Source organism: Zootoca vivipara, chromosome 16 (assembly GCF_965207765.1).
Source record: "Zootoca vivipara chromosome 16, rZooViv2.hap1.1, whole genome shotgun sequence".
Classification (NCBI taxonomy): Eukaryota; Metazoa; Chordata; class Lepidosauria; order Squamata; family Lacertidae; genus Zootoca; species Zootoca vivipara.
This window is the reverse complement of record NC_142599.1, coordinates 29,530,176-29,598,726: the sequence shown is the minus strand read 5'-3', so window position 1 is coordinate 29,598,726 and position 68,551 is coordinate 29,530,176. Positions and strand designations below refer to the sequence as shown.

Below are 68,551 nucleotides of genomic sequence, written 5' to 3'. Positions count from 1 at the left end.
ATTAAGGATTCCACCCCCTTACGTCCCTATTAATCTACGTCACTTCTCCGCCTTGTACTCTGAGCTTGTTCCCTCTGGGCTTTCTACTCTGCCACTTTCTGAGCTCTTCTTGACCTTGGGGAGAGCGGAAGAATGCTTTCCAGAGACTATGAATCTGTTAACCCTCTCTCTCCCAGTGTTCCTTCTGCTAGCTGTTCCCCATCCAGTATTTCCCAGCTTCTGCCTTCTGACCTATGTCCCTCTGCAAACCACTGTTCCAAATCTATACTGTCCTCCTGCTCCTGGGAAGATTCAGGACCCGGAGCAGGAGCAGGGGGGTGAGGATGGGGATGGGAAAGCTCCCACAATCCCTCCTCCATGCAGCCCTCCTCAGCACGGTCCCTGACAACTGCCTTTGCTCACCAGGAGCACTCTCGGCATTATGCCACAGATCCTTGCAAAGTGATCCCACTGTCGACTTCCTAGCCTTTCAAACATTGTGGAAATGTTTTCCGGCATCATCCTTCTCCAGGGCTCTTCTCTCTTCCCCTCAGGCTTCTGAGAAGTGAAAGCATGGACACGTATGGAATGGGGGGGCACCTGCCACATTGAGCATATGCACGTCAATCCATGCACGCAGGTGAACAGCAAGGTGCAGTGCGGCCTCCCGCTTCCCATATTGCGACAGCTGAGAGGTATTTTGACAAGCTGATAATGCGATGTTCCAGTACGTCCATTGCATGACAGTGAGGCAGATGGCGGAGTAAGGCAGCAAAGTTGGCAAGCATCTGCAGCACCAAGGACAGCTCCTAGTGACCCACTGGCTGCAATCAAGGCTGGAGCTCAGGGCTATGCACTGGTCACAAGACTCAGTTTGAACTTCCCTGTCTATGTGTTGTGTTGGCTATCTATGGCTTGGTGGGTGACAAGCTCAGCAACTTGGGAGATCTTTTGTTCCTAATCATCAGCATTTGAGCAGGACTCTCTCCCAATATACACATATCATTTTGCCCAATAAACACATTTGTGCAATGCCGTTTCTCCTAAAATAATGCCATTTGCGGATGTTATTTTTTGCTAATGTACGCATTCACGTGCACACTGTGTTCCTGAGGGAAGTGAGCTTAACATCTCTGGGAAGCTGAATGATGGGGCTGTCAACGTGTTAACTGCTGTCAGAATGGCCCAGCTCCCCTGCTTAGGCAGCAAGCCTCTCTCAGCTTGCATATTCAGTCTTGGGGAGAGAGAAGGCCGACCTGTCTGCTGTGGCGGATGAGAGAAGTTTGGTATCTCGAAGGAACATGCTGTGGCAGGAAAGACTGACATGACAGAAGCATGCCCCCATTTCCATCTGTGCATAGCTGCCAAGTTCTCCCGTTTTTTAAGGGAAATTCCATTATGCTGAATAGGCTTCCTCGCGAGAAAAGGGAAAACTTGGCAGCTATGCATCTGTGAAATGCTCCAGAAAGGATGGGCAGACTCTGCCTGGCCCTTGGAAATCTCCATAGGCCACACCCTTTTTCTGCCACTAATTTGTACCCTCTGCATTTTTGCTGGAATGTGTTCTCTGATAATACGTCTTGCTCACCTGAATGGATGAGAGAGAGAGATTTAGCAGTACAAAATTTACATTCATTAGCTGTGACACCTGCAGAGGTTTGAACTAAATGACCTTGTGAGGACCCTTCCAGCTGCACAGTTCTTTTTTCAAAAAAAAATTGATTAAAGAAAATTTAATACAGTCTCTGCAAAATAAATAAATAAATAAATAAAGCATTGAATCTATAGCCTCATTTTACATAATCTCAAAACATTAATGGTCCATGTAGGCTCTCCACAGTCAAGTTTGTGAAATTGGTGGGATAAATTTGCTATCTTACGTATTAAAAGGGGTGGGGCTGGGTTTCATCAAATATGTGTCTCTCTTTATAACACCTTTAGTGACCCTTCTAAGCCCAGTTAAAGGTAAAGGGACCCCTGACCATTAGGTCCAGTCGTGACCGACTCTGAGGTTGCGGCACTCATCTCGCGTTATTAGCTGAGGGAGCCGGCGTAGAGCTTCCAGGTCATGTGGCCAGCATGACAAAGCCACTTCTGGCGGACCAGAGTAGGACACGGAAACGCCGTTTACCTTCCCGCTGTAGCGGTTCCTATTTATCTACTTGCATTTTGACGTGCTTTCGAACTGCTAGGTTGGCAGGAGCTGGGACCGAGCAACGGGAGCTCACCCCGTCACAGGGATTCGAACCGCTGACCTTCTGATCAGCAAGCCCTAGGCTCTGTGGTTTAACCCACAGCGCCACCTGGGTCCCTGGCCTTCCCGCTGTAGTGGTACCTATTTATCTACTTGCACACTTGACGTGCTTTCGAACTGCTAGGTTGGCAGGAGCTGGGACTGAGCAACGGGAGCTCACCCCATCGTGGGGATTCAAACTGCTGACCTTCTGATCAGCAAGCCCTAGGCTCAGTGGTTTAACCCACAGCGCCACCCGCGTCCCTTAGTAGCTCCATAATTCGAACCGACCTTCTGATCGGCAAGCCCTAGGCTCTTGTTATAGCTCTTTATCCTTAGTAATACTAAAAAAAAAACTCCTTCAAAATAAACGTTGCCCAACTCTGGTCCCGATTGCCTTTGGAATCATATTCTTTAAACGAGGAATTGAGGTGGCCGCAGCGGGGAGTGAGTACCGCTCAGCCATTTATCTCAGCAAATGAAGAGAAAGAGGAGAAAAGCGGGGCGGGGAGAAGATTCACTCTCTTGCTGAGGAGGGAAGATAAACGTCATGTCACAGGCTGAGCCGGCGGAGGATTATGGCCAATATCCCCCATGTGTCACTTCCTCTTCCCGGGGACTGAAGCTACATTTAATGACAGTTAACTGAAAAGGGCAGGCGGCGAGGAAGCCCGAACTGCTGGATGACATGCCTTCCTCTTTTAATAACTTGTCAGCTGCCCTGTCAGCCGTGAAATAGCAAATGGTTATGAGATGTGCCAGCAATCAAACCGGGGAACAGGGGGAGGAGAAGGAACTTCGGCAACAGAGAATCGGTGGGTTGGTGGGTGGCTGGTAGGGACAGAATTGTCAAAGCCAGGGAAGAGATTTGGCTGCTCTGAATTTATTTCTCTACCCGCCTCATTGTTGCCATCCCATAATCATTAGGGACAGGCAAATCAGTCAATTCCAGTTTCGACATTTACACAATAGATTTAAAGCACTGTGGTGACACTTTAAAAACCGCCATGGCTTCCACCACCACCACCACCACCCAAAGAATTCTGGGAAGTGTAGTTTGTTGAGGGTGCCGAGAGACCACTATTGCCCTCCCAGCGCTACAATTCCCAGAGTCGTTTAACAGTCAATTGTTCTTCAAAGGTAACTCTTCGAATTGTAACTCTGGGTGGGGTCTCCTCTCTGCACCACTGAGAAACTATAGCTCCCAGAATCCTTTGTGGGAAGCCGTGAGTGTTCTAAGCATGGTGCTGTTTTAGATGTCTGGTGTAAATGTGGTCCTGGTTTCTCATTTTGCCAATCTTCAGCTTGGTTGATTGGTCAGCTTGACCAATAATAATAATCCGTGCTGAAAATTCACCAGCATTTTGGTGCTAATTTCTCCACATACATACATTTCTGTATGAAATTTTGCCTCATATACACATTTTTCTGAGAGCAGCCTTCCTTAATATTTTTGCACGCTGTCCTAATCTCTGAGCAGCGTGAGATTCCAGGCTTTCCAGGCACCTGCTGAGGGTTCCCTTGGAAATGAGGTTGTGGTGTCTTTAGAATATATGGTTTATTTACACATATATACAACCTGAGCCTACGATGGAGGCGCTCACAGCATTCAACCCCCCCCCCCAAGTGGTTCTTGCTTCTGCCATAGCCACAGCCCCGGGTTCAAACAGGCACCAGCCATGGCACCCACTCTCTGCAGCTTGCTGACTTTCACAGCCTGCAACCATTCCCCCCCCCCCACTCTGCTTTGTTTCTGCTAAATATCTCAGAGCTCGGGGAGGCGCCCCACGCCTCTGCTGCCTGAGTCTTCCATTTGTTAATGACCTTCCCTCTGTTCTCCTTTAATGGCCCATCTCCCAGGCGATTGCCTGAGGAAGCTGGCCTGACTTATATCTTAATCCTTGCTGGATCCAGGGGTTCAGGAGGCTCGATTGAATTTTAAACCTTTACTAGATCCAGGATTTTAGGGGAGTCTCACACCCCCGAACTTATAACAACATAATGACCTGATCCAGCATGCTCACCTTCTAGTATTCCCTTACTTGCCCGGGCAGAGAGGGTGTGTGTGTGTGTGTGTGTGTGTGTGTGTGTGTGTGTGAGAGAGAGAGAGAGAGAGAGAGAGAGAGAGAGAGAGAGAGAGAGAGAGAGAGAGAGAACCTCTGAATTATGTGCAGCTTGGATGCAGTGCAGTGTACAAAAGCAAGAGTCAGGTATGTTGCTCCGCCTACTTTTTACCTCTGGCCACACCCACCAATTGGTTGCCTTTGCAGGAGAGTGCCTCCTCCATCCTGGCTGGTCTCTGCCCCTGCACTCTAATGGAAATGAACCTCTCCATTTTCCATGGGGTGCCAATGAACACTTCTCAGCCTATTCTTCCCTAGCTGATGTTTCTGCTCTGTTTACGATGGCCCCGTAATTTGCCAGCGCATGCAATTCATCTCCCAGAGAGGGTCTCGCAATGATGCAAGCCCGGCTGTTCTCTAACAAGCTCGTGAGCTACTTGGAAAACACAGCCACACAACCCGAGGGCATTTCCCCCCCACGGCGGAGACCCCCCCCCAATGCAAGCACATTCCACCAGTGAGCCCCATCCCTTCGCCAAGGGGACTCTCATTACAGTTCTCCAATCGATCCTCTCCTGTCATGGAGGCGATTAAAGCTCCCCAAGGGGGCATTGATGGGCAATGGGAGCCATACGCTCCCCTGTGCTTCCAAATTACGGAGGAAAGTTAATAACTTCGGAGACATTCCCCAGGCTATTAGTGGGGGAGGGGGGAATCAGAGGAAATGTAGAGCCTTAAATCAAGCAGCAGAGGGCTCTAAACAGCCCTCATTTATTCCGATTAGGAGGATGGCATCCCAGGCCTCGTCTGGAAGATGCACGCGTGCAGAGGGGCTTGGGGCGAAAAGCGCCGTTGTTCCCTGCAAAAGGAAAGAGGTAGGCCAGGCCCCATCTGCAGTATACTTTTAAAACAGTATCAGACCACTTTAAACAGTCATGGTTCAGCCAATTGTCACTCTGTGCGGGAAATTGGGGCCTCCTCTTTGCACCAGGGCCGGGGCATCCATGAGGCAGACTGAGGCAGCTGCCTCAGGCGGCAGAATCCAAAGGCTGCTTCCACAGGTGTGCTCCTTGGGCACACACCCCGTCGCCAGAGAAGCAAGGAGAAGTGGCAGCTTCCATTGATGTCTCACACAAGAGCCCCACAAAATCAGAGGCCTTGCACAATTACACTAGAACCCAAATGAGCACAGTAAGCAAAGCTTAAATGGGGGGCGGGGGGCAGGTGGCAGGCAGCACTTATGCAGGGCAGCTATTTCCCATTTTGCCTCAAAACAGGGCCACTGCCCTGCACCCTTAGCAAACAACAACTCCCATGATTCTTTCAGGGAAGTCATGACTGTTCAAAGTGGCATTATACTGCTTTAAACATATATAGTCGTATCTTGGTTGCCGAACGCCTTGGAACTCATACGTTTCAGCTCCCGAACGACCGAAAACTGGAAGCGAGTGTTCCGTTTTTCAAATGATTTCCAGAAGCCGAACATCCGGGGTGGCTTCCATGGCTTCCGATTGGTTGCAGGACACTGCTGCAGCCAATCGGAAGCCACGACTTGTTTTTCGAACAGTTCCGGAAGTCGAACAGACTCCCGGAACGCATTCTGTTCGAGAGCCAAGGGACGACTGCAGTGCAGGTGGGTCGCAGGCTGAGCTGCAGCCTTATTTAAAACTCAGCCCATGATAACTGGTATACAGAAGCAACATCCCAAACTTGCTCTAGTTTGAGATGGCTTTGCCTTTCAATGTGAACTGGGTCAAATTCCTCCCCTCCCCACCCCCCACCTTTCCATCCCTGGTTACAAGAAGGTGATAGTGTTTTCTGTTTCCATCTGTGAAAAGTGCTGGAGCAAATTCATTTAGCCATCTCATCCCCTTTGAGGAGGTGGAGAAATCTGAGATGGTCAGCTTTCTGAGTCATCCCTTCCTCTTTTTGGCCGTGATGTGGGTGAATCACATACATCATCCCCCCCCCCCAAGACAGCAGGCTAGGCTGCCTCAGCACGGCAGTGGAGTGTGTGACCCGCAGCTCTTGCAAGAAAGAAGGAAAGCGAGCTGGGGGGGGGGGGGAGAAGCATCTCTGTATCTGGGCAAAAATAGCTTCCTTGAACAGCTGGAGACACCCAAGAACATCAGATCAGCCCTTCCCGGTGGCCAAACCTCTGGGAAGCCAACAAACAGGACTGAATACAACACCAACTCTCTCCACTTGTGAGTCACAGAGACTGGTATTCAAAGGCCCCTGACAGCAGAGTTAAGAGCATCACTTTCATGGGTAGTGGCCATTGATAACCTGAATAAAGGTGCACAGAAATTTCCCACCCTGCACTCATCTCTCACCTGTGGCTCCTAGAAGCTGTCAACATGCGACAGTGGCTACACCCAGCGAAACGGCCTAGACTGGCCAGCTAAACCAGGTGAAGGGAGACAATGTGTGAGTTACGGACTTCCCCTGTATGTGAAGACAGGCTCTAGCAGATTCAACAGACGAGGCAAATAGTGGGTCCAACGATCAAGCAGGCTGTTTCTGCACTTGCTGTAGAAGTATTATTATTATTATTATTATTATTATTATTATTAATACCCCGCCCATCTGGCTGGGTTTCCCCAGCCACTCTGGGCGGCTTCCAACAGAAAAATAAAACACAGTAATCTATTAAACATTAAAAGCCTCCCTAAACAGGGCTGCCTTCAGATGCTCTCAGCTCTGTTGTTCTGTTAGGCCAGGGATGGGGAACCTCGGATACAGGAGCTAAATACAGCCCTGTCAGGAGCGGGAGTCAGGAACTGGTCAGCAATCAAACCAGACAGTGCAAGCCTAGTGGTCACAGCAGCCCTTCCCCGTAGGCCTTGCCCAAATGAGGCTGTTGCGAGGGTGGAGGGTAGAGAGCCTTCCCACCGCTCTCTAAGGCTGCTCCTTCCCGAGGTCCTTCTCAAGCAACCTGAGAATTCTTCGCCTGGTCTGTATTTGCTCTGTCTTCTTCATACCTCTATGGCAGGCATCCCCAAACTTCGGCCCTCCAGATGTTTTGGACTACAATTCCCATCTTCCCCAACCACTGGTCCTGTTAGATAGGGATCATGGGAGTTGTAGGCCAAAACATCAGGAGGGCCGCAGTTTGGGGGTGCCTGCTCCATGGGTTGTGGGAGACGATGGAGCTGGTCACAGCAGGAGGGGAAGACCTCTTGGCTTCTTCACCAGCCTGCTTCTTGGACTCCCCTTCTCTCCAGCCTCCACTTCTGCCTCTGATTCTGGGATGTTCTCTGCCCCAGCCTCCTCCTGCTCCTTAAACCCTGTTACCTCTTCAGCTTCTGACACCTCCTCCTCCCAGTCTGCTCCCTCTTTTCCCTCTGACCACTCATCTTTGTCCCGCCACTAATTCCCTGGCTCTGAGCCTTCCCCCCTTGGGGGTTCCCTAGCTGGTGCCTCCCGCCAGTTCTCTGCATCCAGCCAGCCCATGACCGCATCGCTCTCTGGCTCTCTTGGGTGTTTCTGCCTGGCTAGACTTTGTCCTTGAACTCTTATAATGCCACTCGCTCATCTGGAGGGGAAAATCTTTAGCCTAGGCTGCCTAGTGTACAAAAAAAAAAAAAACCCACCCACAAAATTTGCAATTGTTGCTCCGCCCACTTTGGCCTCCGGTCACGCCCATCAAGGACTTGCAGTCTCCGAAAGGGGGGGGGCAGAAAAGAAGGGGTCCCCTGGGATGAAAAACATCTCCCAGTCCTTTGTGACTCCGAAACAGTAGCTGCTGCCCTCGGCTCTTGAATTCAGTTGGGCCTTTCAGGGCCCTAGCATGGTGGTTGTGGAAGAAACTCTGTGCAGAGGATAAAGTAGCTGCCTTTTCCTTATTAACTTAATTCCTCACTTAATTTCTCCCTTTTCTACTTTACCTTGACAAGGTTCCCCAAAGCCAATTGCTGGGAGGGAGCAAGTTACAATCAAGGAGCCCCATTAAAACATCCAATTAAAACCACTAATCAAAAGCCAATCAAAGCCAGGGAAAACAGGTTGATAGCATCAGCAATTAGCCAGCCCCTGCAAAAGCTTTGCAAAATTAATATTGCCAGCCTCCTAAAAGCCTGGAAAGAGAAACAGCTTGGTGTGTTTCTGTGGGCTAGGGTTACTATAGCTAAGGGGACACTTTGCTCCTACTAGATCATAGAATGGGGTGTTTTCAAACTATCATAGAACTATAGAGTGGGAAGGCAGACCCTCCAAGTGCCCCTATTTTCCAGGGACAATCCTGGATTAACAGAAGCCGTCCTGGTTTCTTATTTGATCCCGGAATGTCCCACTTTTCCTTAGGACATCCCTATATTCACTGGAGAAATGTTGGACGGTATGGAGTTTTCCAACCTCTGAGCCAAGGAGATAAGTAACTACACAACCTTTGGAAGACATCTAAAGGCAGCCCTGTATGGGGAAGGTTTTTTTTTTTAATGTGTAAAGCTTTATTTTATTTTTTCCTATATGTGTTGGAAGCCACAATTCAGTCAGGTGGGTGGTGGAAGAAGAAGAAGAAGAAGAAGAAGAAGAAGAAGAAGAAGAAGAAGAAGAAGAAGAAGAAGAAGAAGAAGAAGAAGAAGAAGAAGAAGAAGAAGAAGAAGCCATCCCTATTTTCATAATGTTGGAGGGTACTGGTATATGTATATACCATATTGGCCTGAATATTGGGTGGGGTGTAAATAATAAAATTGTTGTTTTAGGTCGTCCCTGTTTTCATCGGAAAAATGCAACCTGGATATCCCAGTTGGTTAGAGCGTGATGCTGATGATGCCAAGGTTGCAGGTTCAATCCCTGAATGGGGCAGTTGCATATTCCTGCATTGCAGGGGGTTGGACTAGATGATCCTCGGGGATCCCTTCCAACTCTACAATTCAATAGTTTTCTGAAACGTTGGAGGGATGTGCTAGATGGGTCCCCTTTGGCCTGATCCAGCAGCTGAGCTCTTTCTTACCTTCTTAAGGAGCTAAGCAGCTGCCTGCCTCTCTTCTGTAACTTCTGGAAGCTGAGAAGGGGTTGCTCAATTGCAGACTCAGCCTTTGGCGGGCTGTTTTCTTCCGCCTGTCTCAGTGCAGGGATAAATTTAGACATCGCCCTCAGAGTTTCTGTGATTTGCAGACAGTCACTGATGATTGCAGAGGCTGCAGCTTCTCCCTCCCGTGACCAGGTTCCGCTTGCACTTTTTCTAAAACCCATTTTTGGATAGCCCTGAAGATGGACTCCCGCTGGGTCTGTCTCCTCATCCTTGCAGGTTTGTCAGAGGCTGCTGCCCAGGAAGGTTAGTGGCTTATTCAGTTTACCCTTTGTGGTCATCTCCTTCTGACAATTAAAATTGTGATGGAGATGGAATTGTAGCCAACGTTAGTCCTACTCAGAGTAGACCCACTGAAATTAATGGACCAAAGTTAGTAATGTCCATGAATGGCTTTACTCTGACTATGATGATGATAAAATTCCTTCAGTAGCACCTTAAAGACCAACTAAGTTTTTATTTTGGTATGAGCTTCCGTGTGCATGCACACGAAAGCTCATACCAAAATAAAAACTTAGTTGGTCTTTAAGGTGCTACTGAAGGATTTTTTTTATTTTGTTTCGACTCAGACCAACACGGCTACCTACCTGTAACTATGATGATGATGATAGGAGTAATGAAACCATTGCAATTGTGGCCGTTTTCGTGAATAATAATGTGATACTAATTATCATAATTAAAAATTGTGACTGCTTTATTATGTCTGTTTTTAAAATTTGCTTTTTATTGGTATTTTTCATATCCTGTGTGTGTGTGTGTGTGTTTGGTAAGTGGTATATAAATCTTGTTAAGCAAATGCCGTGATTCAAGGGGGGAAGTGGCAGAAAAGTGGAAAAGCAGACCACAGCAGGACTGAGTCCCCCACTCACCAGCCCTAATACACACAATATAACAGACTCCAAAAACTGTTCAGATTTTTTGCTTATCTGTTCAGCTGTGGAGTGGATTACCTGTTAAGGTTTTGGGCTCTCCTGCGTTGGTGGGATTACCATCTTTCAAGGATTCTTTAGCTGTGATTCCTGCATTGTATGATGTTGAACTAGATCACCCTCGGGGTCCCTTAGATCTCTGCAGTTCTATGATTCTGTGTTTGTTTGTGCCACATATCGGCCTGCATGCTTAAGCCTAAATCACAACTCACCAGGAGCCACAATCGGACTTGTAATCATATGTGGGGAACCTGGTAAAATCTACGGGGTAGTGGCACCCTCCCTGTGGAACGCCCTCCCATCGGATGTCAAGCAGATAAACAACTATATGACATTCAGAAGACGTCTGAAGGCAGCCCCGTTTAGGGAAAATGTCTGATGTTTTTCTGTGTTTTTATATTCTGCCTAGAGTGGCAAGGGCAAATCAGTCAGATGGACTGCATTATTATTATTATTATTATTATTATTATTATTATTATTATTATTATTACTATTACTAGCTGGCCATGCCACACGTTGCTGTGGCATTGTTTGTTAAATGGCGGGTCAGAGTCCCCTTTCAGATTCCCCAGACCATCAGAGTCCCCCCTGTGTTATGTTTAGATAGGGGGATACATGTGTCTCCCCACACTCTGTAGCGACCCATCCCAGGGGAGGTCTTAGTTATCCCTGTCACCTATTGACAGACCCCCCCCCATCCCAATCAGGGAAGGACTTACCTATCTGTGTCCTCCATTTTGACCCCCGAAACCCACCCCAACCAGGGAAGGGTTTACCTATCCCTGACCCCTATTTGCCCCCCCCACCGATTGAGGGTAATACGGAGGGGGTGGGGGTTTGGAGGGGTGGGAGGACGTCGTGCGAGGCGGCAGAATTGCCGGGGGCGCAATCCGTGGGGTGTGTGTGTGTCTGGAGTTGCTCGGGGACTGTGGAGAGGCCTAAGAGCGGCTTAGGCCTGAGGTGGTGGGGTGAGGTAGGCCTGAGGCGTCGGAATTGGAGGGGTGGTCCCCGGGAGAGGTCGGGATCGGCAGGGGTGGAATCTGTGGGGTGGGGGGGGGTGGAGTGGGCTTGTTCGGGGTGGGAGAAGGTAGTGGGAGGTGGCGGAATTGGCGGGGGTGCGATCCCTGGGGGTGTGTGTGTGTGTGGAGTGGAATTGGTGGGGGGGAGGGGGTTACTGGTACATGATCTCCTGGGCGGGCGCGGGTCCCTGGGGAGCAGCCTGGTCTCGGATGTGCGATCTCCGAGGCGGGCTTGGTTCCCTGAGGAGTGGCTTGGTCTCCGAGCTGTTTGCTCTCTGTTGGAGGCATGGTCTCCGGGGAGTGAGGGATTGTGGGAATATGTTTGTCCCTTGTTCATTGAGTGTCCACTGGAGGGCGCAATTTTTTGGACCACAAATCCAGGTTTATACCTGTCTTAGGTGTGTCAGCTGGTCAGTGTAAGTGCATGATGACTTGCTCGCATGTGAGTTTGAGGTTGTGGCCAAATTTCAGGACAATTGGGTAAGTGTTTGTGGGAGAAACGTGGGGAATAACACACATGCACCTTCACCATTTTTATATATACAGTGGTATCTCTACTTACGAATTTAATGCGTTCCGAACACACATTTGTAAGTCGAAAAAATTGTAAGTCGAATCCCATAGGAATGCATTGGGAGAAAAAATTCGTAAGTCGAAGCAACCCTATCTAAACCGCATCCAAGATGGTGGACGGAGCTCCATTCGTAAGTAGAAACATTTGTTAGTAGAGTTATTCATAAGTAGAGGTACCACTGTATAGATTATTATTATTATTATTATTATTATTATTATTATTATTATTATTATTATTATTTACGTCCTTCATGCATTAGAACCCACCCCTTTCAATGATGCTGCTGAGAAAAGCTCAGGAGCCTTGTCAGAGAGGAAATGGTCCCAACCTTTCTTCCCTGTGTCTCTCTCTTTCCTTGTCTCCTCACAGACCTAACAAGGAAGGTCTTTGTCTTCCGCACGGAGCCTAGCGAGGCCTACATCCTCCTCAAGCCTCTGCCCAAGGAGCCGCTGCAGAACCTCACCGTTTGCCTGAGGTCCTACACGGACTTGACTCGGCCCTATGGCCTCTTCTCCTACGCCACTGAGTCTGAGGACAACGAAATCCTGATTTTCAAGCCCAAGCGTGGAGAGTACCGAGTGTACATCGGTGGAGAGCACCTCTCCTTCAAAGTCCCAGAGGACACTTTCGACTGGGAGCACGTCTGTTTCGGGTGGGAATCGGCCACCGGCATCGCCGAGTTCTGGTTGAACGGCAAGCCTTGGCCACGGAAAGGCTTGAACAAAGGCTACGTGGTTGGCTCTGGGGCCTTCATCCTGTTGGGCCAAGAGCAAGACCGCTTTGGGGGCACCTACGACTCCTACAACTCCTTCACTGGAGAACTGGCGGACGTCTACATGTGGGATTTCCTCCTGTCTCCTCACAAGATGAGGGCAGCCTACCAGGATTTGCAGCTGCCCCCATGCGCTCTGGGCTGGAAGAACCTGCACTATGAAATCAAGGGAGACGTGGTGGTGAAGGGCAGGCTGAGGTAAAGGAAATGAGGGAGGGAAATCCAACCTCCGAAGCAGAGCCATCAGCCTTTTCTGTCCCAAATTCTAACCCACCTGGCCACCGAGGTGTTGTGTGGCACACTGAGCACTGGAAAACGAAGACACACAAAAAAAGCAGTGAACTTCCACTCATCCACTTGGTTTATTGCAGCTTCCCCCTCCTGGTCGCCTGGAAGCACATCTCGCTCGCCAAAGGCGGCCCGGCAAGCGTGTGTTTACAAATCTGCTGTCGGTGCCATCCACATGATGATTGGCCGGATGAAGTTTTGCCACCGAGGTATCCTGCTTCTGCTTTTCTGGGTCTGTTCTATGGATTTGGTGTGGTTCTACTTGCAATGTAATGTTCTCTCCCACCTTCTTTCTGAGACGTTTTCGTTTAATAAACCAATATAAAATGAGACTCCTTGTCTGGGTAGGGTCTCCTGAACAAACGAAAACATTTTTTTTTTTTGCAGACATCAAGGTGCCTGCCTGATATGGCATGGAGAAGGGGGGTCCCCAAACTAAGGCCCGGGGGCCAGATGCAGCCCAATCGCCTTCTAAATCCAGCCCATGGACAGTCCGGGAATCAGCATGTTTTTATGTGTCCTTTTATTTAAAATGCATCTCTGGGTCATTTGTGGGGCATAGGAATTGGTTCATTTTTTCCCCCCAAAATATAGTCCGGCCCCCTACAAGGTCTGAGGGACAGTGGACCGGCCCCCTGCTGAAAAGGTTTGCTAACCACTGGCATGGAGTGTTCCAGGAAAAATTGTTTATTTAAAATGCGGATTGACATAAAATTAAATAAAAGGCTCCTAAAAGGCAGAAACACCATATAGAGAGTGCCGCAAGAAAATTCTAATTTAAGAGGAGGCCTTTGCAAACCAATAGGACCTTAGAGTCCATTCAAAGGCCGACAATGATTGGTCATTATGTGTTTGGGGAGCTAGGAACCTTTAGGTTTTGCTCGACTTTTAACTCCCATCAGCCCCAGCCAGCAGGCCCAATGGTCAGAGGTGATGGGAGTTGTAGACCAGCAACATTTGGAAGGGATCTTGAGTAATCTAGTCCACCCCTTCTGAAATATGGGGATCTCAACACTATCACTGCCCTTAGGATACACATACATTTGAGTACAGACGCCTGACTGGGAAGGAAACACAGGCTATGCCCTATCACGGAAGCACATGTGTGTACTAAGGGAAAAATAAGGAAGGGGAAGATTAAAAGTACCAACGTTATATAGAAGCCTTTAGCAAACCTTAAGATTGGATAAACAGTTTAAGAGGGAATTTACTTCCTTACTAAAACCATTCTGTCCATTTGAATCAAGGTTAAAGTGACTCAGATAGACATTTGCTGGCTATGGAGCCTCTACTTTTAATAACATTTCCCTAGAAGGAACACCATATTCCATAGTCACATGGTGAAACATTACATACAGAGCACATGGCTCCCTTGTGACACAGACCTTAAATATTGTGAGTTCACAAACAAACATTTTCAAGGTTACAATCTCCCTTTTCCCTTCCCGCTCCCCCTTTCTGTACAGAAAGGGGTAGGTATGCACATACACCCCTCTTTTACTCTCTAGAGAAAGATTGGGAAATGTTCAAGCCTTTCATATGTGCTTAGACTTTAAACCTTAATAGAGAAAGTGATAAAAACTTATATAATCACTCCATAAAAACAATTACACTCTTGTTCCAACTCTGAAAACCAATAATCTTTCCTTGCCAGAAAGCAGAGCTGGGCTGAATTTCAACCCATCACCACATCAGACACATTGCCTTTCACATAGCTCTAAAATGGGGGTTAGAAGGGACCCTGAGGTCATTTAGTCTAACCCTCTAAGATACAGGATTCACAAGATTTGAATGAAAATACCAACTTTATACAGAACCCTTTAGCAGATGAGTTTTTTCCTTAAGAGACTGATATTAGGAGCCCAACAATAACCCTTCTGTCCAACACAATTGAAGTTAAAACTAGACTCAGATAGACAATTCCTGGCTATGGAAGCTCTACTTTTGACAAACAATTCACCTTTATAGGAATAGCTGTTCAATTTTCCTTTAGTCAATATTCCTCTAGTCACTTGGAGGAAGACTCCCTTTTAGAGCCTCTCTCAATAACAAACATTTGCACACCTCATGAAGTGAACATTTTCAAGTTTCAAAATTTTTTCAAAGCATTGAGCAAGCATTTTCAAACTTACAACTCTTTATTTTCCTTCATCCTGCTCCCTCTTTTTTACTTTTGGAGAGGAAAAAATGGCCTTCTACAGCCTCTTTAAAACAAACCTTTACACACTACCTCCACTCTTTTAAATATTTGCCATTGTTTTTGGGTTGATCAAGCCCTTACATAAGATTATTTAAGCAAGCTTGCATTATTATTATATTATTTTAAACTATGCGTGCTTAAAAAGGCAGTCTGTGGGTGTCATGGCCAAATTTTAAACACAAACCCCTAATTTCCTAAACCTGGATTATATCTCTCATTTACTTTAAGGGGAACAATGAACTATAGCAGACACAAGGAACAGACGCACATACACTTAACAGACAACACATATAACAGAAAACATGTAACGTGTAAACATTCTGAAGGGGGTACTGGTCTTCCAGGGTCAATTTTAAAGTGGAGATTCTCTGTATGTTAAAGGAACCTCCTGGTAGCCATTTCCCCTCATCTGGGTGGTCCATAGTAAATCGGACCCAATGTTTTTTCTTACAAAGTTTTTGCAATTGGTTCCCTTCAAGCTTGTCCGCCCCGGGGATTTCATGCCAATTTAAGAGAACGAATTGGAGTGGACTTTCATCCTCAAAGTCCTTACCGGAGCCAAGCCTCAGTTGTGCTTTGCCTCGGTTGGGAGTCTGGGAAAGGAATTCCTTAGAGTGGGTTGCACCCATTTTACTTAAGCCTTTTTATACTGCAGTTCGGGTCCCCGACCCTATTCCTTGGACACTCTTAACTTCCTGAGTCCATGACTCACCCCCACGTTCTAGTGGTGTTCCTGCCTACCGTTCGCGTCCACAACTACTAGGCGGCTGGTGCAGCTAAAACCCTATTGGAACCCTCCCACTGGTCATCAATTGCCTGAGGGTTCCACAGCAACTGCCCTGCCTCTTACACACTAGACTCAGATCCTACTGAACGCTTGCCTACGCAATGTCAGGTCGGAACTGAGGAATACAGAGTAGAAAGGAACGGGCGCACTTGCAATCTCTGGTCATGGGTCATACCTAACAAAGGTCGCCATGGCAGGGGGGCGTCTTCACCCGAAGATTAAGAGCAGAGGAATAGGAAACAGAGCTGGGATAGCCAGATTCCCAGATTGGTAGAAAAGCGACAGTTTGCTCAGACTTCTGCTCAGTTTGGCAGAAGGGAGCTGGGACAGTCTTTCTAAGCTCTGCGTTTAACGTAAAGACTGTTGCCCGGGACCTCAGTTCTACTTTGTAACTGTGCCTGGCAGCCTTGCTGCAACTAAGGTCCAAAGAGGAGAGTAGAAAAGGATAGTCCAAGTGGAGAAATAGATTTTTAGTTGCTGTGGTTCTTAGCTCACCCAAGGTGTCCCCTTTTAATACTCACGACCGATCCTTTCAGTCGAATCCCGTTGTCTCCAGCTTCCAACTGGTTCCTGAAAAAAAACAGCCTTGTCCCTTTAAACGTTGCTTCGTCCTGGGGGTCCCGCTTGGACTCTCAATTACTACCAAGTGCCTCGGGTCCTGAGGTTGGTTTACCCCCCTGCAAAAGAGGCAAGGGCGCACTGGGCTCCCCTTCCTCAGTGAACCCGGAGCTCAAGGCAAAACTGGGTCCCCGAAGTGGTCGCCAAATTGTTGTAAAATTTAAGCTGGTTCCTATGAACCCAGAGAAATGGATCTTGACCCAGGGAGAGCTCAAGGATCCAGGCAAGCAGACGAATTTAAGCGTCTCCTGCCCACCAAATAACAGAGACCAAACCAGGACGTACGAAGCAAGGCACTTTTATTTTTGCTGTTGCAACAGGGTCCTTCCTCTCACACAGGAGAATAAGGAAGGAACCCCAAACAAAGATGTCTTGCCCTTAAAAAGAGATTTGAAATTGGTTTCAGCCCACCCCCCAGAAGCATCATCCATATGTCACAGAAGGGGTGTAGCCCAAGACCCCCCCTCCCTAGATTCATCATAGGTACATACAGAAAGGGGAGGTCTGGTGGCAGTAATCTGAGCAGTCTGGACCCTGCCCCCTGCCCCCAAAACCTAATCAACAAAATTGAGAGATATTTACATTTCCCTGTTTCCCAGCCAAGTTAATCACAACCTTTTGTCTGGCACTCAGGTATCAGGATGCCAGGGATTATCACTTTAATTCCTGAGACAATGAGAAGGTTCCCCCCACCCCACTTCTTCCTTGCAGAGGAACACCTGGTCAGAGAGAGTCAAAATGGTGTCAGTCAGGCCTGTTTTCCTGTGCTGCTTCAGACATGTTTCTGTACATTCGTTACATGTTTTATGAACCATTATTATATATATATATAGATATGACCTCAAAATTCTTATAACATTGTTGTTTAGTCGTTTAGTCGTGTCCGACTCTTCGTGACCCCATGGACCATAGCATGTCAGGCACTCCTGACTTCCACTGCCTCCCGCAGTTTGGTCAAACTCATGTTCATAGCTTCGAGAACACTGTCCAACCATCTCATCCTCTGTCGTCCCCTTCTCCTTGTGCCCTCAATCTTTCCCAGTCAGGGTCTTTTCCAGGGAGTCTTCTCTTCTTATGAGGTGGCCAAAGTATTGGAGCCTCAGCTTCAGGATCTGTCCTTCCAGTGAGCACTCAGGGCTGATTTCCTTCAGAATGGATAGGTTTGATCTTCTTGCAGTCCATGGGACTCTCAAGAGTCTCCTCCAGCACCATAATTCAAAACCAGATACAGCTGGACTAACTCCCCCAAATCTATAAACTACTGTAGCACGGATTGCAGCTCATGGGACCTGAGGTGCATGAAAGGTAAGCCTGATGGGAGAAATAATTTCAGTTTGATTCGAACACAATCCTTTCCAATTTGCAATTTGTGAACTAATATGCAAACAGAAACAGCTCTCTTTCAAGATTTACACTTCTCCATCATTTCAAAGTTGCAAATCCTCCAGCCATAAATTGTGTACTGTACCATAACTGTACAAACTTGTGCTGTGTTGGGAGAAACGTCTTACAAAAACATACGTGTTAATCGCTGGTGCAGAAATGGAGTGAATGTAACCTAAAACAGAGGAAAAGGAGGAGAGAACCTAGAATTGTCAGTTTGGGCCGACTAATTTAGCAGCTCACCACTGCCATCCTCTGGTCTGGAGTGCCAAGAGAGAAATTCCCTTAGCAGAAAGTGCTCAAAAGGGATCGTGTCTGTCCTCTGCATGAGAATTTCTAACTTGCCTGAACAAGACGATTCTGCTGCTTTCTAAGATAGGCAGTGACCATTCCTTGGATCCTTTGAGGGAGCAGCCATGGCAGTTATAATAGTAGTAGTAGTAGCAATAATAATAATAATAATAATAATAATAATAATAATAATATAACCGCCTCTCCTGGTATGCCCCGCGAAGGACCTTAAGGTTGGATTCAGTCTGACCCCTGTGTTTTCCTCCCTCATGGTTTGGATTTATGGACTACTTAAAATGAGGCTGCATTTTAAATTTTGAATTTTAATATTGTATTTTAATCTGTATTTTAATTCATTGTTTTCTTTTATGTCTTACTGTAATTTTATTGGTGTTAGCCACCCTGAGCCCGGTTTTGACTGGGGAGGGCAGGGTATAAATAAAAATGTATTTGCCACTCTGGGCAGTTTCCAACATATATAAAAACATAGTTCTAGTTACAGGTAGGTAGCCGTGTTGGTCTGAGTCGAAGCAAAATAAAAAAATTACTTCAGTAGCACCTTAAAGACCAACTAAGTTTATATTTTGGTATGAGCTTTCGTGTGCATGCACACTTCTTCAGATACACTAGAAACAGAAGTGTCAGACCCTATATATATATACAGAGGGTGGTGGGGGTGGGTGGGAATGGCTGATGGTCTGATTGGAGTGGTAAACCTGTAGATGGCTGCAGATGTTGCAGCCGTTAACAGCCATCTACAGGTTTACCACTCCCATCAGCCCATCAGCCATTCCCACCCACCCCCACCACCCTCTGTATATATATATAGGGTCTGACACTTCTGTTTCTAGTGTATCTGAAGAAGTGTGCATGCACACGAAAGCTCATACCAAAATATAAACTTAGTTGGTCTTTAAGGTGCTACTGAAAGAATTTTTTTTATATAAAAACATAATAAAACATTAAACATTAAAAAGCCTTCAGGCTGCCTTCAGATGTCTTCTAAAGGTTATAGAGTTACTTATCTTCTTGACAGTAATGTGCCCACCTTCAGTTTCTGCAGCTTGTTGGCTTATATTAGGGGTGCATGTTCTGTATTATTTTACAAATACTACAGCTACAAGTTTCCCATGGCCTTGGGCAAGAACAATAAACCTATGAACTATGAATAGAAAAAGTTACAGCAGCCAGCAGGCAGCCAGCTGAGCCAGGAGAGATTGGGGGGGGGTCTGCCCAATCCTACACACACACACACACACACACACACACACACACTAGCACACACACTAGCACACACACTAGCACAAAGGGGGTCTGGAGTGTGTCCTTGGCCACTTGGTAGCATCAGCCTAATATGAACAGGCAGCCTAACTTTCTGTGATGTGTGTAGGAGACAACATATGGAACTACAGTTGTGTTGGCTGCCGGGTGGTTAAATTTTCCCTCCGACAAGATGATTGTGTCAGCTGGTTGACCCCAAAAAAACCTTAGAGGTGATTGTCCTCTTTGTTTGGGTCACAGAAAGCAAACAAGGTCATGCCATTCGGTATATCACAAACCGTTCAGATGTGAATTTGGTCAGCAGCACTGAGATGTCTTTAGGCTAAGTTTGGGGCTTCTTAGTGTAGAGAAAAGGCAAGCAAAAGAGGGCACAGAACATTTGACCCTTGAATCATAGAATCGTGGAACTGCAGAGTTAGAAGGGATTCCAACAGTCATGTGGCCCAGCCCCCTGCAATGCGGGAATCTCAACTAAAGCATCCATGACAGATGGCCATCCAACCTCTGCTTAGAAACCTCCAAGGAAGGAGAGCCCACCACCTTCCGAGGGAGACCGTTCCACTGTCAAACAGCTCTTACTGTCAGAAAGTTACTCCTGATACGGGGCATTAGCTTGGGGGTGCCAGAGGGGCCGTGGTCCTGGGTGCAGATTTCTGAGGGGGGGCACAAAGCAGGTGCCCCCATGCCAGTGCCTCCAGGATGGCATGGGGGCACCTCCTTTGTGCCTGCTGAATGATGCATCAGCTGGCCGGGCTCCCCCTGTGTGGGTAGGCAGGTGGCACAGCGTGTGGTTGTTGTGCTCTTCTCGCACCACCCTCCCTGGATCCGAGCCTTGCAAGGCCACTCGGGGAGAGGGCAGTGTGGGGATGTGGCAAGCACGTGCCCTTCAATCCCAGACTTATGCGTCCAAAGGCAAGTAGAGCGATACATTTGGCACCAGCTTGGCTGCGGGAGTTGCCGGAAGGACATGTGCAAGGTGCCATCCAACCGTCTTAGGGACTCCGCTCCAGAATTGTGCAGGATTTGCTCCTTAGCCTTTTCTTCTCCTGATTGTGGAGATAGTAGAGATTTTAGGATCAGTTTTCCTTCTCTTTCCACCTTTCCAAGTTGACGAGCCCCATCGGCTCCTCGCTATCCGAGCACAATTCAAAGCGTCGGTGCTGACCTTTAAAGCCCTAAATGGCCCAGTATACATGAAGGAGCATCTCCATCCCTATTGTTCAACTGGGGGATGATGGTTCAGCTCCGAGGGTCTTCTGCCGGTTCCCTCACTAATAATAATAATAAATAAATTTGTATTTATACCCCGCCCTCCCCAGTCAAAACCAGGCTCAGGGCGGCTAACACCAATAAAATTGCAATCAGACATAAAAGAAAAGAAAACAATGAATTAAAATACAAATTAAAATACAATATTAAAATTTAAAATGCAGCCTCATTTTAAGTAGTCCATAAATCCAAACCATGAGGGAGGAAAACACAGGGGTCAGACTGAATCCAACCCAAAGGCCAGGCGGAACAGCTCCGTCTTGCAGGCCTTGCGGAAATATGACAAATCCCGCAGGGCCCTGGTCTCCTGTGAAAGAGCGTTCTACCAAGTTGGGGCCAATACTGAAAAGGCCCTGGCCCTAGTTGAGGCCAATCTAGCCACCTTATGGCTCGGGATCTCCAGAATATTGTTGTTTGTGGACCTTAAGGTCCTCCGCGGGGCATACCAGGAGAGGCAGTCCCGTAGGTACGAGGGTCCTAAGCCCTCTGCCTTCTGAAAGCCCTCGCACTTTTCACTGCGAAAAGTGAGGTTATAAGGAACCAGGAAGAGGGTTTTCTTGGTAGTGGTGCCCACCCTGTGGAACGCCCTCCCATCAGATGTCAAGGAAATAAACAACTACGTATCTGACTTAGAAGACATCTGAAGGCAGCCCTGTTTAGGGAAGTTTTTAATGTTTGAAGTTTTGTCATGTTTTTAATATTCTGTTGGGAGCCACCTGGAGTGGCTGGGGAAACCCAGCTAGATGGACGGGGTATTAATAATAATAATAATAATAATAATACTTCTATAGCAAGTGCAGAAACCGCCTGCTTGACCGTTGGACCCACTATTTGCTCGCCTGCTGAATCTGCTAGAGAGCCTGTCTTCACATACAGGGGACGTCCATAACTCACACATTGTCTCCCTTCACCTGGTTTAGCTGGCCAGTCTAGGCCGTTTCACTGGGTGTAGCCACTGTCGCATGTTGACAGCTTCTAGGAGCCACAGGTGAGAGATGAGTGCAGGGTGGAAAATTCTTGTGCACCTTTATTGATTGATTGATTGATTGATTGATTGATTGAAGAAAATTGATATGCCACTTAAACAAAGGACTTCTAAGTGGCTTACCAAAGATTCTTCTTTCGTGAAGGCAAGCCAACGAACTCAAAGGTCCCACTGTTATAAGCCCTGCAATTCTGCCGCTTCTAAAGGTGAGCCTTCTTCAGCTAATAGCTTGGCACCCCTGAGATTCGTCATTTTCCTGGCCTTTGGGACGCTTGCATTGTCCCTGGCAGGGAACGTTCTGTCATCTCAGTCCTGCATAGGTCACTCTGATCTCGGTTTGACCCTCGCAGATAACAGGCGAGGGGCAAACCCCTCCCAACGGAAGCCGCAAAGTCTGCTCATTGCTCCACAACCACAAGACAAAACATCAGCAAAATGTAATTACTCAAAACTGAAAAGAAAAGAAATGTCAAGTTGCTGGTGACAGCTTTTCAAATCAGCAGCTTCTTCCAATCTCTTAAACAGGCTGCCCCACTGCAAATGCCTCTTTCTTCCTTCCTTCCTTCCTTCCTTTCTTTCTTTCTTTCTTTCTTTCTTTCTTTCTTTCTTGGGTGTGTTCTGTTGTGGCAATGGAGAGCTCTTTGTAATACATATATGTGTGTGTTGGCAGGGTGGGGGAGAAGTCCCTCGCAGTGATCCAGACCCTCCAAGTGTCCCTGTTTTCCAGGGACAGTCCTGGATTTACAAAAGCCGTCCTGCTTTCTGATTTCATCCCGGAATATCCCACTTTTCCTTAGGACGTCCCTCTTTTCATCGGAGAAACATTGGAGGGCATGGAGTTATGTGACCACCGAGCCCAGGAGATAAGTAACTACGCACCCTTTAGAAGGCACCTGAAGGCAGCCCTCCATAGGGAATTTTTAAAAAATATTTAATGATTTATTATGTTTTTAGATATGTTGGAAGCTGCCCAGAGTGGCTGGGGCAACCCAGTCAGTTGGGTGGGGTATAAATAATAGAATTCTAATTCTTATTCTTATTATATAGGACACTCCTATTTCCATCAAGAAATGTTGGAGGGTATGTGATCCTATCTAGGGTTGCCAGACATATCCGGAATGCTGCAGCCTGGAGCAAAATGTATGACATGCTGGCAGTGTCGTTTTTGCCGTTCCCCCAATTTTCCTTTGTGATTTTGCCAAAAAATCTCAACAACTTACTTTGGAGAGGAGGAGGAGGAGGAGGAGGAGGAGGAGGAGGAGGAGGAGGAGGAGGAGGAGGAGGAGGAGGAGAGAGAAGAAGAAGAAGAAGAAGAAGAAGAAGAAGAAGAAGAAGAAGAAGAAGAAGAAGAAGAAGAAGAAGAAGAAGAAGAAGAAGAAGAAGAAGAAGAAGAAGAAGAAGAAGAAGAAGAAGCTCAACAACCAGATATTCACTTTTTGAAATATGGAAACACCCTTTGTGTGAAAATCAGACTGTGAAAAATCATGATCCGTAAAATGTGAGGATCTATGCGTTCCTTGCCTAGCAAAATGATCAGGAGAGGTTCTTGACAATTCAGGGTTTGAAAGAGGCAGGTTCATTCTGGAAGGAATGAAAATTTAACCAACAGGCAGATAAGACCAGGGGACGTGAATGGACACCATTTGTTGATTTTTTTAATCTCTGCCCTATGGAACTGCTCTGAGAGTGGAGGTGCCCCCCTCCCTTCCAGCCCAGGGATATAACCCAGAGAGGACTTCACAGCCAAGGGTTTGGTTTCCTCCAGGACAGGCTGAATCCAGGATCCATTTCAACCACTTGCCAAGTTTATTCTGCAGACAGACGGCATGGGGTTCCTTCAGATCTTCCTCCTCATCCTGGCCGGACTGTTAGGGTCTCTTGCCCAGGAAGGTGGGTGCTCTGATCAGATGCAACAAGCTATTGTGGGTGTTGCTGTGTGCATGGACTGACTGGCTGCATTGTGAGTTCAGACGTGGAAGTATCCCTGTTTCTGGTTGGGTTTGAATTGGAGCCAAAAAGAAGGGCTGTAGCTCAGCGGGTAGAGGAACTGCTTAGCATGAAGTCCCAGGTTCAAATCCCGGCATCTCCAGGTGGCTCTGGGAAGGACCCCTCTGTCTGAAACCTCTAAATAGTCACTGCCAGTCAGTGTGGACAATACTGTTCCTATTTTAATCAGCCCTTTATTAAGAACAATGAGGACTGGAAGCTTACTTTATTTTTAGGGAAAGGAGCACAAAGGGGGTTGGACTAGATGACCCTTAGGACCCCTTCCTATTACTCTGAAATGCTACAGAGCTCCTGTCAGGAGACAGTACTGAGCTAGCTGGACCTGTGGTCGGATCTGCGTATCAGCTTCCTATGTGTGAAACGTGGAAAGGCAGGATACAAATACAACTCTCAAATGTCAGATCGGCAACAAAAAAACAACCACCACCCCGAATTCTCAAATTGCATGTCAGAATTTCCATTCCTTCCCACTGTGGGGCTTAAACAACAGAGTCTCGTTGGCCAGTAAATGCCTGATTACTTACAGAGTCTGTGTGGCTGAACGCACAACCCAGAATTAAGCACTGGTGAGCCCCGTTGATTTGAACAAGAGACCTAACCAGAGGCTTAAATACAGGAATAAAAGGGATCAACGAAACGCAAAAAGCTGCCTCAGAGAAGATCAATTTGTTCCTCCAGCCAGCCCAATATTGTCCCCACACTGGGACCTTATGCTTGCGCAGCATACCGTACGCTTACAGCTGAGCTGTGCCCACCCCACCCCAATATTCCAAAGTGAATAGGATGGAGTCTGCAATAATCACACATGCATGTGCTATCCGGATCTGCCGCCAGGTGGCGCATGCACCAAATAACCGTTGCAGGTCCGTCTTAGGGCACGGAGCTGTCATTCTAGAAGAAGGGAGGAAAGGGTGGTTGGCAAATAGTGGGGGGCGGAGGGGGGGCTTGAGTGATTGAGGTGAGGGGATGGGGGCAAGTGGAAGAGTTGCAAGTATGTTTTGCCCCCTCCCCCAGTAAACCTGATGAAGTGCTGGTCAGTCTTTCAGACCGCCGTCAGAGCATCTTCCTCAAAGACTAAGGCAAGTTGGGGGAATCATCAGGAACAAGATGCGGCCCTCCATGCTTATATTTCTGGCCCTCAGTACTCTTCCCAGGCCATGTGCCACAGCAGCCCTGCTTCACACCCTCCTTGAGTGCTTTTACCTGTCTGGGATTGGAAATTATTATTATTATTATTATTATTATTATTATTATTATTATTATTATTATTATTATTTCCCCAGCCACATTAAAAAACTTCCCTAAACAGCCTTCAGATGTTTCCTAAAAGTCAGATAGTTGTTTATCTCCTTGACATCTGATGGGAGAGTGTTCCACAGGGCGGGCGCCACTGCCGAGAAGGCCCTCTGCCTGGTTCCCTGCAACTTGGCTTCTCGCAACGAGGGAACTGCCAGAAGGCCCTCGGAGCTGGACCTCCGTGTCCGGGTTGAATGTTGGGGGTGGAGACGCTCCTTCAGGTATAGTTGACCCTTGGGGGGGGGATCCCCTTTCCAACTCTACAATTCTATGGTTCCGCAGATCTCCAGAGGAAGACCTTCCTTTTCCCGCAGCCGACCAACACGGCACACGTGGTCTTGAAAGCCAGGCTGGAGCGGCCTTTGAGCAGCTTCACGGTGTGCATGAGGCTCTACACGGACATCACTCGGGCCCAGACCCTGTTCTCTTACGCCACGGAGGCCGAGCCCAACGACATCGCCGTCGACCGACTGAGCCGCTCCCAGTACAGGCTGTATGTTGGAGGTGATGCGGTGAAGCTGAACATCGCAGAGAGGGCGACCCCACTGCCCGCGTGGGAGCACATCTGCCTGGCTTGGGACTCCACCAGCGGGGTGGTCCAGGTTTGGCTGGATGGCAACCCTCTGCCCCGGAAGGCGGTGAAGCCAGGCTATGCCATCACCCCCCGGGCCTCCATCATCCTGGGGCAAGACCAGGATTCCATGGGGAGCGGCTTTGACTTGATGCAGTCCTTCGTAGGCGAGCTCACCGACGTCTACATGTGGGAACGGGTCTTGAGCCCCCAGGAAATGTGCCGCGTGGGGGACAAACGCATCCCGGCCAACTCCGTGATCAACTGGGGGTCCTTGGCATACAAGATCAAGGGCAACGTTGTTCTCACGCACACCCTCTTGCCAGTTAGCCGAGCGGATTGCGGGTGCCCTTTGCAAGCGGTGCCCTCCTGCTGGAGGAGGGTGGCGCTATGAGAGTCTCTTGCTGGCTCGTCAAGAAGTCGCTCTATTAATATTTCTGTGAGATTTGGGGGGGGGGTTGGCCCTCTGGATTTTGCTCAACTACAACTCCCAGCAACGATGGGAGCTCTAGTTTCTGCATCATCTGGGTGGTCCAAAGGTTCCCCTCCCCCACCTGAACCTATGCTAATCTTCTTCCGATCTGTCAGTTTGGGTTATTCTCCATTTCTCGTTTTTACAGTCTTCCATTCTCTACATTTCTGATTCGGTTTGAAATTGCAATTTTTTTTACTAGTACTTGTGAAAGTTCGTCAGCAGCTTAGGGTGAATATAGGTGCTTTGTATGCGCTTTTGTCTGATATACACACTTCCGCAAAATGGTTTCCCGAATGTAATGCCTTATTGTAAGTTACCGTACTTTTCTGTGTATAAGACTAGGATTTTTTTAATTTTAAAATTATGTTCAAAATTGTGGGTCGTCTTATACACGGATACAATCTTCCCCCCAAAAATAGGGGGCGTCTTCTACATGAGGGCATGTTATACATAGAAAAATATGGTATTTTCATGAATCAATGCAGGCATCAGCTGCGCATAGACTGTATATTTTTGCACACATTACTTTGCTAGAAAACTGCACTTCAGCATTCTTGTCTTGTCTTGTTGTGCTTTGTCTTGTCTTGTCTTGTCGTGACCTGACCTGACCTGTCGTGACATGATCAGACCTGTCATGAGATCAGCACATGATATCATGCTGTTGCCTGAATGTAACATTTTTTTTTTGTTTTTCGTTTGTTTCGAAGCACGTTCTGTAAGTAAAGCCTTTGAACCATATTTTTGGACTGGACAATTTTTAATTTCTGGTTTTATTCATCCATTTTGCTTCCAAATGTGCACTATTCATAACCACAATACATAAGATCGTTGACAAAGGATCCCATAAATTTCCAGACCTATGGAGAAACATCATCTCCCTCCCAGAGGTTATTCCTTTCCTCACCTTATTTTCAAGAATGTGGGATGGAGAACAGGCTTAAAATCGCCATTCTGCCATGAAACTCACCATGTGACCTCAGGCCAACCACACAGAGCCTGGCCTACCTCACAGGGTTGTTGTGGGGGATGGCCATATTCGGAGACCAAAGGCAGAGCTGAGGGCACCTTACAAGAAAAATAATGGAGTATTGGCAGCTATAATTTCTTTGTGGGAATGTTCAGGGAGGCAGGAGAGGATATGTTGTTGTTTAGTCGTTTAGTCCTGTCCGACTCTTCGTGACCCCATGGAGCATAGCACGCCAGGCACTCCTGTCTTCCACTGCCTCCTGCAATTTGGTCAGACTCATGTTGGTGGCTTTGAGAACACTGTCCAACCATCTCGTCCTCTGTCGTCCCCTTCTCCTTGTGCCCTCCATCTTTCCCAACATCAGGGTCTTTTCCAGGGAGTCTTCTCTTCTCATGAGGTGGCCAAAGTATTGGAGCCTCAGCTTCAGGATCTGTCCTTCCAGTGAGCACTCAGGGCTGATTTCCCTGATATTAATATTGTTTATTAATATATTGTTTATTAATAACTTTCCTAACTTGCGCTAGCAAGTTCCTTTACTTAGCAGAGTTTATACCCCCCTTTAAATGGGAAAGACCAGGGGTCCCCAGACTAAGGCCCGGGGGCTGGATGCGGCCCAATCGCCTTCTAAATCTGGCCCGCGGATGGTCCGGGAATCTGCATGTTTTTACATGAGTAGAATGTGTCCTTTTATTTAAAATGCATCTCTGGGTTTTTTGTGGGGCATAGGAATTCGTTCATATTTTTTCCCAAAATATAGTCTGGTCCCCCATAAGGACTGAGGGACAGTGGACCGGCGCCTTGCTGAAAAAGTTTGCTGACCCCTGGGAAAGACTGTGGAGGGTGGATATGAAATTTACCGCCTGCTACAATTTAAGAGAGAATATATTAAAGATGATGTACAGGTGGTAGCAAATGCCTGAGAAACTTGCCAAGCTGTATAAGAGCAAATCCTCTGTGTGCTGGAGGTGTAATGGAGAAAAGGGGTCTTTTATACATAGGTGGTGGAGCTGTCCCAACATATGTAAATATTGGAATGTAATCTATGAAGAACTTAAGAAACTGTTAAAATATACGTTTAGGGGAAAAACCAGAAATATTTTTATTAAATATAATACCAGAAGACATTAAAACAACAAAAAGGACATGGGATAGTTGCAGCAAGAGTCTTAGTGGCTAGAAATTGGAAAAGTAAAAGTTTACCCAGCATAACAGATTAGCAAACTTTAATGTTAGAATACCTACAGTTGGCAAAAACAACAGGAAGAATAAGAGGACAAATGAGACAAAAAACACAGAAGGAATGGAGGATGTTTGAAGAATATTTAACGAATAATGGTATACCTGAAATCCTAATAGATCTAGGCTGAACCTGGTATAAATAATAAGAAATGAAACGGCAAGTAGATAGTTACAACTGTGCGATAAAATAATGAAAACACAAATTACAGACTAAATAATTGGAAGCGTTTTTATGGTTGTATTTTGCTTTTTGTTATTTTTTCTTCTTCTTCTTTATGTATTTTTTGGGTGTATCTTTTTTCCTTTATTCTTGTTTTTGTATTTTAAATTATTAAAACAATAAAGAATTTATTTTTTTAAAAAAAATTAATGCACAGCAGACAGCTGGTTGCAGACTTGTTTAAGCCTCTCAATATTAGGTTCCTGGTAAGTCCCCTTATATCCCTCTTAAAAGAATAAGCACGCCACAATCTTGTGTAAAGTATATAAAAGAAGTTTACTCACATCAGTGCACTGTTGGATCCCTGAAGGCAGACTTAGTTACAAAGTATATACATGTGGATCTACCCCATATTTTGGGTGGGTGGGGTGGTAATTCCAGTGACTGCAGACTGGCAGCCACTGCAGCTTACACAACGAAAGCAAGATGGAGAAGAGAGGCGAAGAAGAGAGTGTGCTGTGTGCCTTGCCCTTTTGTTACCTGGGCAGGTAAGGTCACGCCCACCTCTAGTCACATGCAAAAGGAAGTAAGTCCCAGTCAGGAGGAAACAGGAAGTTTTCAACTAACTGGACCAAACATTCCCTTGCATGTCCACTCTAGGAAAACAAGGAATGTTGTACTTGACTGCTACTTATGTATCACATCTCACATTCTTTCCCCTACGTCTTCTTATTTATGAGGCGCCCAACATGCTCAGGAGAAGTCATGGGGCTGCAAAATCTCAATAATAATAATAATAATAATAATAATAATAATAATAATAATAATAATAATAATAATTACCGGTATTTATACCCCGCCCTCCCACAAAGGTGGTGCAGTGGTAATATAAGGAATGCAAACCTCTTGTCAATTCTTCTTTCTCCAGAAAAGATTACATCTGATTTTTGTGACCTTTTTCTGATTCTGCCAAGTTTCATTTAGAAACGTCCCCAGCTGCCAATTGTTACACAATCTTTCCCAGGAAAAGACTTCCCTTAAACCTCCTCCCACACCCAAGGGGATACTTCAGTTGGAGTTTGAAATTTGGTCTGGTTTGTATTACCCTAACTGCACTTCACAGAACAATTCAGGAACCGAGATGCAGGTATCATTTGAAATTCACATTTCATTGAATTTTACAACACACACACACACACACCCAAAAAAACAAAATCTGCAGCAAGCTTCAGAGATCAACACAGGAATAGCTAAGTAAAGAAAAGTCACACACAGAGAGACCTTTTCTTAGACCAGCATCTTGTATTTCAGGTAACCCCTGCCTCAGTAGGCCACGGGGTTAACAATAACATAACCCTTGATTTCATAATCGACTGTTTTCCAGTCGAACACGTGGTCGCCAGGAACGTCTAGGTTTCTGCAAGCAAGCTGCAGCTCTTCACTGGAGAGAACCCGGTCCCACATTCTCACATCCTGCAGCTCCCCCACAAAGCAATCGTTTATGTCAAAGCCGCCCCCCATAGTGTCTTGCTCTTGACCGAGCACGATGGACGGCACCCCACTTATGGAGTACCCTCTCCTTAGGCCCTTGCGGGGCATCCGCTTTGAATTCACCCACAACTCTGCTAAACCGGTGGCAGAATCCCAAGTCGCACACAAGTTCTCCCTGCCAAGCGATTTTTGTTCCAGATCCGTGAAGGTCACGGCTTCATTCCCTACTGCAAATCCGTACTTGTCGTTTCTTTCTTTGAGGAGGATGATCTCGTTGAAACTTCCCCGGGTGGCGTAAGAGAAGAAGGTGTGGGGGCGGTTGAGGTCCGTGAAGTGGGCCAGGCAGAGGGTGAAGCTGGTCAAGGGCCCCTTCGGGGCGGCCTTCAGAACCACGTGGGCAGAGTTCGATGCCTGTGGAAAAACTAGCTGCTTCCCAGCGAGGCCCGAACCTGAGGTGAGAGGAGGAGAATTAAGGATGCCACGTTATATATAATTGTTTAATTGCACACTGAATTGGAGAATGCCTGTATGTATGTTGCTAAGGGTTTCACGTTGAACTATTCCTTTGAAGGTCGTACCTCGAAAGTCGAACAGAATCCGTTCCGGAACTCCGTTCGACTTCAAAAACGTTCGAAATCCAAAGTGCGGCTTCTGATTGGAAGCCGCGGAAGCCCTGTCGGACGTTCAGCTTCCAAAAGAACGTTCGAAAACCGGAACACTCACTTCCGGTTTTCGATCACTCGGGAGCTGAAACGTTTCACTCCCAAGGCATTCGGGAGCTGAGGTATGACTGTACTGAAGCTCTCTCTGAGGTATAACCTGTTGATAATTAACTACCGATGTTCTCTGCTAGCCTGTGTGGGTGTGGGTGTAAATTTTGATAATTTGCAGAGTAGCTTACAACTAGGAAGCTAAATAACTATTCTGAGTGATTGAAAACTTCTTTGTAAAGACAGTATATAAAGACTCTTTATATTCAAAAATAACAATTATTATATATATATATATGACCTCAAAATTCTTATAACAATATCCCCCATTTGGGGCTATAATTTTTCTTAAAAATTGTTGCCCCACAAAAGAATAACCAGATGTGTTGTTTTAGTACTTTGGGAGAAGCATTTCTCAAAAATGGTCTACGTATTTCATTTAACAGGATGGTCCACCAATATTGACTGGAAAGTGCAGTTTGTTTGTTTACCCTTTTGTGTGTTCTTCAGGTGTCAAAAGCTAGCTCTCCTCTGGTTGCACACCTCCATCGTGGCACAACAGCAACAATCCCTGGTGAATCCCCTTAGGGCTTTCATATTGGGGGATATTGTTATAAGAATTTTGAGGTCATATATATATATATAATAATTGTTCATAAAACATGTACATGAATGTACAGAAACATGTCTGAAGCAGCACAGGAAAACAGGCCTGACTGACACCATTTTGACTCTCTCTGACCAGGTGTTCCTCTGCAAGGAAGAGGGGGGGTGGGGGGAACCTTCTCATTGTCTCAGGAATTAAAGTGATAATCCCTGGCATCCTGATACCTGACTGCCAGACAAAAGGGTGTGATTAACTTGGCTGGGAAACAGGGAAATGTAAATATCTCTCAATTTTGTTGATTAGGTTCTGGGGGCAGGGGGCAGGGTCCAGGGTGCTCAGATTACTGCCACCAGACCTCCCCTTTCATGATGTACCTATGATGAATCTAGGGAGGGGGGGTCTTGGGCTACACCCCTTCTGTGACATATGGATGATGCTTCTGGGGGGTGGGCTGAAACCAATTTCAAATCTCTTTTTAAGGGCAAGATATCTTTGTTTGGGGTTCCTTCCTTGTTCTCCTGTGTGAGAGGAAGGACCCTGTTGCAACAGCAAAAATAAAAGTGCCTTGCTTCGCACGTCCTGGTTTGGTCTCTGTTATTTGGTGGGCAGGAGACGCTTAAACTTTGTCTGCTTGCCAGGATACCTGGACTCTTCCTGGGTCAAGGATCCACTTAATTCTAGGGCCGTGTAGCTCTGCAAAATTTTTACAACAGTTTGGCGACCACTTCGGGGACCCAGTTTTGCCTTGAGCTCCGGGTTCACTGAGGAAGGGGAGCCCAGCGCGCCCTTGCCTCTTTTGCAGGGGGGTAAACCAACCTCAGGACCCGAGGCACTTGGTAGTAATTGAGAGTCCAAGCGGGACCCCCAGGACGAAGCAACGTTTAAAGGGACAAGGCTGTTTTTTTTTTAGGAACCAGTTGGAAGCTGGAGACAACGGGATTCGACTGAAAGGATCGGTCGTGAGTATTAAAAGGGGACACCTTGGGTGAGCTAAGAACCACAGCAACTAAAAATCTATTTCTCCACTTGGACTATCCTTTTCTACTCTCCTCTTTGGACCTTAGTTGCAGCAAGGCTGCCAGGCACAGTTACAGAGTAGAACTGAGGTCCCGGGCAACAGTCTTTACGTTAAACGCAGAGCTCAGAAAGACTGCCCCAGCTCCCTTCTGCCAAACTGAGCAGAAGTCTGAGCAAACTGTCGCTTTTCTACCAATCTGGGAATCTGGCTATCCCAGCTCTGTTTCCTATTCCTCTGCTCTTAATCTTCGGGTGAAGACGCCCCCCTGCCACGGCGACCCTTGTTGGGTAGGACCCGTGACCAGGGAATGCAAGTGCGCCTGTTCCTTTCTACTCTGTATTCCTCAGTTCCGACCTGACATTGCGTAGGCAAGCGTTCAGTAGGACCTGAGTCAATTGATGACCAGTGGGAGGGTTCCAATAGGGTTTTAGCTGCACCAGGCCGCCTAGTAGTTAGTGCACGCGAACGGCAGGCAGGAACACCACTAGGACGTGGGGGTGAGTCATAGACTCGGGAAGTTAAGAGTGTCCAGGAACAGGGTCGGGGACCCAGAACTGCAGTATAAAAAGACAGAAGTAAAATGGGTGCAACCCACTCTAAGGAATTCCTTTCCCAGACTCCCAACCGAGGCAAAGCACAACTGAGGCTTTGCTCCGGTAAGGACTTTGAGGATGAAAGTCCACTCCAATTCGTTCTCTTAAATTGGCATGAAATCCCCGGGGCGGACAAGCTTGAAGGGAACCAATTGCAAAAACTTTGTAAGAAAAAAACATAGGGTCCGATTTACTATGGACCACCCAGATGAGGGGAAATGGCTACCAGGAGGTTCCTTTAACATACAGTGAATCTCCGCTTTAAAATTAACCCTGGTGAACTCTGAATGGGAAAAGTTTTGTGAGGAATCCTGCAAAGTATGTTATGGTATAAAATTATATATGTTTGCATGTTACATGTTGTCTGTGTTGTCTGTTACGTGTATGTGCGTCTGTTCCTTGTGTCTGCTATAGATAGTTGTTTCCTTTAAAGTAAATGAGAGATATAATCCAGGTTTAGGAAATTAGGGGTTTGTGTTTAAAATTTGGCCATGACACCCACAGACTGCCTTTTTTAAAGCATGCATAGTTTAAAATAATATAAAAATTAAGGCAAGCTTGCTTAAATAATCTTATGTAAGGGCTTGATCAACCCAAAAACATGGCAAATATTTAAAAGAGTGGAGGTAGTGTGTAAAGGTTTGTTTTAAAGAGGCTGTAGAAGGCCATTGTTTCCTCTCCAAAAGTAAAAAGAGGGGGCAGGATGAAGGAAAATAACGAGCTGTAAGTTTAAAAATGCTTGCTCAATGCTTTGAAAATATTTTAAACTTGAAAATGTTCATAAACTCCAGCTATAAGTGGATAAGAGATGTACTCAAGGTTTAGAATGTTATGGGGTGTGTTTAAATTGGCTACAACATCCATAGACTGCCTTCTTAAGTGTGCATAGTTAAAACTGCCAACTTGTTTAAATTTCTAGTATAGAAACAATGTTGAACCGATCAATCTTAAACATTATAAATATGAGAATGAGGTGTGCAAATGTTTGTTATTGAGAGAGGCTCCAAAGGGGAGTCTTTCTCCAAGTGACTAGATGAATATTGACTAAAGGAAAATTGAACAGCTATTCCAATAAAGGTGATTTGTTTGTCAAAGGTAGAGCTTCCATAGCCAGGAATTGTCTATCTGAGTCTAGTTTTAACTTCAATTGTGTTGGACAGAAGGGTTATTGTTGGGCTCCTAATATCAGTCTCTTAAGAAAAAAACAACTCATCTGCTCAAGGGTTCTGTATAAAGTTGGTATTTTCATTCAAATCTTGTGAATCCTGTATCTTAGAGGGTTAGACTAAATGACCTCAGGGTCCCTTCTAACCCCCATTTTAGAGCTATGTGAAAGGCAATGTGTCTGATGTGGTGATGGGTTGAAATTCAGCCCAGCTCTGCTTTCTGGCAAGGAAAGATTATTGGTTTTCAGAGTTGGAACAAGAGTGTAATTGTTTTTTTTTATGGAGTGATTATATAAGTTTTTATCACATTGTCTATTAAGGTTTAAAGTTTAAGCACATATGAAAGTCTTGAACATTTCCCAATCTTTATCCAATCTTAAGGTTTGCTAAAGGCTTCTATATAACGTTGGTACTTTTAATCTTCCCCTTCCTTATTTTTCCCTTAGTACACACATGTGCTTCCGTGATAGGGCATAGCCTGTGTTTCCTTCCCAGTCAGGCGTCTGTACTCAAATGTATGTGTATCCTAAGGGCAGTGATAGTGTTGAGATCCCCATATTTCAGAAGGGGGGGACTAGATTACTCAAGATCCCTTCCAACCCTTTCCAAACTTAGAAAAAGGAGGGAGAGAAAATGTGTTTGTAAGCACTGAAAAGTGAGTTTAAACCCTGGTGGTATAGTGAAATGGCCTGAATTCAGTCAAGCATTACTCTTTGGTGGAGAAGGATGGAAAGATAGATTTTTAAAGTTTGGCATGAAGAGTTTGAGGTGCCATTCAGAAAGAGGTAGAGATGGTATATCATGCATTGAAAATGAATGTCTGGTGTTATTTTTTCCACCATATTGTCAGCTATTTTTTTTAACTGCAAAACTCCAGCCAACAGTTCAAGTAAATAAAGGGCCAGAAAATTTTGTCTGGAATTGGTAAGGCTGAAAATCAATGAGAATGCAAAGGATTTTATGAATTCTGGCTCTATGGCCATATTACCCATAGATAAAGGGGCAGAGAATTTAGTCTGCCATGGCTGTAATAAATTAATTAAAAACAAACAAACAAACGAAAACATTTGCAATTACGAATTCACCCCGAACCCTGTAGATAAAGGGGGCAAATCAAGATTTATTTTGCCTGGGGTATGAGGTGTTTATTTGGTGACTTCATTAGGACTTTAATCTGACCCAACTTTTATTGCAGCTTCCAAGTTAGTTTAAGGTTTATAAGCCTGCTTCTTAAGCAGCAAGAAACAAGAAACAATGTATCAAATTGTATTAGGACTCCAAACAAGGAAAAAGAATTTAAACTGGCTCTGGAAAAAAAAAACACTGCTATGTTTCTATCTTTTGTTTGAAATCTAACCCTACTTTAAAATCTACTCTTTCCCCTTCCCTTCCTTTATTCAGATGGTAATGTTGTCAAGAGGTACAGCACTTTAAAAAAAAAAAAAAAAAAAAAAGGGTATAATAGACTGCCGAATCATGAACTCTGTACATGCACAGAGGCTATGTCAGCTTGAAGAGGAAAATAGAGGAGAAAAAGGAGGTTTAAACTAAGGGGCGAAAAGGTTATAATCTGCTCATGAAATATTATTCAAATTTCTTAATGTAAAGCTTTGAACCACTGAGGGAAAACAACCTCATGTATGTTACTGGTCCATCAAAGTTAAATGGTTGCCAAGTTTCAAAATCTTAACATGCCAGATTCTTTCCACAGGTATAAATAGCAGAGTACTACTATAAGTCTGTCTCTTGAGTAGTTTATAAATTAATTAAGAGGTTCAAGGTTATGCTTTGCACATGAAACTTAAATTTAAATTTCTTTATGTAAAAATAAATAAATAGATAAAGAACCATTGAGAACCATCAACTGTTTAGAAGCTGCCAATTCCAGTTCAACATGCAAAACTCTGTACATTTTAGGAACATTTCCTGACTGATTTTCACATGAAATAATTTTCCCTTTCCAGCAGGATACTGAGATTCAGTGTGCAGAGAAATTCTTTCAGAACCTTAATGCAAAATTATCTCCCAATGGGGGGGGGGGACGCCACCTAAACAAGCCCCCTCCACACTTGGAAATTCATAGAAAATTGCTGTCTACCAGTTGACAGACTATGCAAACAAAAGGCTCCATTTCTTTCCTAGCAGGTACTCAGGATGGATACTTATCTCTCATTTGCATTTCACCCCGAAGCATTACCCTATGTTAATATAACCCTCCCTTTTCTAATGTAGCAATGATTGAGTGTTTTGCCAATTTTTTTCTTCCACAGCACAAAAAAAAAAGAAAGAAAAAGTGAGGAGTGAGGAGATACAAACAGTAATTTCATTTCTCTTTGGCGCTTCTCTTTAGCTTATAAATAATCTGCTTCCATTTATTAAATCAGTTTTTCCATTATGTCTATGAAATTATTCTAACAATAACCAGGTATTGTTTTGTGACTGTATTTTGTCAGGTAGTCTTGCCTGAGTATTTCTTATTATGATGAATTTCAAAGCTTTTTCCGTTATTTTACCATTTTTCCATCTTGATTGGATATTTCACCTTCAGATCTTTAAGGTTCCTCTCCAATTTATAATGTCTTTGTATTATTTAATGATAATTCTTTTTTTAAAAAAATCTGATATCTTTGTGTCAAGTCCAATTTCATTTGAAAAATTGTTGTGTGAGTGGTAATCTAAATTTTATTGTTTTATTTTTGTATCTTTTTTTTGGTATTTCTACTTTTTCTTTCTGTACATACAAATGTAGCATCTAACTCATTCTTTCCTGTAAATAATAATAATAATAATATTAATCCCTTTCAAACAAGATACGTGAACCTCAAAGAGAATTCAGAACCACATAAGGAAAATGTTAATAACTTATCGATTGTGTCCTAATTAACAAAATTTTTGTCCTTTGTTTCCTCCACAGCCAAACTAGGTGAAGTAAATTAAACTGACTGAGCAGACAATAACAGCAGTAATTAAATATGAATGATAATAATAATATTTAGATGAATAAAATGCTTAACTATGATCTTATATTCTTTGCAGCTTCCCAAGAAGAAATTTCTAGAATATTCTCCCCTTTCTTGACTTTATCATTATTATACTATTTATTATTATTATTTTTTAACTAATTATATCTTCAGACCCCAACCCCCTGCAGGCCTATTTTCAAAAGGATGTTTTACAGGAAACCAAATTGACATTTTATCTCTTTGATCACAACCTAAGAAGGAGGACCTAGAAAGCTATAACGTTTCAGCAAGGTTTAGAAGTGCTGGCATAGAAGTACTGTTAACTTCCTCCCAGTGACTCGAAGGCAGACAAGAAAACCCCCTTGTTGGAGATACATGCAAAAGCAGCAAGAATTATCTCAAGTTCACCTGATTGCCTCAAGATATACAAGTGGCGTATAATTAATAATTTGAAGGTTTTGTGCATTATGTGTTATATAGGAACACTGAAATGTGTCAAATGACTTTGGGACAAAGGGGGAAAGTGAATTGCAAGGACATTCTCTCTCCTTGACCTCAAGACTCTGTGCCCTAGGATTTAAAAGCAGCCGGAATTGTCTCAAGATCATGATGGCCTCAAGACATACAACTGATATATGATTATGTTTTATGTTGTGTGATATTCGACAGAAACATTGAACTATGTCTGACAGTATGTTATTTCCACAAGGAGGGGGGGTGAACCAATTTTGTGTTTAATTGTTTTTTTATGTTTAATGTATAGTGTCCCAATGATTTTTTTTGTATTATTGTATGCCTTTTAAAGGATCAGGATATTGCATAGTCCAGTATTTAGATTAGATCAACTTATGACCACGTTTTCTTGTCCCACCTGGCACTCTGCAGTGTGCCAGCCTTCTTACACAATTTTAGATTGTTTTAAATCATTTTACCAAGAATAAGCCCCAAGATCCATGAAACACCAGATAAATGAAGGTATTTATGTCTTGATTTAACAGGAATGATCCCTTTTAGAGTTAAATTTGACTAATTTGGACATGTTTTATGGGGCTGTATAAATTCTAATTGGGTCAGTTCTAATTGGGCAAGTGTATCCAAGGTGCAAGTAGCTTTCTTCCTTTAAGAGCAACTGGGCAACTCCCTACAGTGCAAGGCCAGAGCCTATAATAAAGGCCCATAGGAAGCCCAAGGCAAAGGCATCTCTCTCATGACATGTCCAAACCTGTGGCAGCTATGGGGGGTGCCAGGCGACATGGTCAATATGAAAGCCCTAAGGGGATTCACCAGGGATTGTTGCTGTTGTGCCACGATGGAGGTGTGCAACCAGAGGAGAGCTAGCTTTTGACACCTGAAGAACACACAAAAGGGTAAACAAACAAACTGCACTTTCCAGTCAATATTGGTGGACCATCCTGTTAAATGAAATACGTAGACCATTTTTGAGAAATGCTTCTCCCAAAGTACTAAAACAACACATCTGGTTATTCTTTTGTGGGGCAACAATTTTTAAGAAAAATTATAGCCCCAAATGGGGGATATTGTTATAAGAATTTTGAGGTCATATATATATATATAATAATTGTTCATAAAACATGTACATGAATGTACAGAAACATGTCTGAAGCAGCACAGGAAAACAGGCCTGACTGACACCATTTTGACTCTCTCTGACCAGGTGTTCCTCTGCAAGGAAGAGGGGGGGTGGGGGGAACCTTCTCATTGTCTCAGGAATTAAAGTGATAATCCCTGGCATCCTGATACCTGACTGCCAGACAAAAGGGTGTGATTAACTTGGCTGGGAAACAGGGAAATGTAAATATCTCTCAATTTTGTTGATTAGGTTCTGGGGGCAGGGGGCAGGGTCCAGGGTGCTCAGATTACTGCCACCAGACCTCCCCTTTCATGATGTACCTATGATGAATCTAGGGAGGGGGGGTCTTGGGCTACACCCCTTCTGTGACATATGGATGATGCTTCTGGGGGGTGGGCTGAAACCAATTTCAAATCTCTTTTTAAGGGCAAGACATCTTTGTTTGGGGTTCCTTCCTTGTTCTCCTGTGTGAGAGGAAGGACCCTGTTGCAACAGCAAAAATAAAAGTGCCTTGCTTCGCACGTCCTGGTTTGGTCTCTGTTATTTGGTGGGCAGGAGACGCTTAAACTTTGTCTGCTTGCCAGGATACCTGGACTCTTCCTGGGTCAAGGATCCACTTAATTCTAGGGCCGTGTAGCTCTGCAAAATTTTTACAACACAGTCACAACAGAATGGAATGCCACTCTCATGTGACTCACAGTCAGCCAATCACATGAAAGCCTCTGCCAGATTTAAAAGCCCCATGTGAAAAAGACACAGTAACCCAACATAAGCAAACATTCCTATTTTATTAATTTTATTAATTTCAGGAAATTAAACCATCATCCTTCACATGAGTGTTTAACCTTAGATTAAAGTGCTCAATTGCAAATTCGCCATTTTGAAAGGAAGCCGCCTTTGCCTTTTGTTCCCTGGCACAGTGAAAGAAGGACGTGATAAAAGGCCTTCTCTGGAGCTGCATGGCCTTAGGCTGGATGCAGGCTATGGGAGAGGCAAAGCACTGATTTCCGCTCTGGTCATAATTAAGTTATATATTTAGGAAGAAGAACCTATGCTTGGATATGCATGTGCTTTATACAACTTTCTAGAATGTGTTGTTGATAGTTTTGTGCCTGTTTTGAAGAGGTTCTGGTGAGTAAAGCTTTGAATCTTAATTATGAGCCTGGGCAATTTTTATTCCGAAAGGAGTCAGCTTTTATGCATCCAATTGCTTCATGCTGTGCAATATTAATAACTGCAATAGTCCCAAACAGAGAGAGAGAGAGAAAATGTCACAACTTTCTTATCAAAACTTTCTGCCTTCCTTCGCATCAAAGGCAGCAGGAGATACTCGTCTCTCTCTGCATCTCACCTGTTCTAGGTTCTGCAAGCCCTGAGGCTGCCTTCCCTAAGAATTTTCCCCAAACTTTCAAGTGTCACCATCAGCAGCAGCAGCAGCAGCCGCCATGCCTCCTTTGCAGAAGTCCTTCATTTCCCTGATTTCATCTCCATGAGGAAGGGGGCTCCAAGCAGGGGTGAAGGAAGGGGGTGTGGTGGGTGCGGTCCACCCCGTGTGTCACCAATGCAGGGTGAGAAAATGCCAGGCAGCACTCACCGTGAGGCCTGTAGCATGCCCAAGCCAAGCGTCTCTCCTGGGAGAGACACGGTGGCTTGGGTACGCACAGGCTCCACACCGCCCTAATGATCCCCCCCAATGCCCCCCTCCTCCAAGCTGTAGGGCAGCTGAGTGGGAGGAGACAGGCAGACTCCGGAGGCCCTGTGGTGCACCCCGCCCCTATCGGCGGCTTGCCCCACCCCTGGGTGCGCCACCCCAGGTGCCTGAGCAGCTTCCTCCACCCCTGGCTCCAAGAGGGTTGAAGCAACAGAATTTTGCAGTGGGATCATCAACCGCCACTGAGCCAGTATGGCGTAGTGGTTAAGAGTGGTAGACTCATAATCTGGGGAACCGGGTTCGCGTCTCCACTCCTCCACATGCAGCTGCTGGGTGACCTTGAGCTAGTCACACTTCTTTGAAGTCTCTCAGCCCCACTCACCTCACAGAGTGTTTGTTGTGGGAGAGGAAGGGAAAGGAGAATGTTAGCCACTTTGAGACTCCTTGGGGTAGTGATAAAGCCAGATATCAAATCCAAACTCTTCTTCTTCCTCCTTAAAAAACAACAACACCCCTCTTCTAGATTCAACCCATCCCTTTAAATAAACAAAGAATGAAGGTGTTGTGTCAGAAATCTAAAATCCTTTTTAAAAAAAGGTTTTGTATGTGCGAGACTGTGCTACAGAAGCCCTCCCCCCCACACACACACACTTTTTCACACACAAACACACACCAATGCAACTGAGGTTGTCACCCACCTTGCTGGCCAAAAGACCCCAAGACCCTCACGAGGACAAGAAGGGAGAGGAACGCTTTCTCCATCTTGCCTGACTGCAGAACGAAGAGAGGCAAGAGGGTGTCAAGATAACAGGCTCTTCAAGAGATCGGTTCTCAACTGAGAGCTTCAAATTCTGTCCCAAATATGCGCTTGAGGGGCATGAAGGGAAATGTTTTGGCAAATCCTCTTCTGGAAAGATTACCTAAGAACTGGCAACTGGCGTTTCCTTGCTTTCAATTTTTCACAAAGGAGTCCAAAGGGGGATGTTTTTCACAAAGGAGTTCAAAAGCAAGAACATTTTCAGAAAGGCATTGATTTCAAACTTGAGACAACCTGGTTTATGTTTCTTACTTAGGCCAGGAAGTCGGCTTCCTGAATAGAACCTTTGATGACGCATGAATCGCTACAGAGAGAATTTAGATGTGTTTATATACCATGGTGTAGACTTGTAATTGCTTTATGCAAACGAGGAGACCGTACTCCTTTTTACTTGGTTTTTGTTTGGCGTGAAAGAGCAGCTGAAATGTGATTCTTGAAAATCAATAAAATACACTTTAAAAAAAAAAAAGGTGTGGTTGATTTAACACCTGGTTCCACCTTTCCTGCGTGGGGGGGGGGAACGACATACCATCCTGCAGGCCCAGTTTCACAGACTTTAGATTACTGTCCAAATATTTGTGAACACATAAAATGATGTCAAGTGGTTTATGGTAGAGGTGCTTAGCCATTCTGTGCTGGGGCCAAAAAAAGATGAGTTGAGTTGCTGTTCCCCTTCCCCAAGTCAAACTACAAGGGCAACGAAATGCCCCCCGATTAATCAGCACCCCCACCCCCCACGTCTCTAGAGACGGGTAAATCTGCCAGTGTATTGATTTCTATATTTTCTCCTTTTCCCAATCTTAACTTCAGTTCTTCACACGCTCATTTGCTTTATTATTATTATTACAGTATTATTATTATTATTATCATAATCATCATTATTAGAAAAAAGTATCACCCAAATGTATCACCTTTTTAGTGCAAATTTCTCCTAATAGACACACTTTTCTAGGCAATTTTGCCTAATATGCACAATTTTGCAAAAAGAATTTTCCCTGATAGAAATAAGGCATTTTGTAAGCTGCTTTTCACTAATATGCGCATTTGTATGCACACTTCACCCCCAGTATCTGCACATGTTGGCTGTACACATGACATGGCATTGCAAGGTTCAGAGCAGTGTGGAATTGGCAGGATGGCTGTGTGACAGTTCATGCATTGTTTTGGAAAGTGTGAATCAGGTAGAATCAGCTTTAAAAGCGATACACACACACACACACACACACACACACACACACACACACACATACACGGACTTTGGAAGAAACAAACTCAAGTCTCCCCTCCGAAGGTTGTTGTTGAAGGCAGAAACTGCTGAAGGATACAACAGACGTATGAGTTAATCTTTTATTGGAGGAATAAACGGAAACGGCAGCTTGTGGGTTTCACAGAACTCCTCATTCTGGCAGAAAGAATTGAAATCAATGCAACTAACAGTGTCTATTGCCCTGTTGGAGGTTTCAATCAAAGAAGCATAGAATCGTAGAGTTGGAAGGGACCCTAAGGATCATTTAGTCCACCCCCTTGTAATTTTTTTTTAAAGACTCTCCATCTGTTTTCAAAGCCTACTCAGCTCTACAGTTGGAAAACAAGGAGGGCTTAAGAACGGTGTAGCCTCTCATGACATAATTTAACGATCTCCAGTTAATTATTGGGTTGGAAGGAACATGGTTGCCCCACACAAGGCACATTTCGTCCCCAGACAGCACCCGGTCCCACATGTACACATCTGTGAGCTCCCCTACAAAGGACTGGTTGATATCAAAGCCACCCCCAAAGGAATCCTGATCTTGCCCCAGGACAATCGATGCCTCTGGACTTATAACATGACCTTTCATCATACCGTTTCGGGGGAAAGGTTGCCCATCGAGCCAGAACTCCACTAATCCTGTCTCAGATTCCCAACTCATACAGATCTGCTCCCAGCTAGGTTCTGAAACCAGCTTTTCTGGGAAGAAGAAAATCACATCGGCAGTCCCCACATAAAGGCTGTACTCGTTGGTTTTGGATTTGAAGACCACGATCTCGTTGTCGCTCGTCTTGGTGGCGTAAGAGAATAGGGTGTGAGCGCGGGTCATGTCGGTGTAGGATCTCAGGCAGATGGTGAAGCTGGTCAAAGGCTGCTGTGAGGTGGCCTTCAGAACCACGTGGCTGGTGTCCGATGATTCCGGGAATATGAAGACCTTCCTTTCAAGATCTGGGGGGTGGAGGAAGACAACAGATTAAAAGGAGCAGGCATTTTGTCCCCCAAGGATTAGTATGGCGTCAAGACGGTGCCATTATTCACGCTAGGCTCTGTATTCTCCATGTGCCTCATCTGAAGGATGTCTGGATGTTGGCCACATCCGGTTCAACATCATGTACTTGCAGTGGTCAACCAATGAGAAGCTCACACGCATGTCATGAGCTCAACGACACACTCTGTACTTGTGATTCCCAGCAACTGGCATTCAAAGGCAGACTTGAGGGTGCACTAGAAAATGGCTGATAGATTCCACCTCTCCGATCTCACGGGCTGATTTACGAGGCTGCCAAGGGGAGTATGCAGGCTCCCGAAGCCCCCTCAGGGTATGGGGGGGTGCAGTCTCACCCGCAGTGGCCCGCTACCATCTCCGACCTTGGGAAGGGGGAAGATGGGGGGCTCTGGGTGAAAAGCCCCCGTGGGAATTCGGATCCCCCGAACGCCATTTCTACGAGCGAAACAGGCTCCATGATAAGAGAAAGATTGGACTAAGTCACGGACATGCTTCAGACAAGGAAAGAAGGTTTATTCTGCTAAACTCTGCCACTGAGAAAACAAAAGATGAGGACAATATATTATTCTTGTATGCGACAACCACGGCTAGGACACTGTTAGCCCCAAAATGGAAAACTCAGGACTTACCGACGATTGAAGAGTGGCAGACAAAAATGATAGACTATGCAGAATTAGCGAGACTGACTAGCAGGATTCGGAACCAGGGGGAAGCAAGGTTCCAAAGAGACTGGAGTAAATTTGTGGACTATATGGAAAAGAACTGTAGAAGCTTAAAGACACCTGCAGGACTGAAATAAATCCTACGAATTGACATTAAATGGGAAGTATAAAGGAACTGCGAGATAAGAACTGAATAGAAAACCAAATGAGGGGAGGGAGGGAAGTCAAGCTCGGTGGAGCACTGTTTAAGATGGGAGAGAATTGTTAAAAAAGATGTATGTATGTGTGTGATTGTTTTTGTAATGTTTGTTTGTTTAATCTTTTTTAATGTGTTTTAATTGGAAAATCTAATAAATTGCTTTTTAAAAAAAGAGAAAACAAAAGATGACAGAGGAATGTAACCAACAAGAAATGTATGTATTTGACGGAACTGAAAGGGGGAGCGAGAACTTTATAGCTTCGCTTTATTATATTTGCACTTAACAACCTCCCACCTAAAGAACCGAAAATAGTATTTACAAAGCAAGCGAGATGAGAAAGTTGAAATTTATTGAATTAATATGGTCCTTTGAATATATATGCTGTGGGAATTGAAAACATAAATAATCAAAGTAAGCACTATTGGAATTGCCTGGAATGTGGTTAAAGACTCCTCAAATCATGGTCATCAAAGAGAAACTGTATTATTAGCAGCTGGAAACTTGTCGAGAAACTTTTGAGTTATGACGCAGCTTTAATTCAGAGTCGGACACAGAGAGACCACGCCGGCGCGAGATTAGTCAAAGGGGGAGAGAGAGCCATAAATAAGACATTGGATATGTTTTTATAGGTTTGACTTGGCAATTCTCCCCCTGAAAAGGCTATCTCGAGAAGCGATCTGGAGCGAATTATTATCATAGCTGCCAAGTCTCCTGTATTCCCCGGGAAACCCCCGTTTTTCCAGCTGTTCCCAGCTGAAAAAACAGATTTTTTTGTTTTTCCCTGGTTTATTCTGGCACGGTGGCCATTTTGGAACTGGACGGAGCATGCTCAGAAGCGACTTTTGATGCTGCTCTGCCCAGTTCCAAAATGGCTGCAGCGCGACTTCTGGTGGGGCGGCCATTTTGGAACAGGGCAGAGCAGCATCAAAAGTCGCTTCTGAGCATGCTCCGCCCAGTTCCAAAATGGCGGCAGCGCTACTTCCAGTCTGCTACTTCCGGTCCGATCCCTTATTTTTCAGGCAGGAACTTGGCAGGTATTATTATTATAGGAGCGTAAAGATCTGATTTATGGGGACTGCTTAAAGATGGCTGCTGCTGGCTGAGAGAGAAGGATCTTTGGATTGCTGCACAGACCTGGCAAGCTGCCAGCGTGCGAAGAGACAGCGTTAACTTACAGAGGAATCATAGGCACAAATTCACACAGAAACTTATATGTTGGTCAAATTCGCTTGCCTGAGAAAACTCAGGGGCCTGAAAGAAGATGAAAGGATTTTAATAGATTATTGGATAAGATCTGGATATTATTGATTAGAAAGCAGTGACAGGAGGAGGTCATAGCTTTCTGAGTCTGAAGCATGGGAAGTCAATTTTAAATTTGTATAATTTGGCAGAAGATCTGGATTAATTGTTTAATTGATATTTGCATAATTTGTATAATTTGAGAATTAAGTAGATGTTTAAATTGGAAAACCTAATAAAAATGTTGATTAAAAAACAAAACAAAGGCAGACTACCTCCAACAGTGGAGATAGGACAAAGCCATCATGGTTTGTAGCCATTGATAGCTGTCAAGGCTTCAGGGAATCCTATCTCTCTCGCGGTGGGATGCCAAGAAGCAGAAAAACCAGAAGAGTTCTTACCGAGTAGTTTATTCAACATTCACAGAGAGAGACGAATGAATGCGATCTCTCTTAGATAATGATGTTGCTCCAAGTAAAGTCCCACCCCCTCAGTCCCTCCTATTCTACATCACTACTGCACCAGCTTATCTGTGCTTTCTGCCTCTGAGCTTTCTGTTCTACTACCCTCAAGGCACACCTGGTTCTGGGAGGGGAGGGGAGGGAATGCTTTCAAGAGACACTGAGTGTGTTAGCTGTCTCTCCCCTGGTGCTGCTTCTTCCTGCTGCTCCCCCAATATTTCCCAGCTCTTCTCCTCTGCAGCCTCTGAACAATGACCTTCTGCAAACCACTGTTCTAAATCTATACTGTCCTCCTCTTCTCGGTTCCCACCATTCCTCCTCAGGCCTGACAATAGCCATTCCCCATGAATTCATCTACTTCTCTTTTAAAGCCCTCCTGGAAACCCAGCTAGATGGGTGGGGTATAAATAATAAAATTGCTGCTGCTGCTGCTGCTGGAAGTCATCATTACTTCTCGTGGGAGCAAATTCCATAGTTTAATTAGGTATATGATGACTTTTTTCGGTCATAAGAAGAAATAAAACAGTTAATAGGTGGTGATTTTCTATTCTGGTTTGAATATCTCCAGTCGAGAGTATCATAGAAAAGGGAGACAAACTGATTCCGATTAAGAGACAGCACAAGTTTTGAAAACATCTATATTTCAAATAGTAGAAAGTATTGTCTGGAACGATTACCTGCAAATTCCATCTGCTTCTGTCAAAAGGGGGAGGGAGTGATAGCTGCTTTTATATTCCCCATAAAAGATTATGGGGAACACAAAAAGACTCAGAACCTGAATCACAGGTGGAAGCAGAACAGAACACAGAACAACTCAGAAACAGAAAAGCTTTTTTTTTTAAAGGGATGGTGGAAAGGGTGGAAAGAAGGAGTTGGAATTGTGAAAAGCTGCACTCCTTGCTGCAATTCTTTGTTTCCATATGTCATGCCTAATAGCCCTTGATAGCCCCATCCTACACCATGAATTTGTCTTATCTCCTCTAAAGTCACTTTCACGAATGTGCCCCAGCCTTCCAGCTCACACCCCTGGGTTGCTTTTACAGCTCAACATGGCACCCACCTTCCTGGGCAAGAGATCCCAGCAGGCCAGCAAGGATGAGGAGAAAGGGATGGAAGATCTCCATGCTGCTGGCTGCTCGGTGGGAGGGGCCTGGAGGGAGGATGAAATGGATCTCCGCGAAACGATCAGATCTACCTTGGAGACCTCCTCCCTGGTTGAAGCTGATCACCGATTTGGAGCTACTGGAGAGTCTCTCTGGTATTTATAGGTGCACAGCAAGGGATTTGCAGGGGGATAATCCATGAAATAGATGGAAATATTTTTTCCCATCCCAAACGTGGTATCAGTTGTCAGCTGGGTTTTTAAAAAAGCAAAACCCTGCCAGTATGAAAATGATCCCTCTTAGCCCACACAGATGGCGGGAGGCTTTCCAGACAACCTTGTGGGATACAGAATTTACAGGTAGAAATACGGTAGGTTTTCTGAAAAATTCAATGTGGAGAAATCACACTGAATGAAATAATGTATCTGAACTCTCAGAATTTTGTGATACAGTTCTTTGCTTGAAAAAAATGGGGGAGGCACACCCTTTAGACTTTTAAAAGGATCCAAGGATGCATTTTTTTATTATCAATATGGTGTGATTTGTGAATCTATGCTACTGGAATTATTTCCAAAATAAAAAGAATTTAGAGTCTTTTAAAGTCTGTCTTAAGACAAAAAGACTTAAGGGAGCTCTTTTTGGACCATCTTTTCATAATTTTTTTTAATCTTTCATCTTGTTATTTATTATGACTATGACAGACCAACACGGCTACCTACCTGAATCTGTTTTTTGAATTGTTATATTATTTCCCATACATTGTGAGCTATTTGGCACAAAATGTTGAAATTTGTTTTCTCCAGCTTTATGCAGGTTTTGAGCCTTGAGCCTGTCCCCTTCTACAGCCTTCAGCTTGGGGTGTCCTTCGGACCTGGCATGTGCATCTTGGTGAATCCTGGCCGATGGGTCTGGGTGAACATATTGGGTTCTCTGAGCAAGGAGAGAGAGTTTTCCCATCGTTCTTGGCCGCTGAGCCATGGAACACAGTTTTTCATATGCCCAGGGGATTGAGGGATACTTCCCTCTTAGGCGTTAATTCAAACCCACCATAGTTACACAATTAGGTGGGGTTTTTGGCAAATCTTCTATCTGCTATGTTTAATATGAGCACAAATGATATGTTTAATAGGACCACCACCACTTGTCTCTCGTGTCTCCTTCCAGGGTGTGTGTTGGCAACCTCCTTGAGACTCCATCTTCTTGGCCGCTGATTTCTACCTGGCACCTGTTCTTATGAAACACATGTCCAGAAGGTCGGTTGCCCATTCTGGTAAATGTTGCTTCTCAGGTGGCTTTTTATGCCTGCCAAGGCTGCTGAAAAGATTAGAGGCAAGTTTATTAAAGTGTATTTCCTATCATAGGGATAATCTTACAGAACAATCAAGATTACTGCCCCCTTAATCCACAAGAGCACCTCTGGCATTTACTTCTGTGCTTTTATGATGATGTTCTGCCCTTTGGATGCTAGGGCAGGGGTGAGAGGTCTCAGGCCCAAGGACCAGATGTGGCCCCCCAGGAATCTTTGCCTGGCCCTTGGATTCTCCCCAGGCAAGTTTCTTAGCATTCACCACTTATGCGGCTTAGGACCCTCGTACCTACAGGACCGCCTCTCCCGGTATGCCCCGCAGAGGACATTAAGGTCCACAAATAATAACATACTGGAGATCCCGAGTCACAAGGTGGTTAGACTGGCCTCGGCCAGGACCAGGGCCTTCTCAGTACTAGCCCCGACCTGGTGGAATGCTCTCTCTCAGGACACTAGGGCCCAGCGGGAGTTGTCATCTTTTTGTAGGGCCTGCAAGACGGAGCTGTTCCGCTTGGACTTTGGACTGACTCAGTCTGACCCCGGTGTTACCCTCCCCTAAGGCTTTATCCTACAGATATTTAAATGAGGTTGCACTTGTAGATTCCTAATTTTAAAATTGATTTTTAACATTGTATTTAATCTGCATTTTAATTGAATTGTTTCTTTTATGCTTGCTTTGATATTCTTGTTGTTAGCCGCCCTGAGCCCAGTCATGAATGGGAAGGGCGGGGTATAAATAAAATTATTATTATTATTATTATTCACCAGACCTTTGCTTGGTTTAACACCTTCCTTCTGAGCAAACCAGGTGGCTTTGCCTCTCTGGAACACCTGAAATATGCAGGAAGCCTCCAAGACTGTGGGAGGCTCCCTACATTCACCCTCCAACTTAGGGAAGGGACAGAAATCCAATTCAGTTCACATTTAAAGACAAACATAATTAATTCCCGCTTTCCTAAACTATATGTGAACCCAAACCCAGACATCCTGTGAAATTTGTACTCTGAATTTTGCAATGCGGTTACCCTGCCACGTCCTGTGTGGCATGTGCTAAGGCATGTGTGGGGAACCTTTGGCCCTCCAGAGGTTGCTGAACTACGGCTCCCATCATGCCTAGCTATTGGCCATACTTGCTAGGGATAATGGGAATTGTAGTTCAGAAACAAGTGAAGGGCCAAAGTTTCCCCACACCTGCTCTAGGGTAAAGTCTGCATGTAAATGCATTTATTAGTTAAAAATAAATAAATACAGGAATGCATTATGTTAGGGGAAATTTCATTGCAAAAATACGTCATTCTTTGAGAAACAGAGCTCTCTGGTGACTTGCCAGTATACACACTGCAGTTCTGCTTCATTTGATACTTTTTCCAGTGAATTGTTTTAATCTTCTCGCCATCCCTGTTCTGGTCTCCCACCTGACTCAAATGTATCCTTGATCTATGATGATGCCTCTTGCTTATCAGTGGGGAGGTGCTGGGGAGGGGCAAATCTGTCCATTTCCATTTCCCACCATTTATATAAGATTTTGGGTAACATACAATGTTCTGCACAGCCATTTTTTCAAATACAATGCATTTTTGTATGTTGTTGTTGTTTAGTCGTTTAGTTGTGTCCAACTCTTCGTGACCCCATGGACCATAGCACGCCAGGCACTCCTGTCTTGCACTGCCTCCCGCAGTTTGGTCAAACTCATGTTCGTAGCTTCGAGAACTCTGTCCAACCATCTCGTCCTCTGTCGTCCCCTTCTCCTAGTGCCCCAACATCAGGGTCCTTTCCAGGGAGTCTTCTCTTCTCATGAGGTGGCCAAAGTATTGGAGCCTCAGCTTCATGATCTGTCCTTCCAGTGAGCACTCAGGGCTGATTTCCTTAAGAATGGATAGGTTTGATCTTCTTGCAGTCCATGGGACTCTCAAGAGACTCCTCCAGCACCATAATTCAAAAGCATCAATTCTTCGGCGATCAGCCTTCTTTATGGTCCAGCTCTCATTTCCATACATCACTACAACCATAGCTTTAACTACCGGTATACGGACCTTTGTCAGCAAGGTGATGTCTCTGCTTTTTAAGATGCTGTCTAGGTTTGTCATTGCTTTTCTCCCAATAAGCAGGCGTCTTTTAATTTTGTGACTGCTGTCACCATCTGCAGTCATCAAGGAGCCCAAGAAAGTAAAAATCTCTCACTGCCTCCATTTCTTCCCCTTCTATTTGCCAGGAGGTGATGGGACCAGTGGCCATGATCTTGGTTTTTTTGATGTTGAGCTTCAGACCATATTTTGTGCTCTCATATTTTGTATGTTATTTACTAATATACACATGTTTATGCCCACTCCTATCCAAGGGTGTGCATTCATGCCCACATTACGTGGCTGTAGAACGGCATTGAAAAATTCAGAAACTGCGTTCCAGTTCACGTATTGCTTTGGAAAGCGCTGCATACATTGCTTTTGCCTTTAAAGGTGAATGAAATCAAATTTCTTCCACCATTCCTAGACTAAATTATCAGTTTTAGATTGTTTGGTCTTCAGTTGTGTTGGAGACAAAACTCTATTGAAGGACAAAAGCAGAGGGGAGGAAGTTCAAGTCCTCTCCTGATCTCAGAGCCATGACTTGGCGATGGGGAAACATGAGGTCTGAACAAGATTCCACGCTGTCACCGAGTCCTCCTTGGCCAAAATAATGTCTCTTATTGGAAACAAAGGGTGCCTTTTACCTGAAACAAAGCTGCGTTTCTTCTGTTTAAAGCCCTCTGAAATGCTGCTGGATGTCTGGAAATCCCCACAGTGGCCACCACCTGAGCTGGGAGCTTGACTTATCACACTGTGCATTGTCTTCTTCGCTACTTCAGAAAAAAAGGTCACCTGTAGGCTTAGCACGAGGCGCGGAATATTCTGGAATGGGAGTAAAGCACTCTGAGGGCCGGTGGTCTGTTGTAAGGAACTGAATCCCCAACCCTTTCAATTCTCTGGCAATGAGAGACATATATGGGAGGGCTTCAAACCACAATTTTGTGTGGGTCCGAAAACCACCAAAGTAGAAATATGTACTAATCAGGTCTCTGCTGGCGAGAAAACAGCTCCAGACTTTAATGGAGTCTGTGTGGAGAGGAAGACTTTTGATTTCTGGTCTGTTTGGAGTTGCATTATATTTTAAAGGCGCTGAACCTATGCTTGGAGAAGCATTTAAATTATGCAACCACTTAAGTCTGTTTGAAGAAAGTTCTGGAGTAAAGCTTTCGAATTACAGTATATTGATGGGTCTGGACAATCTTTATTCCAAGACTTTTTATTCATCCTACTGCTTCAAGCTGCGCAATATTAATATCTGCAATATGCTCTGCACCCCCCTTGAGTGTCTTTGCTTGGCCAGAATGAGTCCTTGAAGTGTGATGGTGTCTTTTACTTGCCTGGATGCAAGACAGAATGGTTTGTGAGTGTGTACAGAAAAACTAACCTACCATCAATGTTGGCTTGGGAGGAGCCAGAAAAGTTCTCCCCCACTGCTCTACTTAATTGTTTTCATTGTTAAACTGCTCTTACTGTCAAAATGTTCAGACTGTGAAGTTCCCATTTGATACAGATCTATAAATTACTAAATATCCTCACTGAGGTAAAAGCAATTTTACGCATCTGTGGAAACAGTTATTTTATTCCCTTTCTCCAGTCTGGAAGGTAGCTGCGCTGCTACCGCTGCTAACGGTGCAGGTGAGGCCACCCCTGAGAGAACATTGGGGAATTTCTCCTACCCTTGGAGAAATGTTGTGAAAGCCGCCCCCCCCAAAAAAACCCAAAGTGATCTGCTTCCAAAATAGGATGGAGGGTGCCAAGAGGCCATTGTGCACACAACTCTACTTCCCCACCTCCAGATTTTGGGAGAAGCAAAACAAAGCCTTTCCTCCCAAAACCTGCCTGGACCATTCCGCTGTGGGATGTAACATAAGCAGACAAGTACAGCACTTCCTGTTTGCCCAGAGTGGACACAGAGGGGAATGTTACTCCAGCCAGGAGGACTTCCTGTCACACCTGGTCTGGAGCTTCCTCCCTCTGCGTGTGACCAGGTAGATGGGCATGACCCTGGGAGACCCCATAAAAAGGGCTGGTCACGCAGCCATATTCCTCTTGATGCCATTCTTTCTCTTTTGCTGTTTTTCTGCTGATACTGTTGTATTTTGCTGTCTGCTGGCTCTCAGCCAGCAGGACATGGGCTGAAATCCCCATGTGGGACGAACCCACATTCTTTTCTGTAACTCTTAAGCTAAAGCCTGCCTTCAGGGATCCAACTGTGAACTGAATGCAAGTAAACTTCTTATTACTTGTAAAGAAGATTGTTGTGTCTTTATTCTATTTAGGAGGGATAAAAGGGGACTCCCTTGGACAAAGCCAGATTGGATTGCTTAAGTACTGTAAAGGGATTCAAACAAATCTACCAACTAGCTTCCTGCTATATATCGGGGAATGCACTCTGCTGTTGACCCACAAGCATGACTGAGGAAGGATACTATTAAATCAATATATCCTCTGCTAGTATCCACAGCATTCCCACATCCGGTTAGACATCTGTCCCATTCTCTCCTCAGCAATACAAACATTTTTTTAAAAAAGGAAAAGGAAATAAAATGCAATCTTTATTATTATTATTATTATTATTATTATTATTATTATTAGAAGGGCAATGGTATATAGGAGAAGTTGCATGTATGATTTCCTGGAACTTGTTTACAGGCTGAAAGAGTTGACATCAACACCGTCATGACTGAAACACCCTGAAGAAAATCTGGATAATTTTAAGACAGCTCCATTTCTTTTTAGGCAAGGGCTTCATTTAAGACAGCTCCCTAGTTCAGTAGATGGTCATAAGGGAAGGCTTAACTACGACATACCCCTTAATTTGATAGCTGAGGGATCTCCAGTTGACAAGATAGTTGGAAAGGGTGCCACCATTGCGGATGAGAAGCACCTCGTCTGAGGTCAGCACCCGGTCCCACATGTACACATCTGTGAGCTCTCCTTCAAAGCACTGGTTGATATCAAAGCCACCTCCAACGGTATCCTGATCTTGCCCCAGGAGAAGGGATCCCCTTGGGCCTATAGAGTAACCCTTCTTCATGCCCATTCGGGGGAGAGGCTGCCCGTCCAACCAGAACTCCACCAACCCCGTGGCAGACTCCCAGCTCATGCAGATGTGCTCCCACCGAGGTCCAGAGGTTGTTCTTTCCGGAACACTGAAGGTCACTGTTGAGCTACCCACATAAAAGTTGTATTGGTTGGGTTTGGGCTTGAAGATCAGGAGCTCATTGTCGCTTTTTTGTGTGGCGTAAGAGAAGAGGCCGTAGGAGCGGGTCAGCAGTGTGTAGCTTCTCAGGCAGACAGTGACGCTGGTCAAAGGATCCTGGAACAAGGCATTCAAAACCACAGCGGCTGTGTTTGAACTCGCTGGGAATATGAATGCCTTCGTTTGAAGGTCTGGAGGCAGGAAAAGAAGAGAGTAAGGGTTCATTCCCTCGCACCTAAAACTACATGCAGGTGTTGCTTGAACGTTGTCTGAGAGATTGTTATTATTCATTAAATTTCTATACCAGGGCGGTTCACAACATAAATTAACATACAGTGGTGCCTCGCAAGACGAATTTAATTTGTTTTGCAAAAAATCCATCTTGCGAATCGCGGTTTCCCATAGGAATGCATTGAAATTCAATTAATGTGTTCTTTTTTTGCCCATAGGAACGCCATCAGATCACCATCAGATCACAAGACGCATTCGTCTTGCGAAAAATTCGTCTCGCAGGGCATTCGTCTTGCAAGGTACCACTGTATAAAGACACACTCAAGCGGAAGCCGCGTCGGACGTTTGGCTTCCAAAAAACGTTCACAAACTGGGACACTTACTTCCATGTTTGCGGTGTTGGGGAGCCAATTTGTTCAGCAGCTAAGCTGTTTGGGAACCAAGGTATGATTGTACCAGCAAGGCGGCTAGGTCGTAAGATAACATGCCTTCGCTTCTATGGGGCTTGTTGTTCTGCAAGGCTGGGCCTATGATGAGGCACAATGAGGCAGCTGCCTCAGGCAGCAGGTGGTGAGGGGGCAGGGAGTGGAGTTGCCATATTTTAGAACGTGAAAATCCAGACTTGGGGGGGGGGCTGTTGACCAAAGTTGTTGAGCTTTTTAAAGCTTTTTTTTAAAGGAAATCTGCAAATCAACACTTCCAATATGGACTGCCATATGGCTGAGTTTTCAAGCTATTTTAGAAAATTCCGCTCGGACGCCATTTTTGACGGACGAATCCTGGCGATGTCCAGGAATCCTGGCGATGTCCAGGGAGTAAACACAGCTATGAGTGCCCTGTACCCCCTGTGTTAGCCTGCTGCCCTCAGGTGCAGTGGAAGATATAGTCCTTTCACCAGTATTGGAGTAAGATTAAATCCAGTTGGCTTGTGTATGGGCCTTGGGGGAGGGTGCCATCTTGTCCTTTGCCTCAGGCAGCAAAATGTATTGCGCCTACCCTGTCTCATGCCCAGCCCTGCAGCTTAGAAGCAGTTTGGGTGAGGGTGCATGTGACATAAAACCCTCTGTAGGAGTGAGACATGGCGGAGCGCACCATTTTCCAGCTCGCCTCAGGTGGCAAAATGCCTTGGTCGGCCCTGCTTCTCCACCTTTATCAACAAGGGGATAGAAAATCACGCCTTCTGTAGAAGGCGGGTCTCACACTGGACAGAACACTGGGCTGGGCGGGATCTCCACTGTTTTTAATTATGAGCTCAGAAAACCAACAATCTTAGCCAACTGCTGAACAGCGACTGGCAGAATCACATGCAAAAGTTGTTTTGTGCTGGTATTGTTAATGAATCACTTTGTTCATAAACCACCAATAAGCCATTGTTAAGACAATCCACGGCAGGCTTCCTCAACCTCGGCCCTCCAGATGTTTTTGGCCTACAACACGGATGATCCCTAGCTAGCAGGACCAGTGGTCAGGGATGATGGGATCTGTAGTCTCAAAACATCTGGAGGGCCGAGGTTGAGGAACCCTGATCCATGGGCAAAAGTAAGAAGAAAATCATTAAAATACAATAAATTTAATGACAATTAAAAAAAAAAGAAGCAGGATGAAATGGCATAAGCATATAAGAAGCTATTTCGGGCCAGTGGGCCCTCTAGTCAAGTATCTTGTCCTCACAATGGGCAACTAGGTATCTAAGGGAAGCCCACAAGCAGAACCTGAGGTGCAACAACAATAAACAAACAAGTACAGTAAACAAGTAAACCAACACAAGAATGCATAGTTAAACATTTGAAGCACAGCAGACAGTAAGGGTTTGAAAAAATCTCAAGTAATTTGCCCAGAGGAACAAGTACATGTGTGCAAGGTGCAAGACCTTCATTTGCTCTGAAGAACCAATCTCTACTATTTTTTAATTTTCCTTTACTAGATTTTATTTTATTATTTTTCTTTACTAAATCTTTGTTGCATTACTACTTAAAAGTGAGCACCAGCATGTTGCATTGTTCTTGGCAATGGGTCAACAGCCACGCCTGTTCTTTAAACGAAGGCGATCCAAGTTCACAACCTGCAGCCTATTCAAGATTGTAATCTCACAGTTGTGTTTGCTTTCACCACAGCGGGGAAACCCCAACTCTTCCCCATCCAAAGCTTCGCCTTCCTCCAAGTGCCTCCGAGTCACAAACAGCAGCACAGAGACTATTTTCGAGTATTGACTCGGTGGCCTCATGGCCTTCTCTCTTTAAAAAAAACAAAACCCTTTTCACTCTAGATTTATGGTCAAGACTCAAGGGCAGTTCTTTAGATGGCAATGTGTGTTATTCCACTTCCTTCAAATGTGTTCACCCACCAGCCCTGCTACAACCAGGATCACTCCTGCTCATTCATAGGATCACAGAACTGGAAAGTTGGAAGGGACTCTGAGGATCATGAATCTCAATACTCCCCATCCAATTTGAAACCAGTACGGACCCCATTTAGCTTTGCAAATGGCGTCCATCTGTCTCAAGCAGGGGTCAGCAAAGTTTTTGTGGCTTGGGCTGGTTCACGGTCCTGCAGACGCCACGGTGGGCCGGAGTGCGCGCACGCATGCACAAACACTATTTCCGGTGCTCCTTCCGGCACGGAGGAGGCGTGCACAACTTCCCATTGGCTGCAGGAGCTTCCTACAGCCAATGGGAAGCCGGCTAGCATCACAGAAGGCAGTCCCCGCTCTGCTCCGTGCCGGCTTTGTGCGGTGCATGGGAGTCGATCGAGTGGGTGGCGGGGATCCCCAAGCGGGCGATGGAGGTCCAATCATAGCTGCCAAGTATCCCGTATCCGCCGGGAAAGCCCCTTTTTTCTTACCGTTTCCCGTTTAGCGAAAAATCCCGGTATTGTCCCTTAAATCGGGATACTTGGCAGCTATGAGTGGAGGAGAATTACCCGGCCATTTTTCTGGTGCCGCTTGCCCTTCTATGGGCACCAGAAAATGGCGGTGCCGGCGCCGGAAGTCGCTTCCGCGCATGACCGGAAGTTGCGTGACGCGACTTCCGGTTGCGGTTCGCCCTTCTATGGGCATCAGAAAATGGTGGCGCCGGCGCCGGAAGTCGCTTTTACGTGTTTCCAGTCATGCGCGGAAGCGACTTCCGGCGCCGGCGCCGCCATTTTCTGGTGCCCATAGAAGGGCGAAGCGCCACCGGAAGTTGTGTCACGCAACTTCCGGTCATGCGCCCGCTGCCGATCCCAGATATTTATGACCCAGACTTGGCAGGTATGGGTCCAATATGGGCCGGTTAAATGAACCCCATGTGCTACTTGTGTCCCATGGGCCTTAGGTTGCCGAACCATGATCTCGTGAGACAATGGAGTGTGCCTCCAGTGGGGGAAGTCAAACTGTGTGTTAGCTGCACCAAAGTGACGGGGGCAAGCCTGGGCAGTGTGTATGGAGGTCCTGGGCTGCCCAGATGACAAGACACCACCACCACCCCCGGCCTCACCGATATGGTCCAAAGGAAAGCAGAGCAATTACACTTGGCACCAGATTGGCAGCAGGAGTGGCTGGAAAAAGGCATACAAGGTGCCATCAAACCGCCTAAGGGACTCGACTCCAAATATGCCTTTTCTTCTCCTGAAGATAACCTGCAAGGCAGTGGAGGTTTAGGATCAGCATTTTCCTTGTCCTACATGGGCCTCCCTTTCCAGGTTCAAGAGCCCCATCGGTCCCTCCAATGTGCTAGCAGTTCTATTGCTGCAGAACCGGTTGGAGCCCTCCACGATTTCCCCCCAAGTCCTGCCCTGATGGTTCCACAGCTGACGAACCAGCTGTTTAGCTCTGGTGCAGAGCTACAGTCATTTCAGCTGTACAGCTCCACACGGCACTCACCTTCCTCTGCCAGAGACCCTAAAAGGCAAGCCAGGATGACGAGAGAGGGATGAAGGATCTCCATTCTGGCTGGACGCAGAACAAACTGGTCAAAGTGGCCCCAGAATCTGCTTTTGATTTCTGTTGGCAACTTCTGTTCTGAGCAAAGTCAATCTGCTATTGTGAAATTTTGCAAACCTTCTCGGCATTTATCTCTGAACTGACCGGGGTAGGCTGAGTTTCCTGTTGCTTAATTCCTAGGGATTTTCCCAATGTATTGACAAAACTGTTCCTCCCCCCCCCCCACTTTCATAACTTTCTCAACTAGCACTGGCTTCTCTTCTCTTTTTAACTCCTTCCAGGTCAAAACCATTCCTCACAATCCCTGGATTCCAAGAGCCTTTTTGGACAGTTTTCTTAGCCAGGTTTTGTGGGACGGGAAGGACCATAGCTCAGGGGCAAGGCAACTTCCCTGGTGGACTTCAGGGTTTGTTTCTTAGTTTGTTTTCTGAGATCCAAAAGCCTTTTTCCAGCTTAGCAAATTCATTTGCGCCTGAACACCACACCTAAAGAGAACTTCTTCACAACAGATCTCTGTTGTGGACTTTCTTTAAACTCTGTGTGTGGTCCTTTTGTCTTAGAGGTGGAGATCTCCTCACTCCTACCTTGGCAGGAGAATGACAAAAGACTTTGCTTTATCTCTTTTTCTCCTCATTTAGTCTCATCTTGCAATTTAGCTTAGAGTAAGCTTAGAGCTTAGGGATGCGGGTGGCGCTGTGAGTTAAACCACAGAGCCTAGGGCTTGCCGATCAGAAGTTCGGCAGTTCGAATCCCTGTGACAGGGTGAGCTCCCGTTGCTCAGTCCCAGCTCCTGCCAACCTAGCACTTTGAAAGCACGTCAATGTGCAAGTAGATAAATAGGTACCGCTACAGCAGGAAGGTAAACGGCATTTCCGTGTGCTGCTCTGGTTCGCCAGAAGCGGCTTTGTCATGCTGGCCACATGACCCGGAAGCTGTACGCTGGCTCCCTCGGCCAATAATCGAGATGAGTGCGCAACCCCAGAGTCGGTCACGACTGGACCTAATGGTCAGGGGTCCCTTTACCTTTAAGCTTAGAGCTTAGAGTAAGCTACTAACATGCGTTTGACCAAACTGCGGGAGGCAGTGAAAGACAGGAGTGCCTGGCGTGCTCTGGTCCATGGGGGTCACAAAGAGTTGGACATGACTAAATGACTAAACAACAACAACAAGAATTGTTGGGATATACTCAGCTTCAAACCTTGGGCAGTCACCGTTATCTTTGCCTAACCTACCTCAAAGGGTTGTTGTGTGGATGAAATGGGGAGAACCATGTACACCACCTAGAGATCCTTGGAAGATAAAGGTGGTATATAAATGTAATAAATAAAAAATATAAATAATCTGCAGGTCTTGCATTTTTAGGCACCAAATGTTTAATAATAATAATAAAACCTTTCACCTACAACAGAGAGCCTATTTGGTTTCTTCCTAACTCATGGTTCTACAAACACTTTCAAGACAGTTGTGGAGAGGGGGGCTATGCTCTGAGGAGCCTCTCACGCCCTCTTCCATACACAACTGCTGCCCAACAGCCCCGCAGTGTTGTCCCCAACAGGTCTTACAAGCCGGTAGTTGCTGCCACCACTCTTAGAATCATAGAATCATAGAGTTGGAAGAGACCACAAGGGCCATCCAGTCCAACCCCCTGCCAAGCAGGAAACACCATCAAAGCATTCCTGACATATGCCTGTCAAGCCTCTGCTTAAAGACCTCCAAAGAAGGAGACTCCACCACACTCCTTGGTAGCAAATTCCACTGCCGAACAACTCTTACATTCCCCCACACAGCCCTGGTGAGAGGGGACTTGGGATGTGCCAAAGCAATTACTTTTCAAAAAGGCTATAAGCCAGTGCTCTCTGCACTCCTCGGTCCAACCTGCTTGGGAAAGCAGCTGCCTTCTACCCCCCCCCCGCCTCCCCCCCTCTCCTTGACCACGCCCATGGTTCCCCATAGCTCCTGCCATCGGAGACCAGGTTCAGACGACACATGCAGGAAACCCTCTCCTAGGCTCGGCAGGGCTGTGAGCCCCTCTCTGGTCCTAGCAAGTCCCACTATGAACCAATGTATTGGCTGAACCACTATTCCCCAACCACGCTTGGACGACTGCGGGGACTGAGCCCGGGACCTTCTGCAGGCCAAGCAGGGGCTCTGCCCCTCTGAGCTATGGGCTGGCAGACAGTGTCACTTCGTTCCCCCCCACGGCCGCCCCACCTACTTGTCTGCGCCAGCCAGGGCCCCCGAGGGACTCAACAGCCCGAGGGGCCAGAGGATGGTGGTCTTCGTCATTGGGAGGACAGCAGATTTCCCTTGAGGGATCCCCGGGGCACCAGATCCTCCGCCTCCCCTTTTCCTCCCTCCGGTTCAGCTTCTGGACTGGAATCAGCTCCGCACATCAGCGACTCAGCAACTTCTCAGGAGGAAAAAAACACGCGGGTGGGTGTTCGGAGATGCAGCAAAACACGCAGAGGTACCGGTAAGTGGCAAACAGGGCGCACCATAACAGGACACGTGCGCAAAAGCAGGCATGGCGCACTCCCCGGTCCCCGGGGATTGTTAATCCGGACCCACTGCGATCACCATGTGGGTCCACAGAAAGCAAGGGTGGGGACCTTCGGACGCGGATTGGGAGTCCCACCTCGAACAGCTCCTTCTGCCCGGCTTGATTCTTGCTACTAGAGTTGGGAATTTGGAGAGGCTCCCTTGCATTCTTCTGCTCTCCAAAGGACGGGCATTTGCAGAGGTTCCCTTTCCGCTTGCACTGTGCGGGCAGGAAGTGCGCCGCTTGGCATCGGTCTTGCTTCCAAGCCGGCTCCTTTCTCTCTCCTGTTTTGCAACCCTGCTTCTCGTCTCAGGTACGGCGCGGGAAATCGGGTACCCAAAACAATGTCCGATAAAGGTGGAGAAGCGGTAGCAGATCAGCGGGCCTTGATCCACATGCACGGATGCCCCAAAGCTGGTAGCCTAGCCACCCAAGCTTTACAGACCCAGGACCCACTTTTAACCCAAACATGCATTTGGAGACCCACTTCTTAAAATTTCCCCATATATTTGCAATGTTCCTCCTGCGACCCACCTTAGATCAGGTCCGCTTGCCCCGACCCACCAATTGAAGACTTTACAGGATACTGGTGGGACCGGCTGTGTGACATAACACTTGCTTGGCATGTAGAAGGTCCCAGGTTCACTGTGTGGCATCTCGCGGTAGCGCTGAGAATGTCCCCTTCTGAAATCCCTGGGAGTTGCTGCCAGTCAGTGTCGACAATACTGAACGAGATGGACCAATGATTTGACTCACTATAGGACTATATGGGGGGAGGCGTTTGAGGGCAGCCTAAATGTCCTCCTGATTTCTTTGCCAAGGGTTATTTTTAGGCTGTCTAGCAAAGGGGGGGTGAGGACTGACAAGCAGGCAGCTTGTATATGAAGTAAGTGGTTTTAAGTCTGCCCTCAAGAGTGTTTTCTGTGCATTTAAAAAGAGTGATGAAAAAACTGAATTGTTTGGAGGAGGAATTGGATATCTTACCTGCCCTTCCCCAAAGGTCCCGGCTGTGATTCCTGCAGTGCAGGATGGTGGACTAGTCCTAAGATCCTAAGTTTGTTGACAAACAAGGTTTTACATATTTTATTCCTCTATTAAATTTGTATACCACCCATCATCTGAAGATCACAAGGCAGTTCACAACATAAAAAATACAAAGTGAGAATGCAAACTAGAACAAAACAAACCATTACCCCTCACAAGCACATTTAAAAGAGCATAGGATGTTAATAATCCAAAGCCTGCCTAAAGTGGAACGTTTTCGCCTGGCACCTAAAGGTGTATAATGAAGGCGCCAGGCGAACTTCCCTGGGGAGAGCACCCCACAAACGGGGAGCCACTGCAGAAAAGGCCCCATTCTCGTGCTGCCACCCTCTGGACCTCTTGCGAAGGGGGCACACGAAGAAGGGCCTCAGAGGATGATTGCAGAGTCTGCGTCGGTTCATATGGAGAGAGGCGCTCCTTGAGGTATTGCAGTCCTGAGCTGTTTAAGGCTTTATAGGTCACAACCAGCACTTTGAATTGGGCCTGGAAACTGATTGGCAAGGATCGGTGTAATATGATCAAACTGTAATATGCTCAAATTGGCTAGGTGTGCACCTAACCCACCTTCACCACTCGCCCTTTAACTACTAGGGAAATTTATCTACTCTTGGATGCAGGGGAGAGGGGAGAGAAGTGCAGTGCAGTTGGATCAAGCCAGAGGGAGCCCATCCACTCCAGGATCCTATCCTCACAATGGCCAACCAGATAAATGCCTAGTTGAAAAGCCCACAAGCAAGATTTTGGCTTCTTCTGTACAGAGCAATGATGGCCACAAGAGGCCGCTGTAACACCAAAGGTTGCATTTTGGAGGGCATTATAAACTGCATCTGGGAAGCAGGTGGGCTAGGGCTTGGCGATCAGAAGGTTGGCGGTTTGAATCCCTGCGATGGGTTGAGCTGAGCTCCCGTTGCTCGGTCCCAGCTCCTGCAAACCTAGCAGTTCGAAAGCACATCAAAGTGCAAGTAGATACAGTAAATAGGTACCGCTCCGGCGGGAAGGTAAACGGCATTTCCGTGTGCTGCTCTGGTTCGCCAGAAACGGCTTTGTCATGCTGGCCACATGACCCGGAAGCTGTACGCCGGCTCCCTCGGCCAATAGAGCGAGATGAGTGCCGCAACCGCAGAGTCGGTCACGACTGGACCTAATGGTCAGGGGTCCCTTTACTTTTATAAAATGCATCTAGGCACGCTTACCTGGGAGTAAGCCCCATTGAGCTCAGTGAACCTGCACATCTGCAGCCCTAAATATATTTATCCTTATTTCTTCCTTAGCGCAGTCCCCACCAGATCCTGCAAAGCTCCAAAACAGATGCCACCAGGGATAGAAGCAGATTTTCTGCCACTGACCAGAGGTATACCCTCCAACATGTCTCCGGGGAAACTAGGGACGTCCTTTTCCATTATTATTATTATTATTATTATTATTATTATTATTATTATACCCCACCCATCTGAGTGGGTTGCCCTAGCCGCTCTGGGCAGCTTCCAACATATATAAAAACATAATAAAACATTAAACATTAAAAAAACTTCCCTATGTAGGGCTGCCTTCAGATGTCTTCTAAAGGTTGTATAGTTACTTATCTCCTGGGCTTGGGGGTCGCATAACTCCATACCCTCCAACATTTCTCCGATGAAAATAGGGATTTCCCTAAGGAAAAGAGGGACGTTCCGGGATCAAATCAGAAACCTGCGAATCCAGGACCGTCCCTGGAAAATAGGGACATTTGTAGGGTCTGCGAAGGCCCTTCCCCTGGGAGGCCACCCAGGGAATATCTGCTTGGGCTGAGGGCCAACAAAGATGGCGGCACCCTGGGCCATTGGCTTCTGCTTTGCAAAGCTTCAGGTCTGGGTAGTTCTACCCGCAGAGAGATTACATGATCCCACCCAGAGAGCCTCCCTGCAGGTTTTTTTCATTGACTCGGGTGACCTCAGAGGAGATAATCCCCCTGCTTTTGTTATCTATGGGAAGAGGTGCTGAGTCATCGCTCTTAAGCGCCCAGGGTGGGCCGCCGCCAGAGATTCCCATCATGCCTCTGTGCTTGACGGTTGTTTAGAAGTGGAGGGAGAGGATGGGCCTTGGAAGCTTGCCAGGAGCTCCTTGGTGAATCATAAAAATGTAGAGCTGGGAAGGACACAAGGGTCATCTAGTCCAACCCCCCCCCCCAAAGATGCAGGAATCTCAGCTCAAGAATCCCTGACAGGTGGCCAAGCCAATCTCTGCTTTAAAAACCTCCATGGAAGGAGAGTCCACCTTCTGAGGGAGTCCAACTGCTCTCCCCCTCAGAAAGGTCTTCCTAAGTTTTGGTCACAATCTCCTTTCTTGTTATATTGGATTGGATGAAGTGAATGTTGTTTTTATATTAATATTAATAATAATAATAATAATAATAATACCCCGCCCATCTGGTTGGGTTTCCCCAGCCACTCTGGGCAGCTTCCAACTGAATATTAAAAACACAATACAGCATTAAACATTAACATATAGTGGGCAGATGAAGAATCGGAAGTCCTTTCCTTTCTGAATCTTACTTTCTATCATTCTCTTTTAACCTCTTTTCTACCCTCTCTTTTTTCTCTCTATTTCTTTCTCTATTCCTCACCCCACCCCACCCCCTTTGTTTTTTTTAATTGTATCTAGATCAGGCATCCCCAAACTGCGGACCTCCAGATGTTTTGGCCTACAACTCCCATGATCCCTAGCTAACAGGACCAGTGGTCAGGGAGGATGGGAATTGCAGTCCAAAACATCTGGAGGGCCAAAGTTTGGGGATGCCTGATCTAGATAAAAGTCTTGGTTTGGTTTTTAAAAAGGGGAAATATATTACGTTTCCTTTTTCTTTATAAACCATAATTAATTGAATTTAAAAAAGAAAGAATCTCCTTTCTTGTCACTTGACAAGAACAAGCTGACTCCTCTGAGAAGGTTTAGAGACTCTGGCCATTTTTATTACTCATATGACCAATCTACAGTGCTGTTTTGACCCTTTATGCAGGGGTGGAGATGCTTTTGGGGCTTGAGGGCCACATTTCCTTCTTGGCAACCTTCTGGGGGCCACATGCCAATGGCCAGCGGGGCTAGAGGCAAAAGCAGGTGGAACAACTGATGTGAATATTATCTCTTATTAGGTCCAGTCGTGACCGACTCTGGGGTTGCGGCGTTCATCTCGCGTTATTGGCCGAGGGAGCCGGCGTACAGCTTCCGGGTCATGTGGCCAGCATGACAAAGCTGCTTCTGGCCGTTTACCTTCCCACTGTAGCGGTACCTATTTATCTACTTGCACTTTGACATGCTTTCAAACTGCTAGGTTGGCAGGAGCTGGGACCGAGCAACGGGAGCTCACCCTGTCGCGGGGATTCGAACCGCCGACCTTCTGATTGGCAAGCCCCAGGCTCTGTGGTTTAACCCACAGCGCCACCCGCGTCCCATCATGCCTCTGAGAACTTTAAGATGGTGCAATTAAAGCTCCCTCTGGTGCAGCATATCAACTTATTTTTTAAAATAATGAAAGTAATGAAAGTGATGGAGGAAGGCACCAAAAATATTGAGCTAACCATCAATTGACAAAACGGTGTCCCTGTGAACAAATCAGGGCCAGTGCTCAGTAAAGCGTGGACATTGTATAACCTCTGCACAAGCTTTCTAGCAGCAAATCTGGATGAATGCTCAATAAACAGGTCAGCAGGAAGAGCTCGGGGTCTCCACAGTGCCACAAGACTGTTGTTTTTCCTTTGCAATAGGTTGCTGGAGTGAATTAGTTAGCACCGCTGAGAGGATCTTAATTAAAACAACAATCTCTTGTGTTTGCTTCTTTCTCTTGCAGCGCTCCAGTTTTCTTTTGCCTCCTCTGCAAAAGGGGCTTATCGTCACAACAATAACCCATGAGGTAAGTGAGGTGCAAAACGAGCAAATGACAGAATATTACTGGTTCAGGATCATCCCAGCAATTTGCCCCTGGCCGGTCCAATCATTAGACAGAGGTAGGCAGTGACCTTGGTGGAAATTCTGCATCTGGTCCCGGTCATCGCTGACGTGGCCCTCAGAAGACTGCCCAGACAGGAGTGTGGCCCTGCCGAAACGAGGATTTGTAGATACTAGCAGCACTTTCCTCTGTGTATCTTCTAGCAATTGGTACACAGCGAAAGGCTGACTCTCTATGCGAATTGGATTCCCTGTTTGCTTAATACCTTTTTGTTCCCTTTCCTGCATTGTTCGCTTTTAATATCTGCAAGGACAACAGCCGGAGATCTCTCCGGCACCTCCCCGCCCTTTTTCTGCTAGCACAGCGATCATCCTGTGTTTTCTTTTCTTTTCCAAATCGGGCAGCGGATTTCCACACACACACCAGCTTTGGTTCTAAGAACGCTTAATCCCAACCCAATACCTTTGGCTGCGTTGAGGGATAGGCAGTGGCCGCTCTGTTCCCAGAATCCTCTGGGGCTGCACTCTGGGGCAGCTCCAGCCAGACCGCGGAGGGTGGCGCTGGGGAACCGCGCCCAATTCTCTGGCAGCCTTTTGCGAACACGGCAGGGAGAAGGGAGTCGCCTTTTGGTGAACTAACACAGCTTTGGTTTCTCTCTCCCTCTCGCTCACAGGGTCCATGGCGTCCGACATGCCACCCAATTTCTCCTGGGTAGCGCCAGGCCAGCTGGCGGGGCTGGCCATGCCCCGCCTGCCCGCACACTACCGGTACATGCACGAACATGGCATCCGACATCTGGTGTCACTCACGGAGCGCAGCCCACCGTACCACGACACCTGCCCCGGCATCCAGCTCCACCGACTGCGCATCACCGACTTCTGCCCACCTTCACCTGAGCAAATCCAGCACTTCCTGCAGATTGTGAACGATGCCAACGCCAAGGGGGAGGTCAGTTTTCACGCCGCCGTATCAAGGCGATTTCTCTAGCTAGTCTAGTGTTGTCTATGCCGGGGGTGGCGAACCGGACTTCGAGCAGCGGGCCGGATTCCTATCTCCATGGGTTTCTTTTCCAACCTTAAGTCTTCACATTTCCACACCAGTTTGCATTTTTTTTTAAAAAAAAATCCAAATGAAAATTTTGGTGTGAATTTATAATAATAATATTAATAATATTTATACCCTGCCCATCTGGGCGGCTTCCAACAAAATATTAAAATACAGAAATCCAATTATGAGCAATTTTGTCGAATGCAATGTGTTTGCGTATGTTATTTTCAGTGTACCGTAGTGTGCCATTTTTACACTTTCGCGTGTGTATTTGTACACATTCCTTGCCTGGGAAACTACCTTGTAACATTCGGAGAGGTACGGATTTTGATGGGTGGCTGTTCCCTCCCCCCCGATTGGCACATTATTTCAGAAAGCGTGGAATAGGTAGTTTCAAGAAGCAGCTCAGTAGCTTCACTAGCTTCACTGCAGTCCCTGTGGGAGGGTGGGGAGGTGGCAGAGGTTCGGCCTGGTAGTTAGAAAGATGAGAGGTAAGAGTTGAGCCTACAGTGATGTGATCTAGAAGCTAGAGAGAGGCAGAGCAATGCTTGATTTCTGCCTGAATTCAAGGCTGTGGCTATGAAGGAAACGATGCCCCCTTGGGATATTAATGCAGGCTCAGGTTCTATATGCAGTGGTGTCTCGACTTACGAATTTAATCCGTTCCGAAGGCACCTTCGTAGGTCGAAAAATTCGTAAGTCAAAAAATCGCCATTGGAAACACGATTTCCCATAGGAATGCATTGGAAACGGAAAAATTTGTAAGTCGAAGCAACCATATCTAAAAATTTGTAAGTCGAAAAAATCTGCGGTTTCCTTTCGGATGTCGAGACATTCGTAAGCGTGCGGCCGTGTGCCTACATTTGCAAGTCGAAAAATTCGGTTGTTGCGTCGTTCGTAAGTCGAGGTACCGCTGTACGTATAAATAAACCATATATCATAAATACACCACAGTCTCCGCTGTGCCTCATTCTGAAAGAAACACGAACCTTGGGTAAGTGCTTGGAACTCCTGGGATCTTGCACTGCTCGGAGGTCAGGGTAGTGTGCAACAGTAGAGTGCAGACGTGCCAGGAGCTCTTTAATTTCACAAATGTTAATTTCCTCACGGGCCAGAGGGGCCATTTCACGCTGCGGCTTCCCCTCTTTTCACTAGGCTGTGGCAGTGCATTGCATGCTGGGATTTGGCAGAACCGGAACCATGTTGGCCTGTTACCTCGCCAAGACCCAGAAGATCACTGGCGTTGATGCCATCCACGAGATCCGCAAGCTGCGGCCAGGCTCCATCGAGACCCACGACCAGGAGAAGGCCGTTGTCCAGTTCCACCACCGTATCAAATAGCTGGAGGAAGAGATGTGGAGGCGCAATAGGAACTCCTCGGCTGCTGAGCTGACTCCACAGGGGATTTTACCTTTACCGTAACCCCTGTTGCTTGGTTGGTTAGTTGGTTTTCTTGTTTGAAGCAGGTGTAGGCAGTCTGCGGCCCTCCAGAGTTGCTGAACTACAGCTCCCATCACGCCTTGCTGTTGGCCCTGCTTGCCAAGGCTTATGGGAGTTGTAGTTCAGTGACATCTGGGGGACCAATGTTTCCCTGCACATGCTTTAAAGGGATGCTTTGGGTTCTTTAGTGGGGGCTTCTGGTTGGGGTACAAACTGATTTTTGTGTGTGGGATAATTAGATACTCAGGGAACAGGACCCCATTGCAAGGGTTGGCAGCAAGCAATGAGTTTTCCCTTTCACCCTGGAAGAAACAGCCAGGATGGGCAGTCAGGAGACCTTTTACAAACTGCCTGCGCATTTAAGGGGTGTCGTGGGGTGCTCTTTTCTGTCGGAAGCCAGCAGATTCTCCTGGCTTGACACTTCACTGCCCAGAAATAAAGGTGATCAAAGGTGACAACTGTACATATTCACTTTCAGTTCATTTTATTCTGTTTTATTTATTCTTACATTCACACCCCACTGGTCCCTCTGAGGAGTGGTACACTGTTCCTCCCTCCTCCATTTTATCCCCACAGCAACCCTATGAGGTAGGCCAGGTTGAGGGACAGCGACTGGCCCAGCGTCACCTGGTGAGCTTCACAGCCAAGTGGGAATTTGAACCCTGGTCTCCCAGGTTGTAACCATTTCACCACAGGGCTAGGGAAGCATTTTTCAGCTTAAGGGCCACATTAACTTTCTGGGAAACCCTCTGGGGGGCCATGTGCCAGCAGGAGTGGAGACAAAGGCAAAAGTAGGCCAAGCAATGGATAAAGACTGTACCTTTGCACAATATGCTGGCTTCTACACACACACACACACAGACACACCCCTCTCTGTTGTCTGTCCT

At 46.1% G+C, this 68,551-nt stretch overlaps 6 protein-coding genes and 1 long non-coding RNA gene across 12 annotated transcripts; 4 read left to right on the top strand and 3 right to left on the bottom strand.

Annotated features, from left to right (window-relative positions):
• Positions 1-9,368: 9,368 nt before the first annotated feature.
• LOC118075848 (serum amyloid P-component) lies at positions 9,369-13,224 on the top strand. 2 transcript variants are annotated; one of them, XM_035098190.3, is made up of 2 exons: positions 9,369-9,556; positions 12,202-13,224. In XM_035098190.3, exons 1-2 carry the CDS (start codon positions 9,493-9,495, stop codon positions 12,804-12,806), a joined length of 669 nt encoding a protein of 222 aa, XP_034954081.1. In that variant the 5' UTR covers positions 9,369-9,492; the 3' UTR covers positions 12,807-13,224. The 2 variants fall into 2 exon arrangements, with proteins under 2 accessions (XP_034954081.1, XP_034954082.1); XM_035098191.3 differs by having other exon boundaries at positions 9,382-9,529.
• A 10,178-nt stretch (positions 13,225-23,402) lies between these two features.
• LOC118076527 (C-reactive protein-like) lies at positions 23,403-26,793 on the top strand. Its single transcript, XM_035099358.3, has 2 exons — positions 23,403-23,596; positions 25,292-26,793. The coding sequence occupies exons 1-2, from the start codon at positions 23,533-23,535 to the stop codon at positions 25,972-25,974; spliced, it is 747 nt and encodes a 248-aa protein (XP_034955249.1). The 5' UTR covers positions 23,403-23,532; the 3' UTR covers positions 25,975-26,793.
• Positions 26,794-28,733: 1,940 nt separating this feature from the next.
• On the bottom strand, positions 28,734-41,222 carry LOC118076528 (mucosal pentraxin). The gene is made up of 2 exons (XM_035099359.3): positions 40,910-41,222; positions 28,734-30,361 (listed from the first exon to the last, which is right to left on the bottom strand). The coding sequence occupies exons 1-2, from the start codon at positions 40,971-40,973 to the stop codon at positions 29,745-29,747; spliced, it is 681 nt and encodes a 226-aa protein (XP_034955250.1). The 5' UTR covers positions 40,974-41,222; the 3' UTR covers positions 28,734-29,744.
• Positions 41,223-42,367: 1,145 nt separating this feature from the next.
• Positions 42,368-47,094, bottom strand: LOC118076114 (serum amyloid P-component-like). The gene is made up of 2 exons (XM_088659246.1): positions 46,906-47,094; positions 42,368-43,225 (listed from the first exon to the last, which is right to left on the bottom strand). The coding sequence occupies exons 1-2, from the start codon at positions 46,967-46,969 to the stop codon at positions 42,594-42,596; spliced, it is 696 nt and encodes a 231-aa protein (XP_088515372.1). The 5' UTR covers positions 46,970-47,094; the 3' UTR covers positions 42,368-42,593.
• Positions 47,095-48,109: 1,015 nt separating this feature from the next.
• LOC148683142 (uncharacterized) lies at positions 48,110-51,501 on the top strand. Its single transcript, XR_015947383.1, has 2 exons — positions 48,110-48,201; positions 50,997-51,501. It is a non-coding gene; the product is annotated as an uncharacterized LOC148683142 (long non-coding RNA).
• A 1,357-nt stretch (positions 51,502-52,858) lies between these two features.
• LOC118076115 (serum amyloid P-component) lies at positions 52,859-57,873 on the bottom strand. The gene is made up of 2 exons (XM_035098672.3): positions 57,613-57,873; positions 52,859-53,713 (listed from the first exon to the last, which is right to left on the bottom strand). Exons 1-2 carry the CDS (start codon positions 57,674-57,676, stop codon positions 53,091-53,093), a joined length of 687 nt encoding a protein of 228 aa, XP_034954563.2. The 5' UTR covers positions 57,677-57,873; the 3' UTR covers positions 52,859-53,090.
• A 1,757-nt stretch (positions 57,874-59,630) lies between these two features.
• On the top strand, positions 59,631-68,127 carry DUSP23 (dual specificity phosphatase 23). Of its 5 annotated transcripts, XM_060269361.2 has the most exons (6): positions 60,435-60,524; positions 62,527-62,606; positions 64,384-64,516; positions 65,079-65,141; positions 65,851-66,125; positions 67,380-68,127. In XM_060269361.2, exons 5-6 carry the CDS (start codon positions 65,856-65,858, stop codon positions 67,563-67,565), a joined length of 456 nt encoding a protein of 151 aa, XP_060125344.1. In that variant the 5' UTR covers positions 60,435-60,524; positions 62,527-62,606; positions 64,384-64,516; positions 65,079-65,141; positions 65,851-65,855; the 3' UTR covers positions 67,566-68,127. The 5 variants fall into 5 exon arrangements, with proteins under 5 accessions (XP_034954566.1, XP_034954564.1, XP_060125345.1 ...); XM_060269362.2 differs by lacking the exon at positions 62,527-62,606 and having other exon boundaries at positions 60,419-60,524; XM_035098674.3 differs by lacking the exon at positions 64,384-64,516 and having other exon boundaries at positions 60,434-60,524.
• Positions 68,128-68,551: the final 424 nt, after the last annotated feature.

What these genes read in the sequence shown, in the direction of transcription:
- LOC118076115 (XM_035098672.3), bottom strand. Translation starts at nt 57,676, where the DNA reads ATGGAGATCCTTCATCCCTCTCTCGTCATCCTGGCTTGCCTTTTAGGG. An exon ending in AGGGTCTCTGGCAGAGGAAG is followed by an intron (nt 53,714 to 57,612) that starts GTGAGTGCCGTG and finishes TCCTGCCTCCAG; the next exon opens with ACCTTCAAACGAAGGCATTC.
- LOC118075848 (XM_035098190.3), top strand. Translation starts at nt 9,493, where the DNA reads ATGGACTCCCGCTGGGTCTGTCTCCTCATCCTTGCAGGTTTGTCAGAG. An exon ending in AGAGGCTGCTGCCCAGGAAG is followed by an intron (nt 9,557 to 12,201) that starts GTTAGTGGCTTA and finishes GTCTCCTCACAG; the next exon opens with ACCTAACAAGGAAGGTCTTT.
- LOC118076527 (XM_035099358.3), top strand. Translation starts at nt 23,533, where the DNA reads ATGGGGTTCCTTCAGATCTTCCTCCTCATCCTGGCCGGACTGTTAGGG. An exon ending in AGGGTCTCTTGCCCAGGAAG is followed by an intron (nt 23,597 to 25,291) that starts GTGGGTGCTCTG and finishes ATGGTTCCGCAG; the next exon opens with ATCTCCAGAGGAAGACCTTC.
- LOC118076528 (XM_035099359.3), bottom strand. Translation starts at nt 40,973, where the DNA reads ATGGAGAAAGCGTTCCTCTCCCTTCTTGTCCTCGTGAGGGTCTTGGGG. An exon ending in GGGGTCTTTTGGCCAGCAAG is followed by an intron (nt 30,362 to 40,909) that starts GTGGGTGACAAC and finishes CTCTCACCTCAG; the next exon opens with GTTCGGGCCTCGCTGGGAAG.
- DUSP23 (XM_035098675.3), top strand. Translation starts at nt 65,856, where the DNA reads ATGGCGTCCGACATGCCACCCAATTTCTCCTGGGTAGCGCCAGGCCAG. An exon ending in ATGCCAACGCCAAGGGGGAG is followed by an intron (nt 66,126 to 67,379) that starts GTCAGTTTTCAC and finishes TCTTTTCACTAG; the next exon opens with GCTGTGGCAGTGCATTGCAT.
- LOC118076114 (XM_088659246.1), bottom strand. Translation starts at nt 46,969, where the DNA reads ATGGAGATCTTCCATCCCTTTCTCCTCATCCTTGCTGGCCTGCTGGGA. An exon ending in GGGATCTCTTGCCCAGGAAG is followed by an intron (nt 43,226 to 46,905) that starts GTGGGTGCCATG and finishes TCCACCCCCCAG; the next exon opens with ATCTTGAAAGGAAGGTCTTC.